Genomic DNA, 54455 nt, shown 5'->3' with positions numbered 1-54455 from the left:
TCAAGCAAATTCGATTTCGTTTCCATTGGTTTTCAACGTGTCTGATGTATGCATTAAATTTACATATTTACAAAATAAATGTTAATTTGCATGTTAAAGAGCCCAAAGGCACACTGTAATTCGATACCCTGAGAGCTAGAGCTAAAATAAGTTGCTGAGACATTGATCTTTATCTGACTTAACACGAATGCGACACATTTACGAGTCTATCTCACATACCTACGACGAGTAAATACTTGCGTCTATATTACTTCATTAGAAAGCTCAAATCTCCGTCGGAAGTTATGGAGTTGAATTCAAGAAAATAAATGCTTTTAGCCTAAATGGCTTTGGGTAGGCATATCTTGCTCGTATAATGGAATCCATTGCCTTTAAAAGAAAATTTTAATTTTTTTTTTTAGCCGGATTGGTATAGCCGCCAAGCCCCTTTTCAGGGCCACGACAATTTCGCCTGCCACTGTGTTTATTGGCGCTGCTATGGAGGAGAAAAGATGCAACCAAACCAAAGTCAAAATATATTACACCGCGGCGGCCGCCGCACTCTTTGGCAAGATCGTGATGCAGTGCTAGTGCCAGTGCGCGCGATCGTCTTCCGCTGCCATGTTAATGGTGACGCTACATCCACTTCATCGGCAATGGCAGCTTTTAGATGCTAAACAACCCTATAGCCAGCGACGAACGACTAAGACGATGACGACGCGACGTGGGCCACATTCCATTCCAAACAGCCAGAAACCCAGCAACCAGCACCCAGTACCGAGAGTACCACGATTCACAAGTCAAGGCATCGCATCGCGCGGGTATATATTCATTCAATTTGCTAGGCGTGGGCGTCCGCTTTGCTGTATAGCTGTTAGGCCTGCGGGTATCATAGCCGATTGTATTTTGAGGAATACGAACGAATATAAGAAGGCGTTCCAACGTCGAACAAATCTCGTACACCTACGACAAGAGAGTGTCCTTTTCGCAAATAGCTTGAGTTCAAGTCTACTCGCGTATTATAGCTGTTGGAGTTGGAGCTGGAGCTGAAGCCTAAACTTGGGCTTAGGCTTAAATGCCATAAATCCAAAAAACATTCATATAGTATAGGAGTATATAAAGACCTAGACTCAGAGCGTTTATCCTTTCCTGCGATGCGATGCGATTGAGGATCAAGTCAAAGGGTCACCTCGCATCCGGGTCATTCATTCTTCATTGTATCGCAGTCAGAAATCTTTCAGCCCGATTCTGGGTATTCAGATTGACTTCACCCATTTGATGACAGATCGCCGTCTGATATATCACTGGCACTACCTATGAGACGCAGTGATGGTCCGCTGTCCCGTTTATGTGTCGTTTTTTTTTGCCACCTTTTGCGGGACAGAAACTGAATCAGAAACAGAAACAGAAACTGAATCGAATGTAAATTTGCCTTAATCGCGGTCTATCTATGAGATACCCGATACGGCTAGTCAGATTGTTACCTATGTATGTTAAAGGAGCCTTGTTAGAGCGGGTGAATGATCACATACCGCATGCGGTTTCAATGGACATTGGGCGTTTCGAATTAGATTAAATTTGCATTCAAATTGATTGAAATTTGTACGGTGCCATGGCTTCGGCTTCAGCTTCAGCTTCAGCTTCAACTTCAACTTCCAGCTTTAGCTTCAGCTACAAATTTAGATTCAGATTTTCAGGTTCCAAATGTTTAATAGTTATGTTAAATTTGTCTACGCGGGGTATCGGAATTATACTTTAAAATATTGCTGATCCCTGGCATTCCAATTTTGTTTCTGTCTCTGTAGATATAGAATTGTATATATAGATAGTTTTTTATTTTGATTTTGTGAGCGCGCTTTGTTTTGTATCTTTTCTTGTGTTTTACATTTTCTTGATGAATAAACTTGAATCCGGAAACTTGGTTTTTTATATTTTTAAGTGGAAATAGATGTTCTTTTGGGATCTTTGTTGAGGTGTCGCCTCGTTTGTTAAACAACAAAATATTTTCATTTAGCTATCGCCATCAGATGTAGGTATAAGATACATTTACCTTTAAATACGTATAGATACACTATAAGTTAGTTTATTTTTTTTGATTTTTTATTTATTTGTATATATTTTTTGGAGGAGTTGAATAGAGCAGGTTGTAGCCATCAGCCATCATATATTTTATATACTATAACCGATACCGCACCCCAATTACCATTAAGTGCGGACGCATCTTGGGTGGGCCGCGAGGCCCGTTGTTCTGATGTTATTCTTCCTTAAGTTTTGGTTTTAATGACTATAACCTCATCGGGTTCTTTTTTTCTTGTTTTGTTTTGAGATACTCTTATTGTTTGAAAATATATATAAAAATGATCAATAACCAACCAATATTGTTTTGAAAAGGCGTAAAATTTGATTTGATTCATAAAAAGTTTAGATACTCACGAGAAGTGATATAATCTTATGATGTTTGGAACACTAGGCGGGAGAGATTGTTGTTTATTTTCATGTAAACACAAAGGTTTTTGATGAAATTTAAATAAGATGAAGATGGCCTTAAATAAATTATTGTTACTTATAAATCAAAAATTAAAAAAAAAAATAAATATAAAATATTATATTATGACGTTTTAACAGATTGGAAATATATTGCTGATTCTTTTGTTTATAAATGAACCACCTACAGCTATACTCGTATACCTTGTCTAATTCTATGTCTGTTGAGACAACATTTTATGGACTTATTTTATGGTAATTATTATGATGGAGGAAAATTTAAAGAAATTAAAGCAATGACATGATATTTGGGGCTTAAGTGTTCAACAAGTAAGCTATTTATAATGCAAACATATCATCGTCTTATTAATTTCATTGGGAATATGTTTGTTTACTTTTAGGATTGTAAACGATTTTAAATAAGTAAGAGCGATAAATTTTCAAGATCTTGAAAAAAAAACCAGGATACCCACCATCTATTATTTATCGGTTTTAAAGCCGAGTATGACAGCTTCCATAGGGAAGAGCTCTACAGAGCAATGTCTAGTTTTGGCATCTCTGTCAAACTTATCCGTTTGTGCAGAATGACGATTGAGAATGCATGCTGCTCTATCAAGGTCGGAAAAGATCTCACCGATGCATTTGATGTAAAAAAAGGTTTTAGACAAGGCGATGCACTGTCATGCGACTTCTTCAACATCGTTCTGCAAAGAATTGTGCAAAACTCAACCGTAAACACTAGAGGCACAATCTTCCGAAGGTCCATCCAATAACTCGGATACTCAAATGATATTAACATAATTGGAAGATCAAAGCGTGATGTCAGTGGAGCGTTTTTGAGCATTGCGACGGAAGCGAAGAAGATGGGTTTAGTGGTCAATGAGGGAAAGACCAAGTATATGCTGTCATTAAAAAAGGACACTGAACGACGACGTATTGGACAAAACGTCACCATGGACAGCTATAAATTTGAGGTAGTTAAGGACTTTGTCTACTTAGGCACTGCTATAAATACAGACAACGACACCAACGCTGAAATCAAACGAAGAATAACACTTGCAAATCTCTGCTCCTTTGGATTTAAATGGCAATTGATAAGTAAAGTCCTCTCTCGAGCATCTTAAATCACCATCTATAAGACACTCATCATCCCGGTTCTCATTTATGGCGCTGAGGCCTGGACCCTGTCAAAGAAAATTGAGAACGCCTTAGGATGCTTCGAGAGACAAATTCGTGTGATTTTTGGTCTCGTACGCATAGATGGAGAATGGAGGAGAAGATATAACGACGAACTGTACGGGCTATACAGCGATACTGACCTAGTTAGCAGAATTAAAGTTCAAAGGCTTAGATGGCTAGGTCATGTAGAGCGAAACGCTCCAGCCAGGAAGGTTTTCGAATCCAATCCCGAGGGACGGTGCAATAGAGGAAGACCACGATTTAGGTGGCGCACTCAGGTGGGTGAAAACCTGAAGCAACTTGGGGTGCAAAACTGGAGACAGCTAGCTAGGGACCGAGCTGGCTGGAGACGCATGTTGGTTTAGGCCCAGGTCCGCCCCGGACTGTAGCGCCACATTAGCTAAGTAAGTAAGTAGATTAGTTCTTGAAAATGAGCTGCCAACATTTTTGATGTTCGAACTGTTTTAACCAATGTGACAATTTATCAAAGTTTTTAAATCGAGAACTATAATTTTCAAGTTATTTTAGCATATTTTTCTTCACACCTGGTTTGTGTCCAAAAACTCAATTCTGGTGATATTTACAACAAATGTTTGTAGTTTTAGAGGTTTAGAACTTGAGGTATTGTATTTTAAATGAAATATAAACGATAAACATTTTTGTGATCATTCTTTTTGATGAAAAATAACTTTTACAAACACTGAATGTATCAAATCTTATTTTTTAACTGCCAAATTCCTGACGAAGTTCTAAAGTAAATCGAAAACTCAATCTGTATTTTTAAAAGCGGTTTAAAATCGTTTTTGAGTTCTAGAAACTTTAGATCTAAGTTGAATAAAACTTGGTTTGAACTTGTTTTTTTTTTCTATTTTTGTAGCTTCCCGTAGCTAGTTCTCAATATTCAATATTCTGACATTTAAAAAACAAAATTAAAAACATCAATCACTTTTCGTTAGAAAGGAAATTAGGATTTAGTTTTGATATTTTCACTTTTGTTTATATCAAAATAGTGTTTTCGTATTTTAATGAATTTTATTTAAAGCGCACATATAGTTTAGTGGGGTTTCATGGATGTGTACCTTTTACACTTTATGGCACTGTCACCGTCCACAACATTTTACATTATGCATTTTATATTTATGACTTTCTGGAAAACCTTCCATGTTTGTATATGTACATATTTTCAAAAAATATTGTACTATTGTGCAAAACCGGAATGAATCTAAAAATTTGGCCTTGGAAGAAGTAAAAACATTGCTGAACGGAGTTCTAATATTCCCGACCCCCAAATTTGAGGATCTATTAAATCAAATTCCTATCTCGGACGGAGATTTAAATCAGAGTTCTTACGCTTGAGAGCAAGATGAAGAAATGAGCTAGAGCTCAATCAAGTTCTAATTCATCAATAAACCGAGAATCAGAGACTAGAACTTTGTCAAGAAATTGGCCGTAATTAATATTTTTTCTATAATGGTTGTAGAAGAAAGACAGTATCAGTTAAAAACGGTTTTTTGATTTCTCAAACAAAGTACTGAAGGACTTAACCGAACATTTTGAAAATTCTATGAAAGAGACACCTTGACAGACTTGAGCTACGCTTTATGATGGCTTGAATCTATTTTAAAAACTCTTTAAAATATCGTCGTATCAAAGCAAACTAATTTTAAAATAAGTGCCCGTCTAGTAGATTATTTTTGAAAGTTTAATATTGCTAAGGGCTTACCGAATTTCTTATTTGTTAGTATTTATGAACTAAGTAGGTTCAAAGCTACTTTAAAATTTTTATTCGTCTCTAAATAGAAAAGAAATAATTTCCTGTTCTTAAGAATTATTGCTAAGTCTTGAGAACAGAAAGAAAAAAAAAAACAAATCCAAATCTAGGAACCTATTAATTTGAAATATTTTGAATTCAACTGTAATTTGGATAGCAAATTATGTGTTCAAAGTTAAAGTAGCAATTTTTCTATTTTTACTTTGGTAATTTTTATAAAGATTATTTTGAAATACTCGTATATTAAGAAGATCGTTTAAAATTAGTAAAATCGTGTTTTATGTTTAGTAACTTACTAAAATATCCTCAATTTTGTATTAAATGTTTTAAAATTTCGCATTTCTCTTTCAATCGAATTTATTTAAAAAAAAATTGTTTTTATGTTAAATATTTTTATTAACAACTAGCTGACCCGACGAACTTTGTTCCGCCTTAATGGCAATAAATAAGCAGATTGTGTTTTTTTTTTATTGGAAAAAATACAACAAAAAATTAAATAACTACATTAATCATTCATTATTATTTCTGTATTTTAGTACATAGGTTGCTCTTCACTTAAGTACCTTGTGATACACGACATTTTTTGTTTTAGTATCAGGCGCAAAAACAAACAACGCAGATGGTCTTCCGACCCGTGAACATGCCACGTATAATTGTCCATGGGAAAAACATGAATGTTCTAGATTTAAACCACAAACTTTGAAGGATTGGCCTTGTGATTTGTTGATGGTCATGGCAAATGCAAGACGTATGGGAAATTGAAGTTTTTTAAATTCAAACGGCATACCGGTTGGGATCATCGGGATCCTCGGAATGAGAACTTCCTCACCTTTGAATTTTCCTATCATTATCGTAGCGTAAATTACATTGTTCATCAATTTACTAACCACCAAACGCGTACCGTTGCACAGTTTCGGTTGGTTTATGTTTTGAAGCATGATTACTACGGAGCCAACCTTTAGGCGTAAATTGTGCGGTGGTAAGCCAGGCACGTCCAAAGAGTTTAAAAATTCAATTGGATAGTTGGTGGCTTCATCTTCATTTGTGACGCAGTCAATAGATTTGAATGAATGCATTGTTCCAATGATCTTATTTTACATTATGTAGTTCAGTTCATCTACATCTTTATTCTTAGCCGCTAAAATTGCTCGCTCACTCAACCATTCATTATTTTTGTAGTTAGAAATAATATTTGGAAATACATTGTTGATAAGTTCGTCTTTTGATGAGACAAAATTACAGAAATTATTTGGAAATGATATTAATCCGCTCGATTCATCGACAGGTACTTGACCATTACCGATAGTCAGCAATTGCTCCGAGAAATCTTCAGCAGATGTATGATTAAGCAATGTACCTCTCATGTTTGTTGTCAGCTGCAGTTTCTTCAAATAGCGCCATAGATTTGACGATTTGAGGCAAGCGTTTATTTCATAGGCAGCCGTAGATCTTGGAATTACTGGCAGTATTTGGCGGAAATCGCCAGACAGTAAAATCATTGCTACTCCAAAACATCTCGAGTCATTGCGTAAATCTTTTAATGTTGCCAACCGAGCTGTTTCACGGCTGCTTCACTTTGCTCTCGTGATTGAGAAGCACGAAGTCGAATCATACTATCGCGGCGCTGTTCACGTGCAATTTCTTGTTCTTCTTCAGTCCTTTCATTTACAGTATTTTGTATTCTTCTTGCAATTACGGCTTTGTCGGGAAAGATTCGATCATCTTGGTCACGGCATTATTAATTAAACTTCACTTCACTTTTAATTAAACTTCACTTCACTTCAATCCACTTCTTAATTATTTATTTAATAGAAATAGTTTTAATATTGATTTATTATAAATATCAAATTGTCATCCATACGTCATTACATAGCTGTCATTTTATGTCAATTACATAGCTGTCATTTGCGTTTGTTATTTCAAGTCTGATTCTTTTTTGTTATACCACGTTTTATAGTGACTGACGTTTTATGTCAAGTCACACGGGAACGCTGTCGAACGGGATAAAAAGTATCCTATGTCCGTCTCCTGGCTCTAAGCTACCTCCCTACCAATTTTCAGCCAAATCTGTTCTGCCGTTCTTGAGTTATAAGTGGTGTAACTAACACGACTTTCTTTTATATATAAAGAAGATTAAGAAAAATCAGAAAGTGAATTTTTCAGGAAATACATTGATCTGCGAAACACATTCCTAAATATCATTTTATTTGTTTTATTAAGGCATCCTTACCTTATTTGGGGATTTTACAATTCTGTAGGTTTTCATGAATCTACCACTTTTAAAAATTAATACATATCTGCAATTTGTACCTTACAACAACAACTTAATCCGAAAAAAACCTAATTTTAATTTGTACTTCTTCACCTCTGAGTTTATTCAACGCTGGACATAACTTCGAAAAAATAAGTACCTTTCTTTTAATCCACCCTTAAAATCATTTTACAAAAAAAGGACAATAATCACTTGGTTGCTTTTTGACAAGAACAAAAACAACAACAACCATCGTACCATGGCATGACACCAACAGATGGCATAACTACATGCTCTTCAAAATTGTATGCTCGATGAGGATGATGATGATCATCATCTTCAGAGATTTTCCGCTTATCATCACTTCAGATCGGTCTCTAATCTGACATTTTATTCGCTATTAAGTTAAACCAAAACGGGCAATCATTGTCATTCGACAAAATAAATTACCAGTTCTTTGATTTTCTATCGTGTTTCATTTTCAAAAGAGGCGTGACTCGAAAACTATTTAAAATATGCAAACTCTTGTTGAGATAATTGGGTATCAACATCATAGGTACATACTTGTATAATACCTGCATGATGTATCGTTTTTAAATATTGCCCTTATGAATCGGTCTTTAAAAATCAGAGGGGTTGTTTCGAATAAATGTTATGTTCTTCCGAAATGAAAAAGATTCCCATTCCCAGATTAGGGGTTGAATGCTGTAATACATGCCTAATTAAATTAATCTCACCCTTCTGTGAAAACGGGTAGCCTCGGTGGTAATTCTTCCACCAAGCTATCCAACAAAAAAAAGGTGGAAACACAAAAACATACAACAAACTACGCGAGTCTTCTAAGAATAAAATACACAAGTTTGATGTCAGCAGGAAAAAGTACTATTTTTATACTATGCCGGCAACTTTTGCGTTTGAAGATATTCAATCAAACATTTCTATTACAAATTGGCGGGGTAATTAGCTTTGATGTTGATTGTTTCCCCGTTCGGTTAATCAACACGGCTGCCGCACCTTTCAGCAAAGACACCTCTCCAATAGCTTGTCACGTCCTTATCAGTCGTGTAAGGCAACAATCCAGATAAGATACCTACTAAATTGCTGTTTGTCATATCAACTGACGGTAATAAAAATTTTGATGACTCGCTTGGACTCGGTGCTTGATGTATAAGATCACACGTCGCGTCGTCGCTGTCGTCCATCTGTCAAAGGGCCCATCACCATAATCATCACAGCGCAGAGTTTACACTACACATTTGTATGCCTTCTATACTATTTATGAGCTTAATGACGCACTTATCATAGCGTCGTCGTCGGTCGGGTAGAGCAATATAAAACGCTCCATTTAGCCTATTTAGCAGCGCGCTAAATGATTGAGAAGATGATTCTCACAGCTCCTCTGAGCTAGCTCTGAAAAATATTCCAGGAAATTTCTAAATCCAAACATCAAATTACCCCAAATTAGCCCTACGAGCGAGAGCGCGGTTTTCGTTGAAATGTTACGTTGCATCGTTGGACGCCGCAGCCGCCTCGCGCCGCCGCGCCGGCCGGTATATCGTGTACTCCCTACTCTTCCACCTTCCATTGAAGACACGTTGAAGCGACGGATGATGACAGTTTGTGCGGCATTCTTCAATCTTCAAGCCTAGATAGACACTCGAGAGCCATAATAATTGTTAGTCAAATACAAATATTGAACTATCATAATTTTCTCATCGCTCGCTCGCTGGCTGTGCTGGTTGTGCTGGCTTCAGCCGAAGGCGCAGGAAGCCTTGCCTGCCTTTATCTTATAGGTACTCGTATATACCTTGGGTTCGCCTCTCCTCGAAGAAGGAGTCAAAGGTGCGCGCGAGCCCGTGAGCACGACCTGCGCGTTCTTCGTTTATAAACGCCAAACGATAACGTGGTGTGAAAAAGTATGACCCAGCCATGATGGCGATGAGCCAAAGCAGTGCCGCACTGTTGGTGTGGTGAAATTTTGAAAAAACACAAAGGGCCAGAAGTTTCAGAGGGCCTTACAGACACAAAGCTTCCAATTTGACGAGAAACTCACAACAAAACCTCTGTGACGTCCTAAATTGTCAAATTCTAAGTTTTTAAATGCTTAGTCGAATGGCTTAGTGATGCAAAATTTTCAGAGAATTAACAAAATATTTAGGTCAATTAAGCTTAAAAATGTTATGCCTGCTTTTAAGTGATTTGGACATTTAATTTTTGAAATAAAATCACAAAATGGATTCTTCTTGATAAATGTATTTAATACAAATTACTTCTAAGTTTCTGACATTTAAAACCATTGGGTATGTTTTTCAGACTAAGACTTGTTCATTTTCACGAACCGTCACTTTTTTGACGTGTTCAGATACTCCTTTTTCAATAAAGCTTAAAACATTCTGGAGTAGATATTAAATTTTTCAATATTTACTCGTAAAAAGTAAGTAAGTAACTCGTAAAAAGTTTAACCAGTAAGTTAAAATCATCTGTCAACTTCAAAATTTGATGTCACAACCAATGCTGCAAAATTAATGTCTTTTAAAAATAATCTGAAATCTCTTGAACTGTGAATGAACTTAAAGTTTAATTTTTCTCCAGCGTTTGAATTTTGATATAATTCGACTGAATTGAAAACCTCTGTACAAAAATACTGATTCCTTAAGGGCCTTATGGAAAATTAAGGCCATGGCCACACATTCCCTTACTACACCACTGAGAACTTGCTTTGGTACCATCAACCGTCGTCGGTCGTCGTCATGTCATTTAGTGAGATACTTTTCGATTTGAGCAAATAGTGCGCCTTGCGCGAGTACCGGATGATATAGATAAAAACACTGTCGGCTAATTGTCAGATGTCATAGATGACACAAGAGGCCGACAGTGATGACAGTGACAGTGAGTCTCAGCTCTAATCGTTGCGTTGTTGCTGTTGATGTAATTTCCCAAATTGTCTCATTTGCTTACTTTTCCCATCCCCAAACTAGGTAAGTGCGAGTACACAAATTCCACTAATATCAGTACCGGGAAATGTGGTTCGCTTTTTAGGTTCTAAATCTTTTATAGGTTTTATCTTGCAACGGAACGGGATGCGGGACACACCTTTCCGCAAAAGTGTTATGTCAGACGCAAAAAAAAACAGCTTTGGAATTTTTTGAATTTTGGTATTTTTTCAAGAAAAAACAGAAACAAGAAGACATCAAGAACCGATAAGAGATATAGCCCCTCTCATTGCTTCTTCGTGTGATATTTTGTGTGATGGTGCTTGGGAATTTATGGGCTTCGGATATCAGAGACACTGATGTTGTCGATGCGCTGACGACGTATTTATATTCTTTTGGTGGTGCGAGCAGAGAGAAGTGAGCTTCTTCCGTACGGTACGGTACAACCCACGCATGGGTCGTTTCGAATCGTCTAACACGACTTTTAAATTAGGGTTTCTTTGTTCGTCGCTTTGGCCTAAAAGCTCCACTCCAAACACCATCTCGAGCCCAACCACTTAGGAGGAAGATTTGTGACCCATGTTTTTGTCGTTGCGCGATCCAAACGACCGACCCAAAGACCGACGGCAACGGGCTTGGGGAATTCGCAATTACGTAGGCCCCACATATGATTAAATTAGTCATACGAAATAAAGAATGAGTTTTTGATTCCTTGGCTTTATGGGCTGTTCCATCTCAAGATACAGGTTTCGTTAGCTGGCTGGATTGGATTAGCCATAAGATGAAGTCAAATCGCCTTTATTTCATAGTCATCGTCATCATCATGAACAAGAAGAGAGGAACATGGGCACGTGCTTAAAAAGTATCGAATTTCAGTAAATCGAACGATCATTTGACTTGTTTCCACGAAATACCTTTAAGAACAGTTCTGAAATAGATACATGGCGTGGCGGCGCAACGATGAGAAACCACCCGAAAGTCAAATTAAAACAAGAGACAAACATCTTTAACTGTAAACATACATATATTTTTTGTTCAACTTATAATCTAAATAGCTTAATCTAGAGGGCGCTCTTAAAAAGCATTCTATTTATTTTCATTGTGTAGCAAATATCATTTAGTTATCTCTTTCTAAGTCGATGCTAAAGAATGAGAAGGAAACAAACAAAAACTATTTACAGTCTGCGTCAGCCAGCTTATAATAATGCAATTGATTCCAAGTATATGACAGTTGACAATGACATATTGATATTGAACGATCACAATATTGAGAGTGAGATAGAGATACAATTATTTTATATTATAATAGTGATGGGTCGAGATTATTATTATTTTATTGTACATGATTTCTATTTCTATTCGACGACATGTTGTTCCTTTTCAAGGGCAGCATTTCTGTCATTGATAATGATCGTCTCTGACGGCGATTCATTGAGACCAACAGCACCCGATGTCAGATTGTGGGTTAGACTGTGACGCCGGAGATCACAATTCCTACGGAATACCTTGCCACAGGAGCCGCAGTTGTATGGCTTGATATTGGTGTGGGTTAGAAGATGTGTCTTTAGATTTGAGCGCTGGTTGAAGCTGCGATTGCACACTGGACATTTGTGCGGTGATTCTTCCATATGTAGAATTTTATGGACAGCCAGGGTGCGAGATTGACAGAAACCCTTTCCGCATTCGGTGCATTTGAATGGTTTCTCCTTTGAGTGGATGTACCTGCAGCGAGAATGTATAGATATGTTTAGATAGATATAAAAATGCATGTAAAAGTATAGAGATAATAAAAAAGCTATGACAGAGTTAAATTAAAATGTTTATTCAAAGCCTTGTTAAGAAAAATCAATGCGGAGTTAAAACATAATCTAGATAAAATCAAAAATAAAATAAAATCTGGATAAAGTCATAAATTGAATCTGTATGACAGCTAAAAATATGTCAAAATTGACATTAGATTTTAAACGACAATGTTAGAGCGTTTTAAAAAAGATATAAAGGTTAAATTTCGTCCACCATAGCATCTTATTTAATCTTTATATTTTAAAGTTCAAATAACAAAACGGTTGCTAAATCCGTATGTCTTCTGTGTTTTGACATTTCAAAATTATAGTCCTGTTTGCCAGAATTCGGTTTGTTTGTTGTTTTATTTGTAAACTGTCACTGTTTGGGCGTGTTCAGAAAGTAAGGAAATTATTAAAAGCTTTCCATAAAAAAGTAGTTCAATTTATATTTTGCGAAAAAGTGTTTCTTCATTTGCAATTTCGGATTCTCTCTTTTATTTTAGAAACTCAGTGAAATACGATATTTTAGTAAAAAGGATAAAGCGTTTCAGTAAAGCAGAATTAATTGTCCTTAGGTTTCCATTTTCGATCAAGCGAAAAGTGTTTTAGGTGAGTTTGATTTTTCTTTTAAATCAATTAAATAGAAGTTGTTAGTTCTTCGTGCGTGTTTAAATTCCACGTATTGCGGGTGCAGCTCAAATAAGTTGCAGTTCTGAAACTTAAATAAAGTTATAGTTACCCTTTAACCAAAAACATGAGTGTTTAATTTTTTGATGTTAGTTATTCTAAATGAATTATCTTTCCAGCTGCTAATTATTGAACTTGTAAAATTTAACCGTTTTCAAAAAGTCAATTCAAGTCACCAAATAGTAAACTTTATAAGTTGTATCGAAACTGGAAATGATACGAGAACGTGGACGAGCTCAGGACGTGTAAACAAACGTGAGTAAAAATTGTTTTCTTGTTTGGCAAGTCTTTAAAAAAAATTCGACATATTTGCCTCAATTTGCCATGCGTTCATTTTCGCAAAGGAAGAATTTTACTAAGCGGCGGGCGACACCGACGGTCACGAAAACAATAAACTAAACTAAAGTATATAATTTGCTTGGCTAAGAAAGAGCATAACTAATTTAATTCCAAACTTATTTATCCAACTTTAAATCGTTAACTTATTTTATGAATTCATTTAGGTGCTCCTACTGATAAAAAGGCTTAACTTGGAAATTGATTCCAATATAATGTGAAACCCAAAACGGTGGACAATATAAATAGTGGTGTCATTTATAGCAGCGTAGAGCCGTCTCCTCCGAAGTTACGCTCTTGGAAGTCCAGAAACTTTTGTATATTTACTTGTCACCATAACAGGTTTAAGGCTGCCATAAATTCTTCGAGTTATGAACGCCAGAACTTAAATAAGAAAAAAGAAAAATACTGGATGGTCCCCTCTAATCATATACAATATGCGTGTGTCCCATCAGGTCCCTCCGGGATACTATCCTACTCTATAAAACCTCCAGAGAGAATGGAAAACAAAATAAAAGAAGGAACAACAAAAAAAACTTAACTCCCGATGGCGCCCCATATGCTTCGTAGGTGTTTTCATTTGAAAATTTATGACCTGGACCATCTTATGAATTCTTAAATTTTTGGAAACATTTTTATATGACAATTATTATTTTTATTTATTGGACACACCGGACAACGCGACCGATGCGACGTATAGATTCTCTCGCATCTCAAAAATGGATATGGATTTTTGGAATGGAAGCCCACTTCGAATTCAATGATGTTCGATATGGGAGGAGGACTATGGTCTGGTCACATGCACTTTTATTGGTTTTATCTACGGATGCCAAAGCATATAAATAAAATATCTCCATATCTCTCGGCATGTTGTACCTGAATCCTGCCTAAAGCCTGACTCATTCATTTAAAAAATTTCGGACTCTCTCTCGGCTTTTGGTTTCATGGTTTCAGCTTCAGCTTCAGGTAAGATCGACCATCGACCAAAAAAATCAGATTACTTTGCATTCTAACAGTGATGATGATTTAAGGAGGATTAAGCCTTTTTCTCGAAGGCGACATAATGACCCAAAACAACTGGCGGACAATTTATTAGGTCCGCAGATACCTCTCCTGATGGTTGTTTGTTATTCCCCCTTTTTAAATTTTTTTGGTTGGTTAGTCTCACAATCTTTATAATGAGCTTAAGATTTATGGAGATCTTGAGAATTGGGAACTCGTTTTGCCGTCGGTACATCGAACGTGATAACACATAACCAACCAAACCATCGAACAAGTCTGCTTTGCTTCAGTATAAAAGGAAGAACTTTTTTAAAAGGTGAGCTATTGTCAAAATCAAACAGTGCTATCTAAATTTCGACAGCTCATGTTGAAATAATGAACACAATGAGGAGATTAAGCACGTTAAGACCTTGTTGCTTGTTTTGTATTTTGTGTTTTGTGTTTTGTGTGTGCCCAAATTGATAAATGTGTCGATTTTGTGGAGATAAAGGCGCAACAAGTGCCGTATCATCTGACACGACGACACGACACGGCTGGCGTGATTTATGCCGCAGTAATTATTTGGCTGTCAGTTGTTATTAATGGGGATTATGTGGGGGAGTATAAGGGTTAAAAGAGAGTTAAAAGCCAAGTTAAACCAAGAAAGAAAGAAAGAAAGAAAGAAAGCAAAACAGATTTATAAAAAGCAAACAAAGGATTTGCATAACAAACCTGTGGTCTCTAAGGTGATCCTGTCGGCGGAAGGCTTTGCCGCAAATATCACAAGAGTAGGGGCGTTCATCGGTGTGGGTGCGTTCATGAATGAGAAGGTTGTAGGATTTTGTGAACTGTCTATTGCAGAACTTGCATATGAATTGCTTCTTTGAGCGCTGCTGCTGGATGCCCGAAACTGATGTTGCTGCAGACGCCTGATTTTGTTGCGCCGCCGTCGCAGATACAGATGCAGACGCCGTCGCTGCGGTTGATGTTGTGACAGTTGATGAGGACGACGCTGATGCGGAGGAGGATGATAGACTGGGCAGGCTTTTGACAGATGACGTTGATGTTGAAGAAGGCAGGTAACGTTTCAAGCTGGACGATGCTGATGCTGATGACGACTGCGACTGATGCGACTGGGTATTGTTGAGAAGCATCTTGTCGTGCAGCATGGCTGCCTGCAAAGTTTCCGAGTGCGATGGATGGTATGATGAGCTTGTGGTGGCGTTTATCATAAGGTTATTGTATGTTGTGTCGAGCCCTTGGAGGCCGTCAACTGCTGTTGTGTCTATCGTCGATTCAAAAGACAGCTGCTCGTCGCTCTCCAAGAGATTGAGATCGTCGCAGTCTCCGAGATCGCTGGCCAGTTCGGCCTTTGCCTGCTCCTGGTTGCTGTTGCGAAACACATCCGACTTTCCGGTGATGTGTTGAAGGGCCAAATACGATTCGAGTGCTTGCAAGTTGAGAGCAGCTGCAGCTGGCGAATTGGCAGGTAGCATCGCTGCCTGCTGCAAACTAGATACCATCGTTCCTTGCAGCGAGAGTACAACTGCAGCAGCTGCTGCCAGATCGTTCGACGCATTGTTGGCCATTGAATTGGAAGTTGTTCTCGACGACGAGGAGGAGTACATTGTGGGGGAATCTGAGTCTGAACTGGCTTCAATGCCACCGGCACTTACTGCAACAGGTTCTGAAATCTCCACCAACGACGAAGCGAGTGTATTATTGTTGCTGTTGTTGCCCGCACTCCCCAAGTTGTTGCGCATTTTTCCACCCACTATTGATAAGCAATTGTAGTCCGCTGAGCCTGAATTGCTGGTCGTTACCAAGCTGGCTGTGCTCTGCTGGTGCTGCATATCGCTCACGGCAATTTGCTCCATAATGTTCCGCGCACAGTGGGATACCACTTTGGTTCAGTTCACTTCAGATTGCCAATACTACACACCTACGCATAGACAACAAACAAAACGAACGTCCAGGACGATATGAACATGAAATTTTCAGATGACACGCGACCATAAATCACTCTTGGTCTTCGTCGTCGTGTTGGTCTTAGCTCGTAAAGCCCAATATGGCAATGGTGAATCAGCAAGGGGAAAAAACGTCCAACAAAAATTCCACACAAATTCAAAACACAACTATAATTTAAACAACAAGTGTTTGTTTTAATTCTACAAGTGTTTGTTTTGTTATTTTTCAACAATATTTCAATGATAGCCAAAAGTATCTCAAAGATAGGTAATAATTCATCTGCATCTGTCAGACAAGATCTACCTCATCATAATCACCATCAAAGCGGGCAGCACAAGTCGTCAAACAAAACATCAACAACACCAACAAAAACAACAACGCAAAACAACAATAACAAAATAAAACAACAACAATAATCACGACACACAACGCTACGATATATGATCCCACGAATTATTATGAAGCCCAACACGAAAGCAAACTTAAACAAAGCAAACAACACCCTATTTATTGACTTTTGTCATCGTATAATCGTGTCGTTGAGTCTTGATCTTGAGTGAGTTCGTCGCGTGTGAAATGTTCTCTTGGATCTTGCTCCCGATCCCGACAGCGACAGGCTGACACTCTGACAGGCTCGTGGATCGTCAGACAAAAAAAAAAAAAAATCAGACAACAAATTAAAATTAGCCGGCTCTGACGATGAAACTCTCGCTAATTAAATGTGCACAGTTATTATAATTTTTATATGGAAATCAGTGTTGATCATCGGTTTAATGTTAATTGTTGCCACGCACTGGGACAGGGACTGGGAACTGGGACTGGGCCGCCTGATTCTCTGATTCTGGAGAGCGTCGTCGATTCTGTGTATATGCGCGCGCAATGTTAACAAAGTCCACGATACAACTAAACGTCCGTCGCACCGTGTACTCTACACGGACCTGTGCTGCCCCCTCTCTCACTCACACACCTCTGCCGCACTGTAGTCGCCTCGCCTTCACCTATCGCTCGCCTTACCTTGCCTTTCCATCTATCGTTGTCGTCGTGTCGTTTTCTTCATCGTTGTCGTCGTTACCGTCTCCGTCTCCGGCCTCCGTCGCGTCGTCGTCATCGATCGGGCTCGCATCGAACCAGCAACAAGCCACAATGTAGCAAATAAACTCACACTATTAAAACACATTCAGGGTCGGATCCAGAAGTATGGGGTGTGTAAAGGCTCTAGATTTTAAAATTAATCATGCAACTTGGTAACCACTTCTCAGCTGATCAAGTGTGCTGAATTGCAGTTTTCGATATTTTCAGAATGATGATCTGTTTAGAACTGAAGCTAAGTACACACGATTCTCATATCTTAAAATATTGTGACAGTTCTGTCAGTTTTCAAACTGTCCCAAATATCTTACAACAGTTTAAACTTAAAGTTTGTGTGATAATGTCAAACGATGCAACTCAGTTTTGAAGTTGCCAATTGTTGGTTGTCAAGATAATTTTAGATTTGTCATGCATAACAAATCTTCTAGGCGAACTTAAAAATAAATTGGTTTGCTATTTGACAATTAAATTGTCACAAAATCAACCAATCACTTGAACACAAAATTTGTAATACTTCTGGTCGTTTCTCATTGACAGTAACTGTCAAAAGACTGATTGATCTGAAAATATTAAAGGATTTTACAATGTTTAAGAGCATACAAGTCAAGTGCGGCACCTAAATTGACACTTTTTCAAAATATTCGCCAAGGAACACATTTTATAAAGTAAAATATGAACTGAGTGAAAAAATGGAATTTCCAAATTAATATGAAAAAGTTTAAACTGACATTTTGAATTTAGACTAGTTTATATTTCTAAGATTTCTGAGAATTGTAATCAGTCCGATTTACAGAATTCTAATTCACTATTAATTTTCACCGAGAAATCAAATAAGCTTTGTTTTTTGTCTTCCTTTATTGAAGTGTGTGGTGGAGAATACCTAAAACATCGAATCATTCAAATTCTATTCTCAAAATATTGACAATAAAAACGAGATATTTGTTTGAAGAAGATCTGAGATCTTTGAAATATTAACCGGTACACTTTTAAAACAATTAAAATGTTTACTTGATTTTTTCATGATATTAAATAATAATTCTCGGAAGTTTTAAAATCCAAATATGTAAATCTTTGCAATTTTTAACCGATACAAAAAACAGCATATTCCCTTTGTAAATATGATCGACTTTATTTCTCCAAAATGTTGGCAATGTCCTTCACATCATAGACCACAAACTTTGAAGACAATTTTTTAGAGAAAAATGGGCGATAAAAGTCCTAACAGAACAACGAAAATTAAAATTTGAAAGGTTCGAAATTCTGAAAACATATAATCTTCTTCTAAGTTTATAAAATGGAAAGGCCAGGAATGTTTAAATTCTTTTGAGTGTTATCATACATTTTCCAAATTTTAATTTTGAAATCTCGAACTTGTGGATTTTTGAGACTTGGAGTCTTACAGTTCTAGTTTTTATGTGGGTGTTCAAGATTCTAATACTAATCATATAAAAAGTTTATATGACTATTTGATCATAACAATTCAAAATTAATAAGTAAATTGTAATATGGAAACATATTTCTCTAGGCCTTTAAAATTATACACTCTTCTTTAAGCTTTGACAGTTTAAGAAGCCAAGTAAGCTACTTTTGAAACTAAACATCAATGTAAAACAGAGTTCTTAGCCCAAAAAAAAAGTAAATTCGAAAAATATATTTAAAATCAAACAAAACTGTACTTCCTTAAAAATTCTGACATCAATCAAAGTGAACAACCTTTTTCGTGAACAAGTCAGGGAAGCACATTTTGCATTTGAAACGAATTTGCCTTTCCAACGATAAGAATTTATCACTGCATGTAGCTACTAAATGAAGCTTCAGAATCGTTCCTTACAAATTGCTCATGCTCAGTTGCGAATGTAGTTTTTGTCTCTAATACCTCATTTCAAACACTTTTTGCAATCATTCTATGACTTTCTAAAGACGTTTTAGACTGAAACATGGTGCCCAGAAACCACGGCAGCAGTTGAGAGCAAGCGATCCTCCTTTTAGATCGATTATTTGTTAGGTTTTGGGCAAACATTTTTGACCATAGAAGAAAGTGGATATTTCTTCCATGTTGTCATAATTAGGAGACAAGGTTGTATTGGCTATAGGAAAAAAGTCGGAATTGATGTTTTTCAATTCTTGTGTACCTCAAAATGTTTTACATTTCCCAATAGCGACGCGAATCGAAATGTATATGATAAGTCTATACAAATTGTAGTAAATATGCACTTTTGAAATATGTTCTTCTGATTTTTTTGGTTTTTCTATATTGAACATTTTTGATCTACGTTTAATTTAAAAATTATTTTTTAACTGAAACTTAAAAAAACTCTTGAATTGAACAAAATATGTTTATCAGTAAACTCAATTTTTGAAATAGTTTCTTTAGAAAGTTCCGACTTCAAAAGTTATTTTGTAATAAAGGGCAAAACTAAGTAGCTTAAAAAGGGTTTTAAATTAAAAGTTTTTCAGAAATGTTGTACTGAATTTCAGCAAAATTTGTATTATCCAAACACTATTGTGATTTGAATGATATCTAAATCAAAACTTAGAACAACCTAAAATGTGAAACTCTTATAAACCAGTTCGTTAAACTAGTTTTGAAGAGACTAAAAAACGCTATCAAAACCGATCAAACCCAAAAGTAGAACAAAATTTATAAATCCAATATTGAATTGAATAATTTCTTCATGGGCCCATTGTACCTGTCAAATTCCGGCACTGAACGAAACCAACGATCGAGCCAATCCGTAGTATCTCATACTGGCCGGGCCGGGCAAGAGAAGATACTACTTTTATCAGGTTTTCGAGTGTGTGATGGTGGGTGTATATAGTATACTGTGTATAGGGAGCATTTTGAATGAGTGTGGGTTAGAAGGGGAAGGTTTATATGTTTAATATGGCGATTATGTGGATAGTGGATGATGGTCGATGGCTCGATGGTTTTGGATTCTGATTCGGATTCAGCTTCGAATTTGGTTTTGGATTCGAAGCGATCGCGCTTCTCGAAACTTATGGCATTCTGCAGATATTGCTCATGTCCACATCTGGGCACCTTGACGTAGGTAAATACGTGTGTATTGAGTGTTTTACACGTTTTCAATTGGATTCGACAGGTTGGTTGTGTCTTGTGCATAGTTACATATACTCATGTCCCGCCGCGGTGCGGCGTCACACCACCGACCGCGCGCCTTGCTCCATCCAACTGGAACCATCATGAGAGACGGCTTAAAAGCTGGCTCTGACTGGATATGACTCTTTGGCCAACAACCAACGTAGACCGAGTTGAGTCTTAACTCTTGAGTATATGTAGGTATCGCATAGGTATGCAAGTAAGCCCGCGAACAAGCCAAACAATGCCAGCAAGCAAGCAACGGTTTGAAGTGTGATTCGAAGCGGCATGAAGAATGACATTTCTAAACAAGTTTTTCCCATCTTTTGCATCCATATAATCGTATAGGAGTTAGGTACACGAGTATAAGCACTTTATGATGTGGTCTCCGGTGCAGAGAGCGATCTTACAATAATTTTCCGACTTTAAGTACGCTGAATGCACAATTTGTGCATTTTTATGCGCGCAGTATGCAGTATGCAGATTGCAGATGCAGTGGAATAGCTTTTCACTGCAGATGTTGATTTGATTTAATGATTTGTGATGAAAGTATCTTTAACTCTCGTAGGGGGGAAAGAAGGGAAGCAGAATACTTATACTCATGTGGTGTGGAAGTTTATAAGTTTATTCAGAGATTCATTTTTCGGATTCGGATTTGAATTCGGATTGGAATCATCATCATCATCATCTATGATGATTTCGGTTGACAGTTAGCAGAACATTGATCGCTTTGAATAATTTTGAATTGCAAATTGATGTGTGAATTGGATGTTGTTTAGACTTTAAAGGTTTTGAACACAGCGTTTTTTATTTTTATTTTTCTATTCTTTTCTTTAATTTGGTATAATTTATGGGCAATTTTTATTTTGGTCTATCGTATAATTCTTGAGATGTGTTTGGAACTTGTCATTGTCTTCTTATGGTAACTTTTAAGTGTAAGTGGCTAAAAAATTTGGCCATAAATTGTTAAAAACAGTTTTGTTGTTGTTGTTGTTTTTTTTTTGTTGGGAAATTCCATTTTATCCAAATGGAATGTAAAGGAGATAAAAAAGTTTACTGAAAGTATAGAATTACATATAAAAGGAATGGTTATTTTGGCCACCGATAAGAGAAGACCTTCCCTGGTTCCTGCCCTGCCATACGCGTATATAATCAAGCACCTGTGCGTTTCTTTGTCTCCCAGAAAAGAGACATAAATAAGCAAGTTAATTGTCAAACCTTTCATTACTGATGGTGAGAGGTTGGTTTTTTGTTTTCGTTTTTGTTTTTATAGAGACATTCAATATTGACGTGATATCGCTTGCAGATGCCATAATTTGTGTACTTATCATAAAGTATTAAATGAATGATAAATATTAAAATGGATACAAATTATAAAATGTATATGTTTGGTTATACCTTCAGATATCGCATAGTCAATTTACTTCTGTTTTTATTTTTGGGAAATTTGCTGTGAGACTTGTGAAATGAAAATGAATCAATTTGAATTAATTAATATATTTTCTTATATTTTCAACTGTTGACAGCTTCTTTCACTAATTTTTAGAGATTTAGTAACAGATAGTACAGTAAATGGTGTTTATAAATCAGTGCGAGGAACTTTAGACTTTCTCAAGAAGCTTCTTGTGTAAAAAACTAATAACTTGCAAGAAATCGTTTTAGATTACTTTTTTAGATAACACACAAAAATTAGCTTAACTAAGAGATGCTTATCATCGAAAAATGTATGCAACTTTGTATCGAACTTGGAGAAATAATTTGTATTTTTAACAGCACTTCCGAAATGTGGTAAAATAGTTAACTTATGGGATTTCACAATTCACTTAAGGGAAGAATGCAGCTGGTTTACTTATTGGGCTCGTAAAATTATTCATAGAATACGTTTCAATGATGTTAACAAATAAAAATGCAAAAGTTTTTAAGTGATGTACAGTGAAATGTCTAGAACCTAATGCACTGATAATTTCCCAATCGGGCTCTTCGGTAAATACTTCTTAGAAAATTTTACAAACATTTTGTTAAAACAAGTTTTGAAGTCAATATCTACTCTTAAGATACTTGTGTGGAAGGAAGGTTTGTATAGTTTTTGAAAAAAAGTAATCTCTGTTAGAGTTTTCTAAAAAGTAAACTAAAAGCTTTCAACAGTCAATATATTCTAAATATACGATAAAATAAGTTTAATTAAAAAAACCTTTTTTTGTTTTCGAAGCACTTAAGTCGAAAACCAATTTAATTAGTATTTCTTCAAGCTTTTATTTTTTAAAAATACAAATTGGATTTTTCTAAGAAATGTATGGTATTTCATTGAAATTTTACATTAAATTACATTACACACTACTCAGCATATCAATGTACAGAGTTTAGAACACAGCACCTTGAGCGACTAGACTATGTAAGGTGATAACAGCCCAAGGCATTAATACAAGACAGAAGGACATAAGAAAAAGAAGAACAGACAGAAAGAACACATAACAACAGAACGCGGTAGGTTTCGAGACGGTCCCCATCTGTTTACTAACCACGCTCACTGATGCTTGATTTCGGTGATTGATGGAAACCGAAGCTTTATTTTAATGAAATAATTTTGAAGTCATTAAAAAATGTGTATAAAGCCAATATCTTTAATAAATGTAAAGATATTCAAGCCCAAAATTAATTTTTACCAACTTTTAGTTGGTGGACACACGCTCACACATACAGCTCTCTAAAAACCTTTTATTTATATTCTAGGGTTCTTAAAACGGACACACATTTCAAAATTTCAAGTTTATTTTCGACGAATGAAACCAATTACAAAAACTTCATATGGGAAGTTCAAGATAAACACGGGGTCTAATTCAAATTGACGTTTAAGGTAAGAGTTCATTTTTAAGCAACAGGAATAAGTTTCGGAGACAAAACCGAGCCCTGTGGCACACCAAAATATATCGGATAAACCACAATATTAACCTTAATGGTCAAATTGTGTTATTCATATAAGAACTAATGCACACACATTATATATGTTTGCACAGTAAAAAAAATAAAATATCAGAAACTTTTATGACATATTAAAATAAGAGTATCAATAATACTTACTCTCCTAAGAACAAGGTTTAGCAACTATTTCCTCACAACATTTCAAATGCAAAAAAGACTCTTTTAAGCTGATTAAAGTTGCACCTCTCGACACGATCGAATGATTTTGCAAAATACTCGTACCACCTATAACAATACCCATCTGGTCGGGCAGAGTGGAAACATCAAAGAATTGTAAACAAAATTCCCACACGAGTTTAGCGCGAGATGCCCTGGAGCCGATACTTAAAAATTGTTGCTTCAAAGTTCAGCCCAAATGACATAAAAAAAAATATTGAAGTTCCGCCCCTGCATAAAAACCTTTTTCGAAACTTTCAAGGAATTTTAAGAACAAAAAAACAACCGAAACGAAGAATAAATAAAAACGATTTAAACATTTTACTTTTATAATATCATCTCCCACAATTAGCAAATCAAAATGTTTTCAGCTTCTATAAACATTTTGAAAGGAATTGAGAAAATATACATTTGCAACTTAATATACTGCCTATATGGCAAATGATATGTAGCAAGCGTATTAAATGACCAAATGCCATGATCATGTCATATTTATCAAAAAATGAGCCACCATCAATTAAAAATTATTTTCCAACAAAATGGCATTTTAATTTGAAAATAAATTTTATAGTCACCGTTTTGCTTGTCGAAGAGAAATAACTTCCATTCTGTGGCACATCAATTTGCCAATTTACCAAACACAGAATTATTCTGTGCTGTGCAGATGCGCGATGCGCAAAGTTCGCAACTTCAAGATCCAAGCGTGGAATGGTCAAACGCGTAAACCACTAGTCTTTTAGTCCATTTAGCCTTTCAGATAGTCAGTCAGTCATTTAGTGAGTTGGTGGATCACGGTCTTGAGAGGGAAGTGAGTGACGCTGATGGTGACGGTGACTGTGACGGTGGCGGCGGTGGTGGCGGTGTATATGGTGAGAGAAAACGAGAAAAACAACAAACAGAGCTTCGGTAATTTAGTCCTGATTTTAATGAATTCCCAGTTTCCCACTGCTTATGATGCTGCTGGTGCATCATCCCAATTACCATTGATTGCTGTGCTTAACTCAAATTCCTATAAACGCGTATGCTGCACAAACCTTCCTACATAATATGTTTTTGAGAATTTTTATAAGAGACTTTATACCAATTTGGGGAATTTATTTTTGTTTTTGGTTTTCGGTTTTTGAATGTGGAACTTGTCACTTTTAGAAAAATTGTATTACCAACTAAACGAAGGTCGAGAAAAAAAGGAAGGGAATTATGTTTAATATAAATCATACATGTAATTGCCTTGGAACAGCTTTTTGTGCTAAAGACGTTTGAGACCAACAAACTACAAGTTGCAATCTCTCATTAAAAACGTATACTCAATGAGTTGAATAATAACGATTAAATTTAGACAGCCGACCGTCTTCACTTATCTTGAGTTTTGCTCCTAATAAAAGGTACTTTCAGGAAAGATTGGTGTCATCAAGCCAACGCTTTTTTAACATCAACTTACTTTTTACTGTATTTCAAAAACACTTTGCCTAATTTTTTTCAATCATTTTCCCTTGCTTAAATTTCATTGTTTTTTCTAAATTTTTTGATACAATATTTTCATTTGTTCATCAACTGTTGTCAACAATCAAATAATATTTTAATTCCTGTTTGTTTCGCCCTTTATAAAATACCAATTTGTAAGTTTTATTTATGTACGAATTTTACTTTTATTAATTTAAGTATTTATTCTGTTTAGAAAATAAAATTGGACAATTCCAAGAATATTTCTTGTTTTGCGTTTTGAATTTGGAAGATTTAATCTTGGCCCGATATTTATTGTTTGGAAATCCAATCGGCGAAGAAACATCATTTTATTTTAAATTGAAAACAAATTGCAACAATGCCGATATCGAAGAAATGTTGCAGTTCTCCAACTTGTCAAAAATTAGATGATGATTTTATGGTAAGTTGTGATAAATGTTTTCGATGGTGGCACTATTCTTGCCATGGTTTTGATCCTGATCGCTATGACACTAATACCCCTTGGTACTGTGGGGAAAGTGATTGTGTTGCTAAAAAAGCCACATCAGGAAATCCCGAACAAGAAGAAGAACAAAGCCCTCATTTGTCAGATTCTTTGAAACAGTTGGACATGTTTATGGAAGCTGCCATTGTTGCTCAATCTGCAGCTTCTCGAAAAGACAAAGAAATTGAAGCTTTGCGTATAGAACTTGAAGAAATGAAGGTGAAACTTTCTGCATATGTACCACCACCATGTGTATCTCCAGCTAATGTTCAAAAGGACAATGATAGGTTGGAAATCTTAAAAAAGATTCAGCAAAATCATCAGGCCTTGTTAAACGATGTTAATAAAGTTCCTATTTTCAAAGTTCCACAATCCACACCGCTATTTTCTCCTCCTAATCCTGTCATAGAGAATTTCTCTTTTCCTTCAACTTCCATTCAAGGTCAGGAAATGGCTACGCTGCTCACTATCCTGAATCGGAATAATGTTCAAGAGCTTCCGACATTTTCTGGCGAAAATAGGCGTGAATGGCCTTATTTTGAAGAGGTGTTCAAGTCTACGACTATTGAAGGAAAATTCAGCGACAAAGAAAACGTTTCTCGACTGCGAAAGGCCTTAAAAGGAGAAGCGTACCAATTGGTATGTGATCGTTTAAAGTATTCATCGGACGCCGACGCAATTATGATCTCTTCGTGCCATTTTTGGACGATGTGATGTCCTGGTTCACGATCTAAACACGGATTTATTGAATCTTCCCAAGTTAGCTTCGAAGAGTGATCCGAAAATTCGTCTGTGGGCAGTGAAGGTGAATGGTTACGTCGCGGATGTCAGGTCCATGAATAGAGAAGAAGACCTCACCAATGGGTACGTGATGACCAATTTAGCCTGTAAGCTAGGTGCAGGTTTATACCAAGAGTGGCAAAAGAAGAAAGCTGGTTTCTTCAATGCAAATTTCGTTCAATTTGCCGAATTTTTAAATGAAAAGGTTATCGATTTGCCACCTGATTTAATGAAGCCAATAACTAGTGCAAATTTTGAAACCAAGAAAAACCAAGGTTCAGCGAAATCTTCAAAACAAGTTTTAACTCATCAAGCACAATCTTCAGTTTCTGCCGTTCAAATCTTGTGTAAGAAATGTACAAAAAAACAACATCCACTCCACGAATGTGTCAGTTTTAAGGACTCATCAGAATCGGAGAGACTCGCCTTTGTTAAAGAGAATTTTATTTGTTTTACTTGTTTGGATTCTACAAAGCACAATTGGAGGGTTTGCGCCAAGAAGAGAACTTGTGGTTTAAATGGTTGCTCTGGTCGTCATCACCCTTTATTGCATCAATCCAAAGAAATCAATTCTCTCAATACATCTGCTGCGGCGTTTTGTCCACAGCCACACATTCATTCATCTCATGCTCGCTCGAATACTTCAGTACTGTTCAAGATTGCACCAATTCGACTTCATGGTAGAGACAACCGTTTTGTGGATACCTTCGCTTTTCTCGATGATGGTTCATCCTTAACGATGCTTGAAAAGGATCTCTTTGATGATTTGCATCTTGACGGTGTTTCAGAAGACCTAACTCTCCAATGGACGAAAGGTGTAACACGTAAGGAAAAATCTTTGAGAACAAGCTTAGAAGTATCTGATGTCAAAAATCCGAAACGCCATATTTTGAAGAATGTGTTCACTGTCAAAGATTTGGACTTGCCATGCCAATCGATAGATGTTAATTATCTTAAAAGCAAGTATCCTCATCTACGTGGACTTCCTTTGGGGGATTTAGTTGATGCCAAGCCTAAGATTTTGATTGGCCTCGATCAAGCAAAGTTCCTTTTGGGTCAACGTCAACGTCACGGAAACGACCAAGAACCCTGTGCGCTGAAAACGCGGCTCGGATGGATCGTTTTTGGCAGTGGTTATGTCTCGCATCCACACGTTTCTTGTGTTCACAATGTTCCTCGACCAAAAATGAAATTCTATTTTCACGATGCAATCAAACCTGAAGAGAGCTTACACGATCTAGTGAAACAGCATTTTTCAACGGAAGAGTTCGGAGTGAAGCCACCAAAGGGAGATTTTGTGAGTCGTGAAGAAAAAAGAGCTATAGACATAATGGAATCTTCCATCAAGCTAGTGGATGGTCAGTATGAAATCGGCCTCTTATGGAAGTCTGACAATGTAAAATTACCAGATAGTTATCCGATGGCTTTCAGAAGACTTGTCAGTTTCGAAAAGTCCTTGAAAAGGAAACCACACTTACTAGAATGGCAAAACAATCACATGCGAACATTGTTAGAAAAGGGTTACGCCAGAATCGCTTCGGAGCAAGAGTTATCAATAAAGTGGCCTCGAGTTTGGTACACACCCACTTTTATTGTAGAAAATCCCAATAAACTCCCAATAAAACCAAGATGTGTATGTGACGTGGCTGCTAAGGTTGATGGGGTTTCACTCAACACTTTTCTCCTAAAAGGACCTGACAACCTTGTGCCTCTCCATGCTGGTCTATTTAAATTCCGTGAGCGTAAAGTTGCTGTTAATGCTGATGTCAAAGAAATGTTCCACCAAATTAAGATTAAAAAGGAAGACCAGCAATGTCAAAGAATACTTTGGAGAGATGGTGACATTTCAAGAAAGCCATTGGTTTACATAATGCAAGTTATGATGTTCGGCCCTCGATGTTCACCCACATGTGCACAGTTCGTCAAAAACCATCATGCTAACCTTTTTAAAGAAGAATGTCCGGAAGCTGTGGATGGTTTGACAAAAAGAACATATGTTGATGATTATTTTGACAGCCACAACACAGTTGAAGAAGCAGTCTCAGTGACCAGAGATGCCATACGAATTTGCAAATCCATGCATTTTGATCTAGTTTCTATACAATCTAATAGCTTTGAACTTCTCTCTCAGATGCCAGAAACTCAAGTCAAAACTAAATTAGTCAGCATCGATCCAAACGAATGCGAGGGTTATATCGCAAAGGTCTTAGGAATGTTTTGGCAACCTTCTTCCGATTGTTTTCTTTACAGACTTGCCGAAGATGACGATTTAAAGGAGATGGTCTTATCATCCAATGCCATCACAAAAAGGCGTATTCTTCGTGCGATTATGCGAGTGTTCGATCCGTTGGGCCTTATTTCAATCTACATCATTAGAGGTAGAATCATTCTTCAAGAGGTTTGGCGAGAGGGTTTTGACTGGGACGAGCCAATCTCATCCGAATTGCAAACCAAATGGTTAATTTTTATCAATGAGCTGAAGAACATTGAAAGACTCCGAATTCCACGTCGATACATCTCTTTGAATCCTGACGATTGCAAGGTAAGCCTTATTACTTTTGTCGATGTATCAGAAAAGGCTTTTGCTGCTGTAGCCTATTTTCGCTTTGAATGTAATGAAAAGGTAGAAGTATCGCAAGTTATGGCTAAGGCTAAAGTTGCACCTGTAAAGCAATTGACTATTCCAAGGTTAGAGTTACAAGCTGCTGTCCTTGGAGTCCGTTTGGTATCTACAATAAAGCAATCGCATACGATAAAAATTGATGAAGAGTTGTTTTTATCAGATTCGACTACAGTTCTCTCTTGGATACATTCAACAACATTCAAATTTCCTACCTTTGTTGCATCTCGTGTAGGAGAGATCCTTGATTCTTCATCTCCACGACAGTGGTATCATGTCCGTTCAAATGACAATGTTGCTGATGATGGAACAAAATGGTTTGATGAATCCATGGGAGATCAACTTACAAGGTGGTTTGTTGGTCCAGATTTTCTTAAGAAAGAATTTTCGGAATGGCCTATTAAACCTTACACTCAACAAGAACAAGAACAGATTCAAAGATGTCATTAAGAAAATTCCGTTCGAAAAACAAGTCTTCATACCGCCAACTGAATACACCCGTGCTGAAAATTGGCTTTTTCGAAAAATACAATGTGAAGCCTTTCCCGAAGACTTATTATCTCTTCAAAAGAATGGAAGGGTATTTTCAAGAAGCTCCATCCTTAGTTTGTCACCGTTTTTAGACGAAGTAGGAACAATTCAAATGCGTTCGCGAGCCCAAAAAGCCAATTGTTCGTATGCTTCAAGAAATCCAGCCATTCTTCCGAATAATCATCCATTGGTAGATGTACTCATACAACATCATCACGACCTTAATTTTCACATGGGAACAGCAACAACTATATCAGACATCCGAGATCGTGCATGGATTATATTCATTCGAAAAGCAATCGATAGGGTGAGATCTAAGTGCTTTGAATGCAAGCGGCTCAAAGCCAAACCTGTCATGCCACTTATGGGACAATTACCAGAAGCTCGTTTGGCGTTTGACTCAAGACCTTTTACTCACGTTGGAGTCGATTGTTTTGGCCCCTTATTGGTTAAGTTCGGGCGTGGCACAGTGAAAAGATACGGTATGATTTTTACGTGTCTTACTTACAGAGCTGTGCAAATTGAGCTTCTTAACGATCTCAGTTTAGACCAATGTATAATGGCTGTCCGTCGTTTTGTCATCAACCGAGTGGTAACTCGATTTTTGTACAGTGACAATGGTCTTAATTTCGTTGGGGCTAAGAACATGATGGACAAGGATGTCAAAGAGATGCAGTATAAACTAGGCGAATATTCTGCGAACTATGAAAACGTTCTTTGGCGTTTTATCCCAGCTTATTCTCCGTGGATGGGAGGTTCATGGGAGCGGCTAATTCAATCAATTAAGAAGAGTGTCAATTATATTTTAAAATCTACAATACCACGTGAAGATGTTTTAAGAAATGCACTTATGGAAGCCCAATCCCAGATAAATCGACGCCCCTTAACTCATTTGCCTGTAGACCCTGAAGATCCGAAACTATTAACCCCAAATATGATGCTTTTCGGTGAAGAAGATAAAGATGTGACCGCCCCTGGTGTTTTCACTGAAAATGATGTTTGTAGCAGACTTTATAGCAGAAGAGCTCACCATTTGACGTCATCACTTGTCAAGCGTTGGTACAAAGAATATCTACCTGACATTATAAGAAGAAAGAAGTGGTACAAAAATACTAAAGATGTAGAAGTAGATGACCTAGTCATTTTGGTTGAACCAGATGAATCTCGATCACTTTGGAAACTAGGTCGTGTAATGAAAGTTTACCCAGGTCCAGATACTATTGTACGAGTTGTAGATGTCAAACTATCGAATGGTTCAATTAAATCAAAGAGATCCGTAGGAAGGCTTGCTGTTTTGGACTTAAAGTCTTCAACGTAGATTTCAGACGGCCCCCGGAATGTCATCAAGCCAACGCTTTTTTAACATCAACTTACTTTTTACTGTATTTCAAAAACACTTTGCTTAATTTTTTTCAATCATTTTCCCTTGATTGATTTTTTGATACAATATTTTCATTTGTTCATCAACTGTTGTCAACAATCAAATAATATTTTAATTCCTGTTTGTTTCGCCCTTTATAAAATACCAATTTGTAAGTTTTATTTATGTACGAATTTTACTTTTATTAATTTAAGTATTTATTCTGTTTAGAAAATAAAATTGGACAATTCCAAGAATATTTCTTGTTTTGCGTTTTGAATTTGGAAGATTTAATCTTGGCCCGATATTTATTGTTTGGAAATCCAATCGGCGAAGAAACAATTGGCTTTTTATGATGATTTGTTCCGTCTCTTCAAAAATGTTTAAAAAATTGAAAATGCAAAATTGAGGGTATTGCTCCAGCAGGATATATGCCAAACACAAGTAGAACTTTTACTTAAAACTAGGAGTTAACCACTTAACCGTATGTAAGCGATTGGGTCGGGAATGATTGAAGAACAAGAACATTAGGTTCCTTACATAAATGGAGGCGGGGAGATATTGAGATTAATTTTTTTACTTTGTGATCAAAGAGGTATTCATTACTAGCGTCGTCCACTCGTTCGAATATTGTTGTTGCAAAATTAATGTTGTGTATTTTGGTGGGACTAATGCTGTTACGAGTTGTGGGAACCGAGTAAAACAATCACTTAAAAACGACGTCAACTTCAATTGATGCAGAAAATACAACATAAATTTATTGGAATCTATTTTTTTCAAGCCCTCTAACACTTCAATTTGTAATAAGTTGATGTAAAATAATAAAAATAAAGTAAATAAATTAGTTGGAGCAACAGTCCATTGAGACTTACAACTCTCAACCATTTCTGTGTAAAGTAAAGTTGTTAGGGATGAAGGGGACCTACAGTTTTAAGACGAATCCAACGGCTAATTTGAGAAAGCACTTTTCATGACAAGAATTACTCTTGTAGGATTTGACAATTCCTTGCAAGAGGCAGTACCTGTGAAAACTTTTTTTTAATAAGGAAGCACAGACAGAGATTGAACCCAAGACCTCTAGCGCGACAGCCCTACAAACTAACCACCACCCCCGGGTACTATAATGGGTCATAATACTATATTTAAGTTTATGTAAAAATTCTTAGAAGAAATCTGAATGAACAAAATTAAGTTTGTTCAAAAGCGCTCTTGAAAAAAATTATCAACACAATTTTTGTTTTTCAGAATACTTACAGCATATTTTGAAATACAATATTTTTTTAAAATAAGGTACCATAACATTTTTTCATTTAATCTTCCTTGCCAAAAAAAAAATTTTAAGACAAGGGTACAAGTGTTAAGTAAAAGTGTTAATATTCTTGGAATAATCGTGAATTTGTTTGTGGTGTCTCTAAAGAGTTGTTAGCTGTTTTAAGTGATTGTCTTAATGAACATCATGTTTTGACTTTGTGTCTATCTTTTAGAGAATGTTTTTGTAAATGTGTGATATATCAGTTCCTATTTTATATCTTTTGCCTTTTTTATTGAAGCCTGATGGAGTATTTTGTATGGTTTTCAAAAAACTGAGCGCTGCTTTTTGTGGCCTACAAATAATTAATAATAATAAACGAAAGAGTATTTGATGATGCGAAATTCAGAAATAAGGTATTAGGATTACAGTATTCCATGATTTTACAGTTTTTGAAATACAGAATTTGAGACATCTAACCCTGTAGACTTATATTAATTGCAAAGGACTCGTTTTTCAATTTTCAGACTGATACAAAATTTCTTAACTCCAATCAAAATTCTGTAATGTCATATAAAAATAGAGTAAATAATTTGCACAAAACTACAGTTTTGAAATCAATTATATCAAATACGTACATATGTTGAAAAATTTGGGGGGTTGGGGTATTAGGAATATTGGGCATTTATCCCCAAGAATTACAAGAGGAAACATAATTCTTCCAAACAAAAAAGCTGACATGCAAACCTTTTATTTTCTTTATTTTCTGATTAAACGATTAAAATGTATTTAAAATCTTCTTGCAGATGTAAATTGAAAATTCTATTTCCTCTCACCTCCTCTTTGTCTCCTGGGCTCCTTCACATCACTGTGTGTGTGTATTTCCTATTGATTTCGATAAATGAAGAACAAACTATAGAATTCCAACAACGCACTTTGTTTTCGATAAAATATACATTTTCTCTAACCAATCTAACACACGCATTATTACTTTGTTTTGATTTCGATTAAAAAATGTTCCAAAACGATTTGTATGGTTTTCTATTGTTTGGCACCCAAACAATATAAACGTTTTTCGTTGTTGCCATATCATTGAATTGAATAATGCGGTCCCTGATTCAGGTTTTTGAATAAATCCAAGAAGACGAACTTTTAATTCAATGCTATTTTGAGACTGACTCTTCTTTCACTGTGATAAATCACAAAAGAAAGAATAAAAGATTGTTCTTGTGAAGAAAAATAAAATGATAATCAACTCATGATGTGTGATACCAAGATCAGAAATGGAAGAAAAAGAAGAGGTGACGAACAAACGGCACTTGGAAACTTCCAAGAAAAAAGGGAGAAGACGCCCAACAATCAACAGTCAAGACACCACAAGACCACCATTCAACAACTTATTTAGTTGTTTAAGTCCAGGGAGATAGAGAAAGAGTGAAAGACAAGGTGGCCATTCATCGAGAAGATGGTCAAGGTGGGCAGAGATGCATTCTATCAATCTGCCAATTTGACGCTTCACTTAGTGCCAAACTGCTCCTGCTGCTGATATGAGATTTGAGCATTGCCCTTTTTGCCGGGATTGACGGTTTTGTTATCGTATTTCGTTTTTATTCTTTCGTTTTTAATTTTTCTGCGAGAAGACAACCCTAAACGAAAAGGAGCGGCATAGGAACTTTGACCATTTAAAATTGACATCAATTACAATGGATCACAAGGCGATTTCCTTTTGCACTGTGAAAGGCAGGCGCGGCACTCTTCAAAGTGTGTCCGATTCGCGAGCCACCCTCCGCGCGTCGCATTCCCATCTCATCCCGCTGTTCTATCACCATACATAACCTGGGCTTTGTAAAACACTTACGGACGAAACTTATTCATCCTTTGGCTATTCGGCATCGGCTATCCTTTCCGCGTCCGCGTCAGCGTCTGTCCAAACTGAACAGTCGAGTCGATGTCGTAGTTCATGTTGTGGCAGGCGGCCACTTCGATGCAAATTTTATGTTTCCCATTTAAGTTATTCAATTATTTAAGTTTTCAGCCATCTTGGAAACTTGGAATTGAAACCGTCGTCATCGTCGCTCGCTTAGTCGCTTGAGACGTCGTCGTTTTTGCTAAATGTCTTAGCCGCTATAGTAAACATTTGCCCAAACGACTTCTAATCCAAATGTGTGATGGGTCCTTGGCTTGGGTGCAATTCGATGGTTGACTGTGGCTGTGGTGACTGCGGATGGCTAGCTATGGGGCTGTCGCTGACCGAGTGAACATCTTAAATGGCGAATTAGTGCACAAGATGCGTGCACAGAGTAAGTGCGTGGGCAGAAATTACATGATCACGACCGCTAAAATTGAAGCCTCTTTTTTGATTTTTTTTTTCGCAACATGTGAAGGCGCATTATGTACGTTAACGTTAACGTTATGCCAACGACGACGACGGACGACCAACGACGACGAAGATGAGGCTGACTACGATTACGATTACGACGACGACAACATTGATGGTGAAGAATTTTGAAGTTCGATGATCATGGCTTTTGCCTGCTGAAGCTGATGTACCTGGAGCTCGATCGTCACCACCATCATCCTCTATTGCGCTCAGCATTGTCTTGTAAATGGGCTTGAGATTGCATCGACCATGGATATGGATATGTTGTTTTGTCTTAACTTTAACTTCAACTTCAAGTCGTTGTTGTCGATGATGACGATGACGATGACGACGAAGGAGACGACCGACACAACGACTACGACGAGCGACGACGCAAACATCCCATTATTAGATATGGTATCTCGATGCGATGCTGCATCAGGATGATCCCATGCGAATTTATCAATGAAATCGCACCACTCACTGATGGGCTTGCCATTGTGTCGTCTTTCGGTTCGGTTCGGTTAGGTTAGGTTTGGCTTGGAGGAGGGTGATGGAGGCCTCTTTCCTTTCAGGGAGTGTCTCCAAGGGTATATTTCAATCGCCCGCAGGCACAAATGTATTTCGAATTGTTTTTGCCATGTCGCAGGGTTACATTTTAATTATATTTAAACGCAAACAAAATTAAATAAAAACGTTATTATGTTTGCAATAAACCTTAAGAGTGGGTACACTGGAAAAAGGGGAAAATAAAAATCACAAATATCCTTAAATTTACAATAATTTATCATTATTGTTTTTCTACTTGTTCCTTTGTACTTAAAAATGAGATTTGAAGGTCTTAACTAGAAATTGGTTAAACATTAAATAAGACTCATACTTTTCAGGGCTTTTCTTGTGAAGAACATAAGTGACAAACTAAGAATCAAAAGGGTCGTTAGAACCATTACGTTTTTTAAAAGACAATTCGAATTTTTTGAAACAAAAAAGCTGATATGCAAACCTTATTTTCCTCTTGAAACAGAATTTATCAATTTGAATTCTATTCAATTTAGGTTGTGAGTTTTCCATCAGTGTAGATACAAGTTGTATATTTGTAAACACTTTGAATGTCGGAACGTTGGAGGTTCCGCTTGAGATCAATTGATCTTCACCGGAGAACAAACAATCCACATGCTTAGAGACAATCGGAATACCTTCCCAAATTGTGCGGTCATATCTACACACATTTATATTTGGTACCTTCCGATATATATATAGTACCCGCGCGATGATGAGCAAACTTTGCACAAGATAAGAAAACCAACTCTCTAATAGGTGCGGCTGATCATTTGATCCTTGATCCTTTCGCTTATGAGCTATAGACTTCGCACGTGTTTGTTAAAATTAAAATCTAGTGGTTTCCGATGTTTGCTGAGCCTCTGGTGTGTGTATCTATGGAAGGGAAACCAAATCACAAAACAAACCAAACTTACTATTTTTATATTTCTTATGCCAAACCAAACAAATAAAACAACAACAAAAGAACAGCAACAAAAAAAAAGCAAGGAGGGAAAAGAAAACATAGTCCTTTGCAAGTATGTCAGTTGGGATCAACTGATCAATAATTTTCCTTTGCATAATGGGCGAGCGCGCATAAAATTTATATCGCCGGATATGCCGCGACAGCAGCAGCCATAGCATCAGTAAGATGCTCTTCTTTGACTCCTTACCGTGACGGTCGTTTGAACGGTGGTGGTGGTGGTGGCTAGTGGCTCTTATAGTGCATGCACTTATTTATTGATATTTTCGACAGCAAAAAGAGCATACTGCAGTGCGCTCGCGCACCCCGGAAAGATAACTCAGACCAAGAGCCATTGCAAAAAAGATATATTGATTCTAAAATGAACATCGACTGTAATCACGTCCAGCATTAGGCTTTATTTTTTTCGCTTTCGCCGCGATCTCACACACAGTGCTGCATCATGACGCTCTCCATGACGATGACGACAGGCAGCCATCCTGATCCCCACAGTACAGTACCTTACCTACTTCATATATCGCAAATAAGCACAGCCACATCCACATCCAGATTCAGATTCAGATTCGGAATCTGGATCCACCTACCTACTGATGACTGCGTTCACTGCAAGGGGTTGACTTATGGTTAGCTAAGTTAGCTCCGTAAATAGCCCCCTATAGAGTTGTTTGTAAGTACTCTCGAAATCGCTGTCCCACCATATAAAGTCCATCAGTAGACCTACCAGCCGTCCTTTTTTCAAGAGATATTACAATTGGAGGGAAAACAAAATATTGGCTACATTTTTGGGAATCATCTTAAATATTATGTTAGTAAGCCTCTTTATCTAAATCAGACCAATGTTCTGTCGAAATGACAGAAAATATAAAATGTTTATTAAGAAACGTAATGGAGTCGTTTCAGGACATGGTTGAACATAAAATTAAAATATTGACTTGAACCTACTTATTTGCTATTTTTCCCTTGATAAGACGTCAAAATAAGTTTCATAAACAGACACTAAATCTTATCGATTGTTAAGGCTAAGCACAGACGATCGTCAGATCTATTTATGTTGCCAAAAATGACAGTTATAGAAATCATACTAAATGCCTTAGCATCATTTTAACTTACAATTTAGTTTGACAATATTTGGTGGTACGTTTTTGATAGCCTTTGTCAGATGACGTTTGAAAATGTCAGCGGCTGTTGTTTAAGACATCTCAAAATCAGCAAGTTTTTTTAAATAATATTTATAAGACTTTGTGATAAAATCTGATAACGGTGTGAAATGACAATTTATCATTGCAAAGTGTTTCTTTCTGTTATCAGCTCATTGGCAGCTATTGTGGGACTGACAGATCCGTCAAAACTCTAAATCTCACAATTGTCTGTTTATCTATTTTATATAGCGCTTAGTGCTTGTATTAGGCCAAGCCTTAGATTGAAAAAAAAAGGTCTTAGAAAATAAGCTTATGTTTTAAAACCAACTTCAAAACTTATTAATATTTGGGTTTTGTGTAAGCTCTAACTTGGATATCTGGTCACCACAACCACAAGTAGGGAGCAAAGATGAAATGCAATCGATGAGCAGTAAGCGCATTGAACGCGATCGCTGAATCAAGCATCATCGGTGGTGAGCGATCTTTTTATAAGTACACAACGAGTCTCTCTAGTTTTGTCGTCGAGTCCTTTAATTTATGCATTTCACTCTCATTGCAGTCGGAATAATTTCCATGACAGGGCTTAATTCTTATTTATCATCACAGGATCTGATCTGTGACCACCACTGCGCTGCTCGCGCGTGTGCCCTGCACTCTGCTCTGCACAATATTTGTTAAAAGCCGCCATACCGCAACTCTGCAACCGCTAAACATTTTCCTACTTCAAATATTGGCCATTGTGCAAACAGTTTGAGGAAAGGAAAAAATTTGAATTCTTGGAATTAATTTACTGAACCTATTTAAGCAATTAAAGCAATTCGGTTTTGATCTCATTAGCACCGGGCGCAAAGATCGAAGAAGCAACATAAATTCTTAAAAGTTGTTACTTTTCTCCGCTCTTTCAGAGTCTTAATTCAATAAACTGCAGGTAATCCTTGCTATGTAGGTTCTCTTAGACACCAAACTGCTGATAAGAATCAGACTTCAGACTTTTCGTCCTTTTCGTCGGTCGTCGTCTTCGTCGTCGAGCTGACTCAAATTAGAGCCATCCCGCCCGCACAGTGTTTATCTCGGACCGCAATAAATCCCTCGGCGGTAATGGGATAATTTTGGTGTTAGTGCTGTCAAATATTTGATTCGATTATTTTCGATGGCAATTCACCACCACAACAATAGAAACATCCTTTTTTTTTCTTTCTTTCCTTCTCCCTGCTAATGATGACCCATCCGTCCGTGAGTTTGAATGAGGATATATATTCTCGGATAATGGAACAAACAATCCGAAGTGAGCCACTTATCAGGAGTAAATATGGATGAAGACGAACGAAGAGAAGAATTTTGTGGGTCTTACTTTCCTTCCATTTCTACTCGATGATGATGGTGTTTTCATTTTCCAAAGATATAACTATATATAAATGTCACGTTTGAGTACCTTTTGGTGTGTAATCCATCGAAAGATGTTTTCGACCAGATTACGCGGAATTTATCGGATAGATCAAGTGTCTTTTAAATTTTTTGAAATACTTATCTGGCATTTTGGTGTAAAAGTCGATAGATGAGAATCTTAATGCTATGAATGGACAATGATGGTTTTATCCTACAGTGAAACAAACGAAAATGAACTTAACACGGCTTAAGGGATTACACACTCAAGTCACAATTAGAGTCGGATGATTATACATTTTGTCTTTTGAAGGATTATATGGTTCATATTTCATGGTCAAGAACAGCGACATCATATAATCATATAAAGAGTCCATTAAAGTGCGAGAGTATATAAATTTGAATAGAAATGTATAAAATTATATTTTTCGAACGTGAATTATATTTAACCCAAGATGTTTCCCTTCAAAAATTGAAAAGAAGCGATAATAATTTGGCGTAAGTTGCGAGTTCACGAAGTTGAATGAAAAGGGAGTAGATGAAAATGGTAACATTTTTATTTTATAACGACATTTTTATACTTTGAAAACTTATCTTACTTGTGAAAAATAGCATCCACTTAATCCTTAGTTTCATTTTGAGTCGAAATAACGAATATTAACAACTTTGGCTTGCATAAGGTTTAACAATGCTACAGCTATCCAAGAGTAGTTCTTGTATAGCACTATATAGATAGAAGATATAAGCAGGCTTAGCAATTTAGCAAATGTATATGTTTTTTTAATGTTAACTATTGAAAAATTCAATTCGTTAATATAATAAATAAAACATACTTAAGTCCGATTTCTTGACTGAATTTTAAAATTATTAAATTATTATTTTTAATTCTCTTTTGTAACAATAAGTCTAAACATCTAAACAGTGACAGTTTGTTATATTGAACTCATTTATTTAAAATGTCAGAAACTCTCAGAAGTCTTATAAATTTAGTAAATTACTTAAAGTTAAGGTAGAAATGTTGTGAATTTAGCTATAGCAAAATGTTAAAAGTCTTTGAATCCACACCACCCACTACAGGAAAGCGCAGTAGAGGAAGACCCCGGATCAGGTGGCTCGCAAAAGTGAAAAGTGACCTCACCCAACTTGGAAAGAAAACTCGCTAGGGCCCGAGCTAGATGGAGAAGTTTGTTGGGGGAGGCTATAGTTCACACAGGACTGTAGCGCCACCTTAAGTAAATAAGTAACATGTTAAAATATACTAAAATCGATTATAATTCGAAAAATTATTTGCTTAACCCTAGTGACTTACTATAAAATATTTGAATATTTTACTAACTGTTATTGGAAAAAAATCCAAGCTAGAACTGACAACTTCCCATTCGTTGATATTTTTTGAAGTCGAACTCCTGTCAAACGCCTGAGTCATTGACCCTCTCACAAAATTTAGCTCATTTGAATTCAATTAGTCTTTGGATCTCTGAAGATGCGCAAACCTTCAGAATTTGACGTTTATTATAGCCCTGGTCCAGATGGTGTACCTTCTTATATTTTGAAAAAATGTGCATCCTATTTATCCTATCCTCTTCATATCCTTTTAAATGAATCGCTCAGATCTTCAGTTTTTCCTGAAATTTGGAAGAGTTCGTTCATAACACCGATACATAAAAAGGGTAGTAATAATGAAATACAAAATTATCGTCCCATTGCAAAACTGTCCATCATCCCTAAGTTATTTAAGTCCGTTATTTGTAAAGTCATATATCGTTTAATTGTGTGTCTATAATTTGTGACAGTCAACATGGTTTTGTTCAAAATAAGTCAACAGTTACTAACATCTTTCATTTCAGTTCTTTTTGTTTAGATTCGTTTGAAAAACGGAAACAAGTTGACTGTGCCTTCACAGAAAAACATTAACTTCTAAACTTCAATCCCGAATCTTTAACGATAAATTTTTTAGTTGGGTTTCGTCGTACTTATATAATAGATCATACAGCGTAGTTTTTAGGAATGAGCGATCATCATATTTTTATACCAACTCTGGCGTACCACAAGGTAGCCACTTGGGACCTTTACTGTTTATTTAGTACGTTAACGACTTACCTTCTATTACAAAACACTCATCTGTTTTATTTTACGCTGATGACATTAAAACTTTAAAACGTATTGACTCATTTGACGACTGTTTACTCCTAAAAGATGATCTAAATAGTTTTCGTGAATGGTGTTTTATAAATAAGCTTTTACTAAACATAGACAAATGTAAATCAATGTGTTTTACACGAGAACAAAATGTTTTTACTTTTAATTATTATCAATTAGACTCTTCTTATTTGACTAAACTCTCTACTTTCTTTGACCTAGGTATTATTCTTGACCCAAAATTAACTTTAACAAATCATTATGACTATATTGTTAAAAAAGCAAATAAGACATTCTGATTTATAAAACGGTTTTCACATAATTTTCGCGACCCTTATATTCTTAAACTTCTTTATATATCATTTGTAAGACAAATATTGGAATATAGCTGCATAATATGGGCTCCCTTTTATTCAGTCCATATAAACAGAAGGAGTACAAAGAAGATTCAGGCGCTTCTGCCTCCGTTTCTTCCCATGTTCCAATAGGCTCGAACTTCCACCCTACAATCATAGGCTTCCACCGCTTTCTAAACGCTGAGAGTACATTCAACTGTGCTTTATTGTAAAATTAATCAATGGGTCAGTCATATCACCATCAATTTTGGAACAATTAAACTTTATTTATAGCCGTTCAAGTATTAGAAGACAAGTTCCTTTACGTCCTATATCAAGCAGATCGAACTATGGTAAAAACAGTGTCCCCTGAACCAATTGATTTCAGTTTACAAAAAGTATTACTTTTTGGTTTATTCTGTAAGCGATGATTTTAAAAGTAAAACATTTAAAGTAAATTTTTTCAATACTTCAGTTTGCAAATTGCTAAAAGCGTTCTAAATATATCAATCTAAGAATAAATATAATATTAGTCTTAAGTTCTAAAATTATTTTTCTTAACGAATTCAATAAATAAAAATCTTAATAACAAGATTTTGTGCAAGATAAACAAAAGTCTTAAATCAATATTTTTGTTTTTTTCTAATAATTAAGCTTTGTGTTTTGTAAAAAAGTGTTTAATTTAATTTTAGAACTATGTTTTGCACATAGTAAAATAAGAGTATTAATTTTGTTCCCAAGATATTCTAGCCGAAAATTGAATTTTACATATTTTTATAACCAATTTTGAAGGCCCTTATTCCCAATGCAAAACATTTCATGTTAACAACAATTTTTTGATTAAAATCAAATAATTTTTTAAGTAAACTGTCGAGATATTCGAGTCGAAAATAAGTTTTTACCAATTTTGTGCATAACATTTTTTTAGATTTTTAATTTTTATACAAAAATATTTATTTCAAGATGCCAAAGATAATGGAGTCGAAAATCAATTGATACCAACTTTTATTAATATTTTTGTAGGTTTAGAATATTTCTTCTTTGATTTTTCTAGAAGAATAGAAGTCACAAAACGTCATTCTATGGTGCAATCAGTTCTTGTGGTAGTATTATAATTTTTTTCAGTTATTCTAACTTGTAAACCTTTATTTCATTTTTTTCGAAAATATAATTGTGGTCAACTAAATGTTTAATTTTATTTTTTAAATTGTTTAAAAAGAAACCCACTCAATTTTTCGAAAGTGTTGCATGCATCTTTTGATAACATTATCAATACAAATTTTTGTTTGACCTCTATACAAACCTTTAATTCGTTTTCTAGGGACTCTTAAACGTCGATAAAAGTCAAGGTTTTTAATTTTTACTATTTGGTACTTTTCTAAAAATTATTCAATCCCTTTGTTTTATTCTTCTTACTAGACATATATTAATGTCCTGCTACAGGTTAATAAGTTAAACAAGAAAAGTGTCTTAAAAATTCTAAGAATCTAGATCTTGTAACTTTCAGCTTTTTGAATGTAAGAACTCTGAATTATCTATCTTAAAGTAATCACCTCGAAACTAATGAGATTTTGAATATTAAAAACCTGGTAATTTTATTGGGCACATATTTTTAAAACAAAGAATTTATTAAACCAGTTTTTTTTTTTCAACTTTCATTTTCCGATAAATCTGACATGACACTTTTATTTCAATAGATTTTCTTAAATAACCTTCTTCCTGAATTATTTGCAAGTTAAAATAATTTATTTTCCCTCCGGATTCTTCGCACGACGTCATTCACTTAAATACAAAATATAAATTCACTTAATTTTAGTTTTTATTGTAAAATATAAAACCAATAAAACTCCTGCTAGCTTCCAATAAATTTTAAAATTCATTTAGCTGACCAACTTTGGTGATAACACACAAAGCTCTTATTAGAAAATGTTTTAAACATAAATGTTTAACATAAATACGAGAGAAAAAAAAGAACCTATAGAGAACCTTGTGTGGGTAGTTTTAACTATTTGAAGTGTCAAAATATTAGTATCTTTATTGAGGGTTATAACTTAAGTTCAAAACCTATTAACCATCACAAAATAAAAATAAAAAAAATAAGACTATAATAGAACCAGAAACATTAAGATAAGAAATTTCGTTTATACATAAGTTTGTATAGGTACTATGATTAGTATTTTATATTAGCAAGTATCATTTATGTATCTGCTGTTTTTTTTTTTTATTTTATTATCATGGAATATTTTATAGCACCAAAAACAGGCCATATAGAAATAAGTCAGTTAAACCTTACCAAACCATTAATCATTATGGAAATTAGCTTCGAACATTTTTTGTGTTTTGGAAAGGCTTTGAAAAAAAAAAAATAAAACAAAACCAAAAAGACGAAAATACTCCAGTGAACGGCTGAAGCTATAAAATTATTTTAGATTTATGAGATTAGATAGAATTGTTTGATTTTGTGAAAAAGATTAGTCATGCGAATTCTTTCTATTAACATTTTTTTGTCTCTGTGTTTTTTAAAACATTTAATTTGATTAAAAAACGTTTATTGTTTGACTGGGAAGAGCACATTTAACAAAGAACAAAAGATCGATCTTCGAAACTTGTTTTGAGCTTTTTCTTCGATATAATTGAACATTGAACATCTTCCCAATACGTTGTGAATCTTTAAGAAATGAAGTACACAAACAAAATTGAACGTAAAGTGAAGGAAATAACTATTTAAAAGTTCAGAAAACGTATTTTAGTATCTCAAGAATATGAATTACAAATCTTTAACAAAGTTTTACAATTAATTTGAAAATCAACTTAATTCAAACTTATGCTTACCTTTACAACTGAAAGTTTTTAAAATGCTTGAAGCTCGAGCGGTTCTTCACTTCCAATCATTTCCTTAGAAATTAAGCTAAAATTATGATGCAATTGAGTTTTAAAGTCTTTCGAAATCAATTGAATTAAACAAAATTTAAACACGTGTTTTGATATTTCATAGCAACTGGAAGCTTATATTGAATAATTATAAATTTATTCTATGACATTGAAAACTACGGACTACATTCTATGTTCCAAAATTTACATTCCGACAACATTTAAAGATCTTAGTATTTTTGTTTAACAGAAACCACAGCATTTTACTGTGGAAACTTTTGTGGAACCATCACATACGCCAAATTGTCAACAACGATGCTAAGTGATCAAAATTTCTCCAACAATGCAAGAAATGTCCACCCATTCAGACCCAGCTGCATGCAAACAATAAAATAAAGCCTTCATTCGTTTGAAATTAGTACAAAACACATACTTCAACAGGTGGTCATATTACAAGCCTTAGCCTTTCTACAGAATCTGAAAATGATAGGCGTTAGAACTTTAACTAAAACTTTAAAATCGCTAAAACGCCGAAACAATTTTCCATGCTTCTCATTTTTTGTATCAATATTTTAAGTAAAGAGATTGTTTTTTCAGCCACACATCATGAATGTGAAATTCTTTGGATAACGCGAAGCCAATGCTTCCATGATTTTCTATATTATATAGGTGTACAAAAAATGAGTCATAAAGCCTTAAATGACCAGTAAAACAAAACTGAAAGATGTGCAAAGTTTTTACATTCCCTTAAGCATTTTTACATATTTTGGGACATTAAAGTATTTGCTTTTGTATTTTATGTTGCATCTTCCTAGAAGTCTGTCAGATTTATAAGGCATCTACAATTGTACTTGAGAAAAAATTTAAATGGAAACATAATTGAAATACAGGACTTTGGATTGCTTTGTAGATGTTTTCGATTTATTTCCATTGATACTTTTTTTCGTGAGGTACTTTTGATCATTTTGAACAAAAATTTGTTTTATTATTAAAAGAAAATTCTCCCTCCTTAGACACATACTTCAAACATTTGAAATTCCATCTTTGGACACAAATAATAAGCGCCTGTGAATGTAGCAACTCAAACTCTCAAATGCACCCAAACGCAGGCACCAAACCAAACCATACGGACAGATGGACTGCAAGCTAACATAAAAATATGCACAAAAGTGAACTTTGGCGGTGGACTCCGAGAAACATTTCAAAAGTCATCGGGGTCAACTTTATGCCTTGGGGCACTCAATTCACAGCAGGTTCTTCCGCTGTTATAAGACGATGCCAAGCTTCAGTCAGCTCATGAAACGTCATGACCGACTGTATACGACTGCATTTGCGATTCAGATTGTTATATGCGCATATCCATTCCATATCGCACACAGTATATACGAATGAGATGATGATGCCAATGGGTTCTCGTTCCTCTTTCTGCGCTGGCTGCTCATTTGGATATAGCCAGAAACAGAATTCCAGAACTATCTGTGAAATGTGTCGCAGAATTTAATTTTTCTAACTATAAAAAGTAAGAAGTTGTTTGTATCATGGTTTCGCATCAACTGTTCTGCGCACTCACTCGGCGGGAAATTTTTAATGGCTGTAAAAAATATCATGAACACAGCTCATAATTGCTTTTATGAGAAAAGATTAGCTGCGGGTTTTCTTTTGAGAAGAAAAAAAAAAAAACATTTAATAGCCATTGCGAAATGATGCTCTAAGAATCACTGATATGATGTTCATGTTAAGGACTTGAGTTTCAAACCTTTTGACTTTAAGTGAAAGAGTTATTTACTTTTTCACAAAATGAAGATGAAAAACAACAACAATTGTAGGAAGATTTTTCACATCGATTATTCAATAACAAAGTGCTTTTTGTGATGCCCAAAAATTGGCATGCATGTAAATAGGTAAAATGTTGTACCGACGTATTTTTGTGGTAATTTCTTTGTGAATCTTAAAATATCTTGAAAACTTTTTCAAAAATATTAGTATAGTTAACTAAGAAATTCTAAGAATTTTCGGGTGAACTACATTGTCGATTTTTAAAACTAACTTAACATTTCTTAACTTGCCTATCGAAGCTGTTAGTTTCTGACATCCAAACGTCATATAAGTCAATAAACTAAGAAAATGAAAAACGGAGTGATACAAGTAAAATATTTTAAACTAGCTTTTACCCGTGACTTCGTTCGCATTAGATAGTTTTTTTCTGGATAGTAGTATGAGATGGGATGAGACCATACTAAGTGTGATTGTCATAGGTTTGGTTAGGTTAATATATTTTAAGAAGAAGATAGGTTACTGCAATACATTTTTTATACGACGTTTTTTGTTTTTCCTTCCTTGGCCAGAACGTAAAGACTTTGTGGGTTTAAGACTCGTGAGCACATTATCAGAACTAGAAGACAGACCCAGTGAATTATTTGTTGTACTTACATGGCTCGTGTTTGGCGATGAAAGGTTGAGCATAGCAAAGTTTAGGTTTAAAATTATTATTTTTTGAACCGTTTGCGTCTAATGTTGAGGGCTTGAGACACGTGGCTCACGAAGCCCTCGTTTATATACGTGAATGATAAGTTTAACATGTTCTACAACTTATTTTATAAGGGTTGGGAGAGCGTTGTTTTCCCGTAATACCAATTTTAACCAAATATTATTCAAATCTTAGGTAATTTAGGAGTGAAAGTGATCAGATTCCCCGGATAGTAATTTTTCAAATGGGAATGCGGTGTTTTCCCGAACTCAAAAGTAACTCATGTCCTTTCTTAAGTCTCAAACTTTCTCCTTATTAAATTTAATTTAAATCTGTTCAGCAGCTTAGGTTTCGGCTCACCTAAATTTTCCCATGTGAATGCGTCATTTTCCCGGGGTAAAAAGTACCAAATTTCATGAAAAGTGGTTCAATAGTTTAGACGTGATTAAGTTACAGACAGACAGAGTTACTTTCGCATTTATAATATTAGTAGGGTTGTTGAAATTAGTGGATCATGCTTTAAAAACGAGTATTAAAAATCGAATGACTTATGTATAAAACAAATAAACTTAAAAACTGTTAAAAAAACTAACACAATTTCGAATATAATAAAATTTTAAGTTACATTTCTTAACTTAACTTATTTTTGTTTTGTTTGCGTTGAACTAAAATTAATTTCAAATTCAAATTATAGGAATTGTATATAGTGCGAAAGGTGAAACAAAATGTCGGTGTTGCAGCTCATGTAACCGACATGCGATCAACTTTATTTCGTCAGATTTGTAACAACTACATTTTGAAAAATGATTGAAACATTCATTTACCTCATTCACTAAATTCTTTAAAAGGGATGAATACGTTTAAAATAAGAATTCAAAAAAATCAAATGGGGTGGCGCAACAGTCCGTTGTGAACCAGGGCCTAGTGACTTACAACTCTCAACCATTCATGTGTGCGAGTAATGTTGTCAGAAATGGAGGGGACCTACAATTTTATGCCGAATCCGAACGGCTAGTTTGAGAAAGCACTTTTTCATGACAAGAATTACTCTTGAAGGATTTGTCAATTCCTCGCAAGAGGCAGTACCCGCGAAAATTAATTTTTTTTAATTAAGGTGGCACAGGCAGGGATTGAACCCAAGACCCCTTGCATGACAGTCCAACGCACAAACCATCATGCCACGGGTACTACAAAATAAATAAGAATTCGCTTATCTTAAATAATGTTTTCATCTTTCATTCTCTTGACATCTTACAAAATGACTTCTTTTGACTCTGAGTTTCTGTCAATCCTTATCATAGGTTTGTTTGCTATTTTCACGTCTGTTTTGATGTCTTCAGGCACATCGTTTTTAAAAAAATGTAATGTGTTTATTTCAAAGTAAGAATAGAATTCAAATTTTGCAAAAATTAGTTAATTGCTGATTATTTTGAGATTGAGTTCATCGATTTCTCCATCTTTCAACAATTTATCATTCATTTATGAATCTTTTTATATAAAAAATGGAATTTTAAACTTTTCAACAAAATCTTCTAAAGTTACACATAAGTTTCTATAGATGACATTATTATCATTCAAATTTCTTATTGAAACGATAATTTGTTTGCCTCATTGAATTTTCAATCGAATTATTACCCAAATCATTAAAAATCACCGAATAAATCAAAGCATATCAAGCTGGGTTTATATTTAACAAAACGTTTGTCAAATATTTGGACTCATTAAATATTCAATTAATTGTTAAAAATTAATATTAATTATATGCCCACAACATTATGTATTTACATAAAATAACAATAAAATAAGTTCAATATAAATTTATTTGCAGGCATCAAGAACAAAAGAGATTTCTTATCTTAGAATTACACAAAATAAACGACGTTTAAATGTAACTCTTTTCAAATGCAAATTTTATAACTCTGATGTTACCTATATAAAAGAAAAGAGTGTTCCTTTTTCATTTAAGCATCGTGCCGTGTCGCCTTCGCATCGATAAGCTGGAATTTAATTAATTGACTTAAGTCAAGGTTTGTTGAAGGGAAAGACATGTTCAAATCAATCAGAAATTTCGGTTCCCATACACATTCTAGGTCATAAACAATGAAACAAAAAAAATACAACAGTGTGTAGGAACATGAAAACCGTTTCTACTCCCATGAATCATCATCATCATCATGATCATCGTTTTTTCGTGAATAACCCCAATCGAATTTCAATCCTAAAATACCAAATACCAATATAAGCCCGAAAGTTTCCTCCGAACCCATCTGCGAACATGTCAAACACCCAATTATTCAATTCGACACGTATACATGTAAATTGCTGGCAATTCAATCAGAAACCGTCCGTCAGGAGGAACCTCAGAATAAAGGGTTCGCCAGGCCGGCCGTTTGCTTCCCATGTTTGACCATCCATCCAAATCCAAACCAATGCAGAGACCTTTAGCTCAATCAGAGATCGGGCACCGATATTATTTCCTCCGAACAAACGACCGACGGTGTATTGTTGTGTCCATCACATCAGATGGCAGAGGACCACCAATCCCTATTGCTGGCTCAATTGCTTAAAAATCTTCCCAACTGTCCAAAATGTTTATTTCCTCCAAATGTGGGGCTTCGCTCCGTTTCGATTTGCGTTCTGCGTTTTGCGATTGCGAGCAGCACATTTCCCACGATCCGTTCAGAGCACGTCATGATCGCGTCAGTCTCGGGCAGACCGTGTTCGGCCTGCCAATAATTTGCCACGTTTAGCCATTTTCGTTGGGGCGGTCATCCCGTGTAAGTTACGTGTCATTCCGTTCGGTGAGCTATATCAAAATTCAAATACGTAATTCGAATTAGTTGATTCTGAATTCTGAATTTGAATTGGAATCGGAATCTGAATTCGAGATGCGAGTTATCCTGGCCACATCCATAACTGGCCTTACGATTAATAGCCTTAATTATTGACACAGCTTGGTAATGATGTGAGCATTTTTTATGTGTCGATTGGAACAAGGCCGAGAAAAATGATTCCAAAAATGAACCCCAATACCAAAGGAAGGCAACACAAACGTTGAAACGTCAGACCAGACAACGCAGATGACCTGCCAGCCGCCAACAAAACAAAGGAAAAATGTGAAAGCATCCGAGAGATAAATTGTATTAGCACAGTCGCGCAGAAGTATCAACCTAATGTAAATTTCATCCGTGGGATGTTAATGTTTAACGAATTAACGAGGAGGAACAGCGGCGACTGATCAGATCATCACTTTGTCATACTCGGCGGGGGTTATGATGGAGCCTCTTAGATCGACGACGATATGACGGCACGGAATCGGTATGGCAAGTATGAGGTATATATCTGTATGTAGGAGATGTTATTTGGTAGTATATAGATACCAATATGGATACCATAACTCTATTGGCGCAACAGCGGTGGTGGCGATGACGATGGCGGTGCGGTGTTGTTATGATCGAGGAATTCCGCTTTGATTTCAGAGAGATCACTCGCTCCCTCTCTGCGCCCCTCTGTATCTAAAAGACCACGACCGCGATAGAGATAGCGACCGACATGGGCATATCATTGCAACGTATTGAATTACAATTAGCATACGGGTTGTGCGTTTGCGGTATTTCCACGCGCTAATCGTTAGGAAGGCAAGTGGTATCGTTTGATAGAATATATTATCAACTGAAACTGGAGATTCAATAGTATAATTTTTGTTAGACACATTTTCTTATAAGGATTTTTTTATGATTAAGTTTGAGGTATTTTAATAGAAATGTTCAAGGAATGGATTCCTATTGCCTTTTTTGAATACCGAAAATCAAGTCTTTTAAATCACCGTAAATATCTGAAAGAAAGTTACTCGCATATGAAAGAATTAGTCGGCACTCTGAGATGTTCATGGTTTAATTTTGCCTCCATGATTCTTTAATTCTAATGGTAACAAAGGGCAAAATAACCAAAACTTTTAGAATATGCCCACATACAACAATTACCTACCTATTATTTAAATGTTAATCCATTTTACAAACAGTGAAGGCCATAACTCATAAGCTAAGATGTGTGGTTTTCTAAAGTTAATCTTTTGCTAAATTCTATTTTTTCACTTAAAAAATTCAGTGGACATCTTTAAAAAACTTTATTACATATATACTAATTTTTTTAATTAAAAATCATTCGAAAACAAATGCTTAAACAATTAATATTAGATTCAAAATAAACTAAATCAATTGCAATCGCAAAAATTCTACTTTAAGTGAAAATAATCGTTCTTGTTGATTCTCATTTATAAAAAGCATGATTTTTCATAGGTATATTTTTTGAATTGATTTGATTAAATTTTTGTTCGTATTTTGGCCAAAGGAAACACTAAACAATTATTCGAATTTGAATATGGTAGTTTAAAACAAAAAAAAATAGTATTTTATCGTGTTTCAAAAATACCTACGTACATACATATTTCCATGTTATTCCCAAGAGTATTTGAACAACAAAAAAAAGAACAGATATTTCCCACACACTTTATCCAGAGGCTTTGTTAAACAAAATGCTATAGATACCTATATTGGTCTATTCCATAGAGCCAGAACTCATGACAAGCTGAATTCTCAAACCATCCATTAAATGGGTGCCATCCCACGATATCTTCAAACAATGACCATTGTATGAACAAAAATGTTTGGTCATTTCGATTCAATAAGATTTCTAGCAACACAATGACGGATCAATGAAAGTTATTCCATTCTTGACCTGGGTACCATGTTCAAGAGTCCGACTTGGTATTTGGTATTAAATTGCTTTTTCAATTGGATGACAGAAATTAGTGAAATTTATTGTAACATGCACTCACTCTCACAGGTCATCATCATTATTGTTATTGTTGTCTTTTATAAAATGCAACCTCTTCAAATTGGCCTAAAAGAAAAAATTAAAGAGAATAAAAAAGGATCCAAACCATAGAAGTGTTGGCGAGAGAGCGCATTGTTTGCATCACATGTATAAGCGCGAGCGGGTGCTTGAGAGTAGCACCCTGTGTGTCTATAGCGCTGTCAAATGTCGGTATAGAAGAAGTAGTAAAATGTCGATGTAGGGGCCGGCCGGCCGCACCGTTTTTTAAATTGTTAATAAAATAAATAAAACCTAGATAATACAATGTGGCTTTCGTTTCGTGTGGTTTTTTCTTCGAAATGTTAACATTTTAATTTTTTTTTGTATCCATCTCACATCTTTTGATGCCGGACACTTGTTATATTCTCTGATGGATATGGTGTTGCTGGGGGCACTAGAATTTGTGTTTTTGTTGCGTGTTGGGATTCGGAGAAAAACATAAGCATTACAAGCGATTGAAATAACAACAAAAGATCGATGGCAATGTTCTATCTTCACCCTTTTCTATAATATTCCAATCTTTCTTAAATATCATATCTTCATTATTCGAAGCTGAACTTAATTGAATCAAATTTCAGTTACTTATGCCATCACCACTATACTAACCATTCACGCAGTGGCGATAGCGGCGGCATCAATTTAGCCGTCGGATATGTCTCTATCATGTGATATCACTAGAAGCGTTGGACAGCCCATAATTAAACAGTGGCCGTATTATATGCATATTTAGTTCGGAACTTTGTTACGTAGTTTTTTTGAATTCAAATAAAATGGATTGCTCTTTTCCTTTATTTCGGTAAAAATTGGGACTTTAAAAATGTTAGTAAATAAAAGTTGTTTAAAAGTAGTCCAACCTCTGTATTCAAAATGTATATTTCCATTCGTCTTAGGAGTCGATTTTTAGAAAAATTTACATTTAAATAATCATAAAAGTTTGCAACCGACGGGATATTAGATTTTGAAAAGCGGAACTTTTTATCGTTCTTTTAAAATAAGAGCTTTTTCTTTGATATTGCGACCTACTTACACTCACTAGTGTCTTATTTAATTTGGTCTTATAACCAAAAGTGGGATAGTCTGCATTATTCAGAACCCTTGCAAAATCGATGATTAACTCCCTTCTGATCATTTCACTGTAAAGTTTAGACAGGCGGTTTTCAACTTTGTAAAAAGTAAGATTTCCTCAACTCACCGAAAACCATAAAGACAAAAAAAAACTAAAAAGCAGGAAGCTGGTTTTGATTAATATCTAATAAAATCATTAAAAAGAAAACCATATAATTTCAATGAATGTCCATTGAACACAATGTAGGTAGGTTTGGTTTGGTTAGGTTAGGTTTTATATTTTCCAATTAGCACATTGTCGTTGCATCTACTCAATCTCCTCATCATCAATCGCAATACCTCGATTATGTGGTTTCGTATAGTTGTCAATTATTCCACTTCGTCTAGCTATATGGCAGATTTATTATTATGAGTGTTTTTGTTTTGTTTAGGTTTTCGTTACTTTTTTGTGTTTTTTGTAATGGCATTGGGTTACGACCGCACGTCCCACTCAATTTTTGTTTATTTCCTTAAATGAAATGAAACCTCACACATTGACCGCAATATTTTTCGACTGCACCCTATAACCTTATATATCTTTAGATATAGGTAAAGGTAAGGTACCTCTCTATGCTCGATGGATATGGTTTGGACCCGGCGCGGTGGCGCGCCGAACGCGTTGTTGAATAAATTGCGTCAATAAAACGAAGACTGATGGCCACAGATCAGGAGAAAACCGCAGCGCCACAATTTAGGATTTTATGGCGGCAGAGCACTAATTGCTACAAGAGGCAACCATGTGATTATCACATGTGGTCACCTGCACTGCAACGCGTATCTTTTCGTTTGAAAACATTGTCTGTCGTCATCTCCTTCGTCATCGTCATCATCAGCGTGGATGATGATGCGTCTTATGTGTGGGCACTGGGCATGCACGCGTTCATCACAGACCGGCATATATCCATTGCCATCGCCGCCGTCGTCATCGCCAGCCAAAACCGCTATGAGTCAAAATCAACCTTTGGCATCATCCACCCAGCCCTATGGGTGGAGTGATTTATGAGCATCAAGCTTCAGAACTCACACTTGAATTTTGTCCATCGCAGGCACTTGGACCATTACCCGTTTAAGAAATGAAAAAAAATAATGTTCGTACACCCGTTGCCGATGTCGGGTTTAAGTACGCAATTTTCATATCGCCAAGATTTTCATGAATATGGCTAACCGCTAGAAAACTAATGATTTTGTTGCAAGTCTTTTAAATAATAATAAAACACTTGTAGCTGATTTGCAACAATATACCGAAATGAGCTGCCTAAATTGTTGTCTCTGTAAGTTTTAATCAATAAGGTTGTATGCAAGTCTGCTATTTTTAAATATATTGACAAAACGTTTGCCATAAGAAATATTAGCAGCAGTGGAAATAATTGTAAAACTAAATCATTCCAAAAGATAATAAACAAGGTTCTCAAGAAAAACAAGAAAAATTGTAACACATATTTAAAGACATTTTTGTAATAGTTTAAACTTTTTACGGACATCTTTCTGTCACTTAAAATTTCACATAAATACAAATCACAAAACGGCTACTTTAAGTTAAAGTAATCTAATCGTATGGCTTCAAATTTTCTGACAATTCAAGGTCCGTTCCTTAGATTTACATAAGCTCGTTTGCTTTCTCTTTCTTGAGATGTCACTTTTTAGACGTCTTCAGATGTAGGACCCGTGGTTTGATGGTTAGTGCGTTGCACTGTCATGCGAGAGGTCTTGGGTTCAATCCCTGCCTGTGCCACCGAAAGTTTTTTTCACCTGTACTGCCTCTTGCGAGGAATTGACGAATTCTCCAAGAGTAATTCTTGCCATGAAAAGTGCTTTCTCAAATTTGCCTTCGGATTCGGCTTGAAACTGTAGGACCCTTCCATCCCTGACAACAGTACTCGCACACAGGAATGGTTGAGAGTTGTCAGTCACTAGGCCCTAGTTCTCAAACGGACTGTTGCGCCACCCAATTTTTTTTTGATGCACCAATTGAAATAAAAGAGTATCTATTAGTTGTTTATCTAGTAGTATAAGCAAAGTTTTGATGTTTCGAATAGCTTATAATAAGGTGCTGAATTTTAAAAATTAGTATCTAGTAAAATGCTCATCTCTTAAAAGTGTCG

The 54455-nt window shown here is 35.7% G+C and overlaps 3 protein-coding genes across 3 annotated transcripts; 2 read left to right on the top strand and 1 right to left on the bottom strand.

Moving 5' to 3' along the window:
• Nucleotides 1-11602: 11602 nt before the first annotated feature.
• On the bottom strand, nucleotides 11603-17316 carry LOC129949560 (protein sister of odd and bowel). The gene is made up of 2 exons (XM_056061100.1): nucleotides 15118-17316; nucleotides 11603-12319 (listed from the first exon to the last, which is right to left on the bottom strand). Exons 1-2 carry the CDS (start codon nucleotides 16260-16262, stop codon nucleotides 11953-11955), a joined length of 1512 nt encoding a protein of 503 aa, XP_055917075.1. The 5' UTR covers nucleotides 16263-17316; the 3' UTR covers nucleotides 11603-11952.
• An 8177-nt stretch (nucleotides 17317-25493) lies between these two features.
• LOC129950838 (uncharacterized) lies at nucleotides 25494-29469 on the top strand. The gene is made up of 2 exons (XM_056062756.1): nucleotides 25494-26258; nucleotides 26380-29469. Exons 1-2 carry the CDS (start codon nucleotides 25494-25496, stop codon nucleotides 29467-29469), a joined length of 3855 nt encoding a protein of 1284 aa, XP_055918731.1.
• Nucleotides 29470-29662: 193 nt separating this feature from the next.
• On the top strand, nucleotides 29663-30868 carry LOC129950836 (uncharacterized). Its single transcript, XM_056062755.1, has one exon. It carries the CDS (start codon nucleotides 29663-29665, stop codon nucleotides 30866-30868), a length of 1206 nt encoding a protein of 401 aa, XP_055918730.1.
• Nucleotides 30869-54455: the final 23587 nt, after the last annotated feature.

The sequence above is a fragment of the Eupeodes corollae genome, chromosome 3 (genome assembly GCF_945859685.1).
Source record: "Eupeodes corollae chromosome 3, idEupCoro1.1, whole genome shotgun sequence".
NCBI classification, from domain to species: Eukaryota; Metazoa; Arthropoda; class Insecta; order Diptera; family Syrphidae; genus Eupeodes; species Eupeodes corollae.
The sequence above is the reverse complement of the archived record's forward strand: the minus strand, read 5'-3'. Positions and strand labels throughout refer to the sequence as shown.

Coding starts and splice junctions, on each gene's coding strand:
- LOC129949560 (XM_056061100.1), bottom strand. CDS start 16,262: ATGGAGCAAATTGCCGTGAGCGATATGCAGCACCAGCAGAGCACAGCC. Junction 12,320..15,117: donor GATCACCTTAGAGACCACAG/GTTTGTTATGCA, acceptor TTCTCGCTGCAG/GTACATCCACTCAAAGGAGA.
- LOC129950838 (XM_056062756.1), top strand. CDS start 25,494: ATGCCGATATCGAAGAAATGTTGCAGTTCTCCAACTTGTCAAAAATTA. Junction 26,259..26,379: donor AAGGAGAAGCGTACCAATTG/GTATGTGATCGT, acceptor AATCTTCCCAAG/TTAGCTTCGAAGAGTGATCC.
- LOC129950836 (XM_056062755.1), top strand. CDS start 29,663: ATGCGTTCGCGAGCCCAAAAAGCCAATTGTTCGTATGCTTCAAGAAAT.